Raw genomic sequence first — 72,089 nt, 5'->3', positions numbered from 1 at the left:
AATGTAAAGGGCGGCCATCCTCCATGACGCAGGGGATGAGATACCATCAGAGCAAGAATATATTTAGAAGACAGGAAATGAGCCCTCCAGCCTGCCCTTGACTTTACACCAGGCGTTTTCGCCTTGTGAGCCCCCAGCTCCCAGCCGACCGAGAGGCTGCAGGGTGATGCGAGAGGAAATCGCTCCGGTCTTCCCGCCGCGACGTCCTTTTCTTCTCCCTCTCTCTCTCTCTGTGTCTCTGTCTCTGTCTCTGTCTCTCCTCGCAGGCTTTGCTGGGGTTGTCCCAGAGAGATGGGGAGAAGTGACATTTCGCTAGGAACTGAGTCATTTTGCTGGATTTTTTTGAGCCATGTCCCTGATTAGTAAACCTGTCTCAAAAATGGGAAAATGCACAGGGCTATTTTTAAGTGTTCTCAGCATCAGTGTTCCTAATTCCTAGAACAGACATCAGCGTCTTCCTCTTCTCAAGTGTAGATAAACACTGAGCAGCTGCGTGACCTTTGGCAAATGAGACTTGCTGAGTGTCAGTTTGCTCATCTGTGAAGTGGGCTAACGCACAGGGGGAAGGACAGGCCGACTGACTGGGTGCATTCCACCGCACCCACCCCCAGCGTGCGGTGCCTGTGGGCATTCAGTGTGTTCAAAGTTCCTCTTGTTATTTTTATAAGATTGACTTGTCCACGACCAGCATGGGGACTGGGTGATTTCACCCATGTGCTAAACACAGGTGTGTCTATCAGGTTGGACTCCACCTTTGGTTGGCTAATGGGAGAAACAAACTGAAACTCGCACTTAAATTATCAGGCAGGGGAAGACCTGGCAACTTCTGTCCAGTAAATAAACATTTGCCAGGGTCCTCTGTGCTATCCTGTGAGGGCATCTAGACAGACAGCGAGAAATGTGACACTGGCCGGGGTCGAGACGGACACACATGATTACAAGGGGGCACCTCACTCAGCTCGGGGACTGTGGGGACGGCTTCTGTGCAGAACCCATTGTCCATGACTGTCCCAGGACACTGGGATGCGGTGGTGTTACAAAACCTCGGACAGCTGATGGGGGAGATTTTATAGGTATGCTTTGTGCAGACGCGTCCCCTCAGAATAAGCTGTGTGCAATAGGTTACATTCCAAGAGAGACACATGTATGCGTCTCATAGAAACACCAGCTCCTCTCAGTAAAGTGTCCCCTGTGCGCCGGACACACTGCTCGGGGCTTGGCATGGCTCTCTTTCATCTCACAACAGCTCTGTGGGGTCACCGCTGTGACGGTCTCCAGCTTACGCATGGGGCCAGACCCTCGCCCCAGGTCTTACAGCCGAGAGAGGGTGGAGCTGGGATTTGAACAGAGATCTCAGTGCCCCTTCAAGTTATCAAGGTCCACACGTGCGTGAAACCTTCCTGACCTCGACCTGATCTGACGCCATGGAGAGACATGATTTTGCTGTGGTCACTTATGGCTCCAAGAACATTGCCCCTTTGCTGACAATAGTTTCTCCTGAGTGGGATTCTCCGGGGACCCCTGGAGAACAGAGCTCTCCTCTCTCTTTGCTATCTGCCGTCAACATTTCTGAATGGAGGTCAGCAGACAGTAGGGTCTGCTGATTCTGTAGCAGCTGCTTCTGTTGCCTCAGAGCCCATGAGGTCTCCTGTGCCCCGTGTGGTCACCAGGGGCTCAGGCCAAGGCCAGAAGACAGCAGAAGATGTACCAGCCTTGGCGTGAGGGGCGGAGAACTCCAACAGCCAACATGAGGCCCACGTGGGGAGCCCGTGCAGAGACAGAGGGGGATTAATGTTGTTGTGGAATGTTCTGTGTGCTTAAAGAAAATAGTTTTAAGAAACTTTAGCAGGTTTTTTCCTCCTCTTGCAATATAACTCAATGTGTCATATTACATGAATTTATATTATATGTGAAATATAATACACGATTAGTTATATATTGCATGATTGGTGTCTTGGTTAATTTCCAGGCATACAGCTTTCTTACCAGGGGTCAGAGTTGAACTCAGATTAGTCCATGGAGCTACTGGTTAGCGTTTCTCATAAGTCTGGGGCTGGGGAACATGGAAGTTACTGTTGGAAAGAAGCATGGGTGAGCCTCGACGTTGAGGAATTAGCAATTTGGACGACAGTCAGCCTCCGTATTCTTGGGTTCTGCATCCAAGGATTCAACCAACCTCGAACTGAAAAAATAAATTCCAGAAAGTTTCAACAAGCGAAACTTGAATTTGCCACGGCTCGAATTTGACACAGCGTTTGCATTGCATTAGGATTATAAGTGAGCTAGGGATGATTTAAATAACTGAATCACTTTGCTATACAGCAGAAATTAACAGGACATTGTAAATCAACTATACTTCAATAAAATAAATTTTTAAAAAGTATATGGGAGGATGTGCATAGGTTATATGCAAGTACTACACCATTGTACAGGGGACTCGAGCATACAAGAATTTCGGAACCAATCCGCCAAAGATACCGAGGGGATGCCTGTATCTTTGAATGGCTCGGAAAGTCCAGATGCAATGGTCTGAAGGCTGTTGACACACAGCATCTGGGCTGGGAGGCTGGTGTGCTGGTAAGAAGGGCCGGGACAGCTGACTTGGGCCTCTCGGTGCAGCTTGGTGTCCCATGTGGGAAGTGAGGAAAATCACATTTCTCTGTTAAGAAAAAAAAAAAATCCAGCACAGAAAGTCAGCTGCTAGGGCGCTGATAAGGGACACAGAGCGGTGACGGTTGTCCTCCAGGTGAGAGTCACCGTGCAGGCTTCAGAGCGGGATGGTTGCAAGGCGATAGCAGGGTGAGAGATCTGGGGACTCTGTGGAATTTCCCATGTGCCCCGAGGCCCATTACGTCATCGGAGGATCCCCAGTGGCTGCCTGGGTCTCAGGAGATGGGGCAGAGGGTCAATGCAGAAGGCTGCCCTCGTTGGCTAGGCTCTGGGTTTGCTCTCCTTCCGTGCTCTGTAGCTGAGTGAGGGTCCTGAAACCCAGGGTCCCTTAGAGCACTCCGAGGGGACTGACGGAGACCCCGAGGCCCACTCTGATGTTTTGGGGGTTTTCTGGAACCCGGCTGGACATGCCACATCTGGTGGTGGGTAACATGGGGAGTGCCCAGACGTTGGAGTTAGACCTGAATTCTCGTTCTAGCTGTGTGGCCTTAGACAAGTCATTTCACCTCTGAGAGCTTCGATTTTATTGTCTTTCCAACGGGGATAATAATATTTATTATCGTAGTGCAGGGAGGTGTAAACGAAACGAGATATTTACGTAAAGCACTCAGCACGGTACCTGGCATACAGAAGGTATTTGATAAACAGAAACTATTATTAATGAAACACAGTAGTCTGGGATTTGGCTTCTTTAAGAAAGCTGTCTTGGAGAGATTTTTACATCCCACTGCACTGTGCTAAAGAGACAAGTAAATGCCTGTTTACATAAGAACCTAAACGCTCTTATTCTAACCGTGGCACCTACATTTATGCTTTCGGTTTTAGCTGTTCATATGTTTAAAAGCGGCACACACTTCCGGATTATGCTAATATACCTAGGAGTTTACCAATCGCACTGACTGCTCTAACCATCTATTTGAACTACATTGTGCAAATAAGATGTTATCTTAAATAAACTCCTAATATAACTCGGTAATCACTATAATGCTTTCTGGTGAAATTGTGGTGTTATTACTGAATTTAATCATGAATCTCAAATACTGAACTTTTGAGCAAACACCAGCAGTGTCCAGTCGCTGAGTTCCTGGCCTGGAAGAGCTGGACGTGGCTGTCCGTGCAGGCTGGGGAAGGGCAGGGGCGGCTGGCGTTGTGCAAGGCCCCGGCACTGACACGCACAGCTGTCGGTGCGCCAGGGTGTAGGATCGCAGCTGCCTGAGGGAGAGTCGCCCTTATCAGACGACTCATCAAAACGTGGAGAAGGAATAAATACTGCAGGGGCTGCGCATTCCAGCCACAGCAGAGAGATGAGGCAGGCTGGGCCTGACTCAGGAATTGGGATGCAGACCGGGAAGAGTTTCAGCCAGATGCCGGTCCTCTCTGCCAGGGACCCCACCTGCACAGCCTCTTGACACTTACGAGGAGACTGAGAAAGGGGCTGTGGGAACTTTGGGGGCAGGTGGATTTCTCTGACTGGCTCAAGGGGGAGAGTCAGTTTATCCTCACATCGCATTAAAGAAATAGGAAAACAGAACATCAAGGTGCAAATGGAGGATTTAAAAATGATAATAACTGTCTCTTCTTCCCTTCCTCCCTCCCTCTCTCCCTCCCTCCCTTCTTTTTATTTTAATGGTTGGAAGCACTTAGCTTAAAAGAAGGAAGTGGGAGCTGAGCTGTGAGGGTGCTAGGCACCAAATGAAACAGATTTTAAGGAGAACTTCAGAAGGGCTAATTCGCCAAGTAGTCTGAAAGCAAACATGGACTGCAAAGTTCAACGCCCTGGCTCGAACAGTTCAGTGCAGTTCTCATGCCGTGCAGGTCACTGGACTTCCTACAGAGGAAGAAGAAACGTTTTATTTGTTTGCCATGGAAAGAGTCTTGGATCTGGAATCAGCAGACCAAGGTGAAGGGTGTTAGATGTGACAGTGTGCTCTCTAGGGGCATGTGTTGATCACCTATTAATTCATGGCACCAGGAAGCACTTTTATTTTTTTGCGGTATGTGGGCCTCTCACTGTTGCGGCCTCCCCCGTTGCGGAGCACAGGCTCCGGATGCACAGGCTCAGCGGCCATGGCTCACGGGCCCAGCCGCTCCGCGGCATGTGGGATCCTCCCGGACCGGGGCACGAACCCGTGTCCCCTGCATCAGCAGGCGGACTCTCAACCACTGCGCCACCAGGGAAGCCCAGGAAGCACTTTTTAAACTGCAAAGTGCTTTGCATGTTTAAGGTGGTATTAGAGTGTCTTCAAAGGCTAGAGTGAGAAGGCCTTGAGATATATAGATGTATATTGGTACTACATGATGAGTGTCCTTTGTTGAGTGGAGAAACTCATGCTTGGAGAAGCTGCGGCACTTACCCCCAGTCCCTTGGTTAAGATTCAGAGGAGCTCAGAAGTCAGGTCCCCCCTCCACAAGGTCAAGTCCTTTCTCTGTCTTTCACCCACGGCCTCAGACAGCCACAAACATTTTCCTTCTCCTCTCTGATTTTATAGATGAGCAGCTAGGATTCTAGAGATGGAGTTTCCCCATCATGAACCAACATGGCACAAGGGTCTGGAGCTTCTGGGATTTTCCTTCTTCTACAACACTGGCTGCCTCACGCACTCTTGTTTTCTGCAGAAAACAGAGAATTCCAGCGGAACCTCTCTGGGGGGTTGTCTATCTGCCACAGGGATGCTTCCGTAGGCTCCAGCACTTTAGAAGACACGCAGTCTATTTTCTTACACAAACTCATGGAAATCCAGAGAAGCCGACTGCCTTTGGTCTGGAGGTGGTCTTAGGCAGAGGACTTACTTCAGTGTCTCACAATGACCTGTGATTTAATTTACGTTTATTATGGAAAGTGAAACCTCCGAAGCATGCATATAATTTGTCCTCAGGTGGCTTCCATGTTCTCTGGGAGCTTGTTGAAACTCTCCTTTGACTGGGCCCGCCAGCCCTCCTTTTTATGGCTTCTTATGGTGCTTAGCAAGGCAGAATTCACGCCCTAGAGATTTGGAACTAACCTCTCCCTTTTACAGACGAGGATACTCAGGCTTGGCAAGTATTAAATGACTTGCCAGAGGCCAGAGCTGTTAGCTGAATCTGATCCATGAGACTTTCGTCTTCCAATCCAGAGCTCTTCCATAAAGGAGCCAGTGGGAATTTTATTTGGGCTGGCCTGTGGTTACAGGGCTGTGAAGAGCTGAGCGCTCAGTCTAAAGGATGGTGGGAAGGGGCAGAGGCTGCAGGTTCAGGGAACGAGCATTGGACTCTGGCCTCCGGCCTCCAGCACCAATTTGCTTTGAGATCGAGGTAAAGCCTCAGCTCTCTCATCTGTAAAGTAACAGTTTGGAGGATATTATGGTCTGAGTTGTGTCCCCCAAATTCATAGGTTGAAGTCCTAACCTCCAGGACCTCAGAATGCCACTCTATTTGGAGATAGAATTTTTAAAGAAATGATTGAGGTAAGATGAGGTCACATGGGCAGACCTAACCCACTATGACTGGTGAGGAGATCAGGGCACAGACACACACAGAGGGGTGACCACGTGAGGACACAAGGAGAAGGCAGCCACCTACGAGCCGAAAAGAGAGCCCTCAAGAGACACCAACCCTGCTGACACTTTGATCTCGGACTTCCAGCTTCTAGAACTGGGAGAAAATAAATTTCTGTTGTTTAAGTCCCCCAGTCTGTGGCGGCCCTGTCACACCAATATAGACACGTGTCTCCGGTGTAAAGAAATGTCACTTCCTGTTGTTGGTTACTGAGGGTTGGGTTTGCTGGGAGTTGGGCAAATGAAGTTGGGTCTAGAGAGGTGTCTGGAGCCTGAGGTCTCAGAATTGGCACTTACTGGTTCAGGGAAACACTCTTGCTGTCTTTCTTCACAACTCCGCTCCCCTGTGAGCTGCCCCTGGTGTGTTCCTTGGCCCCAGGCACTCCGCGTTCTTGGCAGATCTTGTCCAACGAGCAGGTAAACGCCACAGGAAGGAAAGCATGGCGACTTATTAAATGGTTGAAAGAGCGAAGAGAAAAATTGGAGACCATCTCACCATGGTGATGGGAGTGGAATGAGGTTACTGTTGGTGGGGCCAGTAGGAAACTGAGCCGTGACCTGGTCCAGACCGTGCATTTCACAGATGGGAACTGGGCCCCCAGAAGAAAGTGACTTACCCAAGACAGGGCTGACTCTAGACCACCCATCTCCTGAGCACCACTGTGATGCTTTCACTGGATTGTCCTCACTTGGAGGAGGGGAAAGGAAAAAAGAGATTCTCTTCAGATTCAGAAATGCCTAACACAGAGAACGCAGCACACTTAAACCCTGAAAGTCCCCGAAGGAAATGGCTTAAGTTGGCTCTCCACTGTGTGGAGGAATTGTTAGAAACAGTTAAATGTTATCATCCTCCTATTGTGTGAGAATGACTGTGAAGGTCAGGAAGAAAGGCAACGTGCTTATCTCGGCTTATCTGAGAATGACCCTCATCACCGGCATTGTTTATGTTCTGTGGGAGCTGAGGCTCCAGTCACACTGGTACTTTCTCCAGGTGAACTAGGGCGAGGGCCACAGAGAAGGGGGGCAGGGTTGGATGCCCACCATGGAAGGTGCTGGAACGCTCTGTTTTTGCTGAGTCCCTCCCAGACCAGGGTGCCTCAGCCTGGGTCTTTGCTCCTGCAGTCCTGTCCGTGGTCCTTCTCTGGAGGGAAACACGGCCACTCACAGGCCACGTCTGTGCCACTTAAGAGACTCACATCACCCCTCAAACACCCCGGAATTACCCTTAAGAGGTGGTCTGAAAAATGGGCTTAGTGATCCTTGTCAGATGGAATGAGGGTAGCTGCTGGGGTTCAGCTAAGTCGCAAACCATCACCTTCCTGAGCCCACTGTGGAGGGCACGTCTCTGGGTCGGCACTGCTGTGCAGGGCTGCTCATCTCGTGGGAGGGGAAATGCAGGGACAGAGGGGCTTGGGGACCCCCATGCTCAGGTTCACCCACATGCTCAGGGATGGACTGAGCTGGGATGCACACTCAGACCTGCCCCGTTGCCAGGCTGAGCCCTCTTCATTCGACCGCATTGCCTCCGTTGGGGTATTTCTTGAATGCTTGTGACCTGGGAGGCCCTGGGCCATGCAACCGGGACGTGGGGAGGAAGCAGAGCCGCTCCCTGACCTGGTCGCCAGCAGCCGTGACGGGTGTGAGGCTGGTGGGAGTTAACATAGGGGGCACGTGTCTTAAAAGACATACACAATAAGTGTATGTCTAAAGAAAGCAATACTTACTCATCACTCCAAATTTAAAAACACAAAAAGAGTGAAAAGAAGAGAAGAAACCAAATTACCTGTATTTTCACACTCAGAAGTTCACCGCTATTACTCTTTGGTGTATTTTGTTTTGATCTGTTTTTTCCCTACACAATAATTTTCATATCTATTTCTAATGACCCCTTGATGGTAGCCTTCAGTATTCAGGATCTACGTTTTTCTCATTTTCCACTTTATCCCCTAACAGTTATGCAACTGGAGCTCAATAAATGGGTTTAAATACATTTGTAGAATAATCACATATATTCAGTTGTGTAGTCTCACGTTCTCATGTAAAATTATAATGTGTTTTTCCCACATTTTCACCATCTTTTTCTAACTAGTGTCTTTTTAATAAATGCATAGGAAACCATAGTTGTGTGTACTTCACCATGTCCCTACTGTTGGACGTTTAGGGGTTTCCCAGAATATAGTTTATTCTTAATAAATAATAAAGCAGTGAACATCTTTGTACATAAAGCTTTTTTTTCTCCATATTCTGGGACATTTAACCTGGATGGATTCCCAGAAGGGATTTAACATGTCAAAGTATATGAACATATTTATTTCAAATCCTTTGGACACAGATGGCTAGAAACAATTTTCAAAGCTTTGTACCACTGTACACGCCCACCAGTAGGACGAGTGGCTTGGAGACAGAACATGAGGTCTGGGATCCGCCATCTGGGCTGGAGTTTTGGCATTGTCCCCTACTTGCAGGTGACCTCATTTTCCTAGATTGTAAAGTGGAAGTGGTAGTGACAGGTGAGAATCGGGTGAGAAGAGTTTGCAGAAGTTCTCCACAGCCTGTAGGACTCTGAAATGTGAGTTCTCCGTCAAAGAGACTTACTGTCAGGAGGGCATCAAGCCTACAGCATCCTGGGACAGAAGGTCACAGCTTCCCAGGACGCAGAATACAGCAACCTGGGGCTCAGGTGTGCAGTACCTGGGGCTCAGGAATTCAGTCTTGAGGATGCCATGTGGTCTGTTCCCGCCCATCTCCTCAGACAGCTGAAATCCGAGCTGTGCCAGTTCTAGTGACTCAGTTCAGAGTTTACCACCGGCCTGTTCAGTTACACCTGCCTCCCAATGCACTGCTTGCCAAAGGGTCACGTAAAGAAGCACCTGGAAGTAAGCATTGCAATTTATTTTTCTGCTTATATATATTAAAGTCAAAAATACCCCAACAAATCGATCCCCAGAGTTGCAGAGGCAAAGGAACAGCTGTGTTAGACTGAAGGGCATGGTAGACGAGGCCTGGATCTTAGGGGGGATGAAGCCAGCGAGGGTCACAGGAAGGAGGGAATGTACTGAATACTTCTTCTGGGAAACTCTTCACGTTTCCCTCCTTCCTTCCCTCCTTATCTCTCCTCCTTTTGTTCTTTTGCTCGCTTACCCAATATCCACTCATCGCTGAGAATTCGAGGGTCAGAAGACGCAGCCCCTGTTGTAAGGGGCTCCTTAGTCCGAGGAGGCGTTGGGGAGCGACAGAGCGGTGATAACGCAGCGAGCGTCTGGGCGTGCAGAGACGGTCCGTCTCGACCCAAAGCACCTGGGTCACATCAGCTCTGCGTTGAAGGGACCTGCTGTGCAGAGCACGATCATATGGGGTGTGGGAGCTCCATTTGTGGAAAGAGCTTTTCCACAGTGGCCTGAACCGGGAGGGAGGTGAGGCCTGGCAGGCAAGTGGGCTCCATGATGGGCGGGTATCTCGGGGAAGCGAGATGCCGCTGGTTCAAGGGCAGGTCCCACGGCACCAAATTCTGCTCCTGGAGGCTGAAGGCAGCAGGAGAAACCTTCTCTCACAGGTCCCAAGGGCACTGCAGAGAGCTTCTGTGGCCGTGCTGGGCCGGCGGGACTGTCAGTTCCCAGGAGGAAGCTGCGCGGCTGTGGAGATGCAGCCTCTGGCCATGTCGCCTGACTCCTGCGCTTAGCATCACGCCTTCCCAAGTCAGCGGCTGGCCTGACCCGGGACTCCTCCGTCAGGAAAAAGAGAATGGGCCGCCCCGTTTGCGTCTGTGCTATCGAGTGTGGGAACCAGCTGGCTTTTCTTTCCCCTGTACTTTTGGACTCAGGCTTGGCATTCTATAAAAATGCACAGGTGCTGTCGATGGCACAAGTTTTAGGGGAAAAGCGTTATCATAGTGAGTGCTTCCTATGCGCCGGGCCCCGGGCTTCGACGCTGACATTTAGTTCTGGGAAGGAGCCCTGAGTTAGGGGCCATCACTTACCAGTTTACAGAGGAGGATCCAAAGCTTAGTGGTAAGTGAGTTGCTTGAGGTCACACAGCTGATAGAAGGAGACCCGATTCTAGGACACACGCTCTCACCCACTGCTCTGTACCCGTCAGAGGAGGAGAAGGCATGGTAGTATATACTGTATATATGGCTTTCAGGAAGTTCTGCTTTGAGGAACTGGGGTTACAGGAGTACGCTTGGAAGTCTCCTCATTATTCATCCAAGTTCCCAGGGGTCAGGATTTACGTAGTCTGGACACTAGGCTCTGGAAACAAAGGTGGGTCCGAGGGACAGGCATATCTGAAGGAAGATCAAAATAAAAAGAGATTAGAAGTTATTGATGGGTTAAGACCTAGACCAGAGGTCAGAGGGTGGAAAATTCACCACTGTGAAATTTAGCACAACAAAAATGAGGACTTTATTAATAAGAAGATTGTTAATCAATATGGAGTAAAGAAAAGAGTGAAGTGCTTGGGCCAGCTCTAATTCTGACCGTGTCACGTAGTAGCTTGAGACTTGGGTTGCCTTGATTCTTCCAAGCCTCCCTGACCTTATCTTTAGTGGAGATGCCACCAGGACGTATATTTCACAAGGCAGTCATAAGGGTTAGAGAGTAAATCCACTGGTGGGCACCTAGACTTGCTGGCATATACTGAGAGCTCAATACATACTAATTCCTCCCAGCAATGGGAAACGTCTAAGAATGGAATGACCTGCCTCCACGGGTGGGCATACTCTATCGCTGAAGAAATTTAAGGACAAGTTAGATGGCCTCTTGATGAGAGAGTGGAAAGAGGATACTGTGACATGAGGAATTTCCAAATCTGATGGAGCCTGGGGTCTGGTGGATCGGTCAGGCCTTTCACAGAGAGTGGGAAGGTTTTCAAACTGAGAAGAAGCACCCTCAGGTCCGTCTGCCTCCTGCCTGATAAAGGTGTTCGCTGTGTTGAGGACTTGGCTAGAAATACATCCAGACTAAACTGAGGGCTTGTGGGCACGGTGGTGGAGCAGGGTCGTTTCCTGTGGAGGGTTGTCCTTGGTGAGGATCCTGGCTAGGTGAGGAGATGGGCAGTGGGGAGCCCTGACCTTCCATCACAGCTGATACCAAAGCCTGAGAACCAGGTCCTGCCCTGATGCCAGCACCCTTGCATCCCAGCTGGAGAGGAAGATCTATTTACATAGAAAGGTCAGTAATAATAGGGACCAATTTATGATTGAGCCACAGTAAGAAGCTTGAAGTGGGCTGCATGATCCTACATTAGGGTTGGTGGATAGGCTCGGGACACTTAGAAATGTGGGCCAGAAATCCAGGCAGGGAGGGACCAGAGTGACTTTTTTTTAAATTTTTCTTATTCTTTTTAAAAAAATTTTTATTTTATACTGGAGTATCATTGAGTAACAATGATGTGTTAGTTATAGGTGCAGAGCAAAGTGATTCAGTTATACCCGTACAAGTATCCATTTTTTTCAAATTCTTTTCCTATTTATGTTATTACAGAATATTGAGCAGAGTTCCCTGTGCTATTCTGTAGGTGCTTGTTGGTTATCTATTTTACATATAGTAGTGTGTATAAGTCAATCCCAAACTCCCAGTCTATCCTTCCCTCCCTCCCCCAACCCCTTCCCTCTGGTAACTATAAGTTCATTCTCTAAATCTGTGTTTCTGTTTTGTAAATAAGTTCATTTGTATCATTTTTTTTCAGATTCCCCAGATAAGTGATATCATATGATATTTGTCTTTCTCTGTCTGACTTACTTCACTTAATATGATAATCTCCAGGTCCATCCATGTTGCTGCAAATGGAATTATTTCACTTTTTTAATGGCTGAGTAATATTCCATTGTGCATATGTCCATCTTCTTTACTCATTCATCTGTCAGTGGACATTTAGGTTGCTTCCATGTCTTGGCTATTGTGAATAGTGCTGCTATGAACATAGGGGTGCACATATCCTTTCGAACCATGGTTTTCTCCGGATATATGCCCAGGAGTGAGATCTTAGGATTGTATGGTAGCTCTATTCTTAGATTTTTAAGGAACCTCCATACTGTTCTCCATAGTCGTTGTACCAATTTACATTCTCACCAACAGTGTAGGAGGAACCAGAGTGGCCCTTTGCTGTAGAGAGGAGGGCATTTGAGAAGAGGCAGGAGAGAGATGTCAGATCCATGTTGTGAGGGCTTTCCTGCCCAACCCTCCTCCCCTGGACACTGCTTCCTCGATGGCGGGGCTGCTGTCTCATCCTTCCCTCCTTCTGATGGTATCTGGACAGGGAGGGGCTCAGTACAAGTTGTGGGTGTGAATTTTCCAGTCCGCTGGAGGAGGGATTCAAGCCGAGGAAGGAGCTGGGCGGCGGAAGGTTACTATGGCGGGGAAAGGGAGGGATGGAAGGATGCTGCAAAGGAATACTACTTGGCAGTGAAGAGGGAGTCGGAGACAATGCTGACTCTTTTCAGGCTGGGGGAGGGTGGGTTCCAGGAGAGAGGGTGAGAGTCACAGGAATGGTGCTGCTGACATCTACCGTGCCTATTTCCTGCTTCTGCTGACACATCAGGAGCCCCCATGGCACGCTGGGCTGGTTGGGGATGCGGACAACTGTGGGGGCAGGTGGAGACCATGGGAAGTGATGGGACCATCCTCACAGATATGGTTTGCTGCACACCAGCCAAGCAGCAAGTAGTGTGCAGGGCTTCATGTACTCCATCTGTTCTAAAACCAGCCCCCAGGGAGGCGGGTTAGGACCCACCACCCTGAGAAACTGAGAAAAGGATAACGTGGATTAGTGGGTGCCCACAAGGAGCTCTGGGCCGGATCCCGAGCCCTCCCGATACCCCACCCCGTGCCCAGCTGACGCGTGACGGCACCTTCCTCATGTTTGGAGCGTGGTCCGGGGAGCAATCTCCTGGTCGTGTGAAAGCCGTTCCCTCCACCGTTTCCCCACTCCTGGTGGGGGACTCAGAGGCTAGTGGTCAGAAGCTGGTCCCTGGGGAGGTGGCGCAAGCAGCTCTTGGTGCCCAGCGGGTACCTTGTAGAGGGTGGGGTGGATGCTGAGTGAGGGGCCACAGCAGAACCCTTCCAGGCATCTCGGTAGATTCACAGGGTCTGATGCCTGTCATGTGAGCTTAGGGCTGTCTTTCTACACTCAGTTATGACGGGTCTCCTAGACTCAGTGCCCCTGGGTCAGTTGCAATTTTAGCCAAAGTTACCAAACAGTAAACAAAGTGAGACTGTCCCAGATTCTTCCGGTCCTCTTTGCTTCCTGCCTCTCCCCAGTCTAGCCCATCCTCCTTCATCTAAGGGACGGGTCAGTGTCAGCCTATATGTTAGGTGTGTGTGTGTGTCAGATCCCTCAACCTTATTAAACAGTTATGCTGTGTCTACTCCTTGATAGGCACCATGAGGCTAACTTAAACCTCTGAAGAGCCCACAGACAACTGAGAGAAATAAAATTATTTATTAATCTGACGTAAAGTAGAATGTAGTAATCTCTGAGATCAGGTGCCGGTGAGACCCCTCTTCCAGGCCGCAGATGAGTGTTTGCTCGTGTATCCTCACAGGGTGGAGAGAGACCTAGCTAGCTCTCTGGCCTGTTCTGGTAAGGGCACTAATCCCACTCATGGGGCCCCACCTTCATGACCTAATTACCTCCCAAAGGCTCCACCTCCAAATACGTCACATCTGGATTAGGGTTTCAACATGTGGATTTGGAGGGGACACAAACATTCAGTCCATAGCACTAAGGATTGCTGGGAACCACCAGAAGCTGGAAGAGGCAAGGAAGGGTTCTCTCCTGAAGGTTTCAGAGGGAATGTGACCCTGTTGTCACCTTCATCTTGGACTTCTGGCTTCCAGAACCGTGAGTGAATCAATCTGTGTCAGTTTAAGCCGTCCAGCTGACAGTACTTTGTACTGCAGCCCTAGCAAAGAATACAGTGGGTACCTTGATGCCGCTAACAGCCCCTCCCCTGGCTTGCTGCCTTGGCTCAGGGTCCTGCACTGGGGGTATGGGTCACTTCTCAGCTCACTGCCCACCTCCAAGGTTGCTCTGGCAGGGGCTACCGACCGTCTCCTCTTCACCCCAGCTGAGCCATTCAGTTCTGATAGCATTGGGGGTAAGCTTGTCAAAAGCTTGAATTGTTTTGTTGGCATCCGGTGGGGGAATAGGTGGGAATCCCTCCAAGCAGGGGCTGAGGTCAGAGAGGAGGGGTAGGAGAAAGGGTCTCTTCTGCCGGCTGCACTGGTCGGTCAGGGTGAAGGGATGCAAACGACGCTGCTGTTGGTCTGTATCCCATTGAGGAGAAACGCAACGTGCTTTTGGCTTCATGTGGTTAAACTGAGGTCTGTGTAGCTGTTTCTACACATGTCAGGAAAAGTAAACAGCTGTGGCGCAGGGTTCAGCCCATCACCGAACCTGTTCGAACCTGGTGGGGACAGGTTTGCGTGAGTCGAGGCCGTAGCTACATCTATTAAAACAAAGTGCTGGAATGGCTCTCCCATTCCCCATTGCCCTGCCCACCCTTCTCACTCCCAACACCCGCTCCCAGATCCCTCATCAGCCTGTTTCTCCAAAAAAGGTGGAGGAAAAAGTCACCCTTGTTGGATACTGATCGTCCTGCACACTGGGGACATTGTTTAAGACGGTGCCACCTCTGTGAAAATATTGGTTCTGTAGTAATGCCAAGATTTCTGAGTTAGCTATCAACCAGAACTTCTTGTGCAAACCCAATCTGCCTTCTGACGGGTTTAGTCAGCACGAGATCCTTGTTAGAAAATGGTCACAGTGCTTGTGTGCACGTCTTCTCTGTTCCCTGCTGGTCACCAGCAGCCACTGGGGTAGGAGCCATGAAGCTGTGGTCTTGAGGCAGAGTTGAGTAATTATGACACAGAGAAGGGCTGGAGAATTCTTTCTCCAACAGGCTGGGTGAGATGACAATTCTCTTCATACTGGAGTGTCTTTAGAGAATATCATTAAGCCAAAGATTAAAAGGAAAAGTGTTTTAGTCGCTGAAGGAGATCCATTGTTTGCACTTGAACATTTGGTGTTTAGATTCTGAGACTCTCATTAATGAAGTCAAGATTTTAAACTATGGATATCTATTGGCTTGGAAAGGAAAACATAATGGTATTTCCTTTGATGTAATCGTCTTGGAAAATAGTGTTGTAATTCCTAGGCTGTAAGCAAACCCTGCAATCTGTTTTTTTGTAAAATAATTCTGTACAGATATGTAGATTGACAGGTGGAATTTATCCAGGAATGAGGTTATTTTAGCCACTAATTTACTTGGGATTAGAAGAGATTATTTTCAAGTACTAAAAATAAATAAGGAGCTCAAAATTTATGTAAACATTAGATGAACATTTTTTTAAAAAATTTAAGCATGGCCAGAAATTTGTAACAATATATGCTGGACCTTTGAAGTAACTGAGTTAATATGTAGCGTATACAAAAGACAATGATTTGATAGAAGCATCAGATAAATTTCCTCCTGCCTTTCCTCACTCCCCCACCCTGTCTAGTTGCGTAAAAATGACTGTTTTGAATTACGGATTTACAGCAGGGAGGAAATTAATAGAGAAATATGTACTTGGAGCGGTGGCCTGGGAAGTTAGATTCTAAGCCTATTGCTTCTCTGCTCCTGACTTCCTGTGTGGCCTTGGCCAAAGCAATTAACCTCTCTGGGCCTCAGCTTCTCTGGCTGCGATGGAAGACTATTGCTTGTCAACTGCCATATGGGGGGAAGATGAATGAGCCAGCACTTGGGAAGAGAAATAAGGGAAGGACTGGAAGACGTCTGGCTGGAAAGCAGCAGGGGAGTCACAGACGGCTCCCGCTAATCCCATGCCTCTGACTTTGGCCCCTGATGTCTGTGATCTGTGGTACCATTCAAGACCTGGGGTAATTTGGCCTATTCCTCCAAAATCCTGAAAGCAAATATTAACTCAAGCTAATGCAACTCAAGAAATACAGAGGCCAGCTAACCTGGAAGAAGAAAATATCCCCACGTTTTAAAACGACGGCACACGACCCATCCAGAATTGCTCATAAATTCCTGTCCTGTGGCGGCAAGAACCTGCCTGAGAAAGGAATGCCGGGGTATCTCAGGGCAGCCTGGTAATCATGTCAGATCTGCACACTGTCCCCAATTACTAAAGCTCTTTGTGGCTGATAAGGTGCTTGTTACAGAGATGGGAACTAAATTTATAGCCGGCTTTTGTGGAGCCAATTTCCATGTTGTGCTGCTGGGGTTTGAAACGAAAGGAAATGTGCTTGAAGCCAAAATTGGCTTTGTGGCTCCAGTTTCCTCAGCTCAGCACCACCTGCCTCCAATCAAACTGTCCAATTACAGGAAACAATTGTTTTCTTGCTTTCTGGGAAGTGAAGAAATTCATCCAGTAAAGGACTGATTTCTAAATGTTTCTCCTCCCCCCGACCCTTTTTTAAAAAGAAAAAAAGAACAAAAATCAACAACAAATCCAAACCATCCACACTGTTTTGGGGGAGAAAGTGTTTCCCTAACAAATTGCTTTCAAAGTTCGTAAGTCAGAGTGATGTGGTCCATGCATTATGGTGTGATTGACCACAGACCCCTGATTTGTAATTACCTCCGATAATACTGTCGTGAGCCATTCAGAAGAAAGTTTCTCCCTTTTAAGATGTGAGGCAGTAATTAAAGGCTGTGAATTTCACAGGTGACATCTTGCAGAAAGTACAATTTTGAAGTCAAAGAATTTAGTGATCCACCTCTGGTTAATTAAACTTTCTTCTCAAAATAAAATCTTGTATTTGAAACAGTGGAATCAGTGGCAATGATACTATTTATCTCTGAGCCGGAGTCTCATTTCTTTACACTCTCATTTGACTTGCTCAAGCTGATTTCTCTGAAATGGTTAAAATGGCAGCAGAGAAGTTGAAGGGAGAATAAACCATTGGCCACGTGGAGATGATATTTAGCCTGCACTGAGCATGGATGGTAATTATAGTACATACTTTCCTCGGGCAGGTAATATTTTAATGGAACAAACAAATTTCCCTTGACGTGTTTTTGTGTCATCTCCTGAATTTTCTTTTTTAAAATGAAAATAGAACTGCTCAATATTTCATGATTCAATAAAAAACATGACCTCATGAAAACCACTTATAAGCACTGTTCCACATCACTCTGGAGGGCATCTACATATCTGAGGCTACCTCCAAAAGCTTACATATACAACATTGATTTTTGCCACATTCACAGTCCACTCATGTGGTATTTCAAGGGAGGAGCCCCGCTCTGCTCCATGAGCTCTCCTACATATGGGCGTTAGCTCATAAGAATTAATGTTCTCCTCCTCCAGGAAGCCTTCCCTGATCAGATCAGGTAGAGGCCATCTCTCACTTTCTGCTCCCGCTCTAGTCCTGTTTCAGCCTCTGTCCTGGGCAGTGGTTTTCACTTCTGCAGTGTAGAGTAGCCCTTTGGGAGTATGAACTCACTGGGCACCAGGCTATTTCTCTTCCATTTGGTTAAAATGAATGAGTGGATGATTTTCCTCCCATTTACTTACTCTGAGCTCCCTTAGAGAACTTTCCTCTTCTCCGTATCCCCCAGGTAGTGGTGGGACACTAAGACTCCAGCCTGAGCACCTTTTCCTTTCATTCTGCAAACTTTCTGGGTGACCTCATGCTCCCTCATGACTTTACCTAAAACCTTTGGTCCCCAAAGCACAGACCTGTGTTCTCCTTAGGCCCTGATGAGGTCTGGGGCTAGGTGCTTAGCATACCGGCTCTAGATAAAGTACCCCTGACAGGATACCCCTGTCACCTCAGGGACGGTACTTATACTCCTGGAGTCTTAGTTTTCTTACCACATGGGGGTGTGGGATACCAGTGAGAGCAAATCTTTAATCCTGAGAAATCCCTCCTCATTCATCAGCCTCAGCTGGGCTCAGGCATCATGGCTCGAGGCTCTCCCTGCCTGTCCACCCCACGTCTACCACCCCAGCCTCATGCTGCCTGGAGCCACCCTGCTTCTGTGCCCGGCAGGGACTGGAGCTCTTTTCAATCAGAGCCAATGGAAAGTGAGTTTCTCCAGGGCAGGGGCTGTCACTTAGCTGTGTTTCCCTGGTGTCAAGAAGGCACCCGGGAAATCTTTACTGAATGGACAGATCTGCTTTCCGCAGCAGAGTCTGTGTTCCTTACCCACCCGGCACTTTATCCACAAGAATGAATTTCGGATACTGCGAATCTACCGCTTCACGGAGGTCTGGTGACTCAGGGGAGAACTGTGGGCATGGGGGCTTTCCAGCAGCCTAGTTAGATGAAACCACACAGTAACCTTCCCACCCCATGGGGTGACCTATTTCTCAATTCCTGTAGTCTCAGCATCCCTTGCTGCAGAACTCTGATGAGGCCGGGCCATTTCATGGCTGGTACTTGATGAGAAAAGGGAATTGAGATGTAGGTGATTGATTTGGACCTTGAGAAGCTGATGGGACGTCATCCCGTTCTTTCTGAGAGTGGGAACTAGTCTCCAGGAAGGGGGCTTCCTGTGACCCCTCCTGGGCCTCCCAGAAGCTCTGCTCCATCCCTGCAGAATGAGACGGGAAGGCTGCCCTGACACATGGTGCAAGGGGTTGATTATCTGGGCTCTTGTAGCCTCTCTGGGTGAGTTTCCCAATTAGAATGAAAAATCTCTAACAATCCCGTTTCCACCCGGATCCTCATTTTGCTTTTTAGAGCTGAAGTGAAAATTGAACTCTACACATCTTGCCTGATTGAGTTTGTCTGTGAGGTAGTCGGGCTGGTGGCTGCAACTCCTCTGGGCCGATGGGCAGACGCTCCTTCCTCCCCGTGCCCGGCAGGACCGAGTGGGCAAAGCAGAAACCGCTGCATCTCTGGTGGGTTGTGTTTTCTCAGCCCCCTCAGCAGCAAGGAGAAGCGGAGATGCTACAGTGGGAGATCCCTTTTCTCCTCTGCTTTTCTCTGGGCACTTACTCATCTTAGCGTCCTCTCCTCTATAATCCCTCTCCTGACCATCCAGCCCTCCCTCCTGCAGCCTCCCTGGCACCCTGGACGCCCCCGGTGGGAAACTCCTCAGGCTGGACGTGGTTTTCTGCTCACGACTCAGCCTCCTACTGTCTGGCAGCCTCTGGAGGGCAGGATGCGGGGTAAACGCAGGGGCCCAGTGCCCGTGACCACGCAGTACAGATTTGTAAGGAAGGAAAGAACCTTGCAGCAGTGATCAGCCCTGTGCCCAGTGGACTATTCGATCTTCTTAAAAATAATGCAGAAGCCCTGGGCCCCCCCGAACCAATGGGATCAGTATCTCTAGGCATCAGCATTTAAAAAGCCCTCCACTTGGTTTCTCTGTGCAGGCCAGCAGGAGGACAGCTCCAAAGGGCAGAAACGGGGCTTTGGGCCTGGATCTGGGTTTCCCTCCTCACTAACTCTGGTTTCTTCGCTTAAAAGGATGAGGTTGCTGGGCTCTAGATATTGCATATAAAGTACCTACAAGAGAATATGCATTCAGTAACTTTTGATCTTGTGGTTGCAGATGCTTGGTGTCCATTGGGCTTAAGCCTATAGGAGCTGGAGTTAGGCAAGGCCTGGTCTGAGTAAGTTACCAAATATTTGAATCTGGGCAGACTGCTTGACTTGTCTGAGTATCCTCTGTGAAATGGGTTTCATCATATTCCGCACATCACAGGGGTGTAAGGATGAAATGAGCTGAGCCATTCAAGTGATACAATTTGATGATCAGTACCTGTTCATTATTATTATTCTTCACAGGGTGAATGCTGGCTGACATTCATAGAAGACAAAACCATTAGATATTGACAAATATGAATGGTGGTTACTTGGACTTCTAAAGCCTATCTCTTTAAGGAAAAGCCACGTGCCTTGATCTCTGACCTCCATAGATCAAAATATTGATTAGACTTTATTATGTAATGCTAGATTCGTGAACTGGCAATACATCTCTGGAGTGGAAATACATTTTCATTTGCTAACTTCTGTTAAAAAGGCAAAAAGCTTTCTTAAATAAACAATTATATTGTTAGGGGAGTGTAAATTCTTAATTTTAAGTGCTTAATTTAAGCACTATTCAGAATTTCGTTAAGCCTGTCTTCCTTCCGACTATTATTCACTCTGTTGATCACACTGTTCTTTGGGCTGTTAACCTGAGGAACTCTTAGCCAGCCCTCAGGTTCAGCCGTTAGACATAGGTGACTCTGGTCGAGATTTTGTTTGGGATGGAGCCTGTGAACCAGCAGCCAGGTTTGATCTGCAGGCCCCTGTCCTTTTTTCCCCACCAAGGTTAATGGTGGTAAGGAAGCCACCATCCAAATGTGGACAATTTAGCTTTCCAGTATGAGGATGAATAGACTCTGGTCATGAAAAACCAACTAAATGCTTAAAAAGCATGGGGAAAAATTATGAATGTCTCATTCCAGTGTCTGTTGGCTCAAGAGATGCCCCCTGACTGATAGTATAAACCTTCCCCCAGAGAGCACCCAATTATTCCTGACATTCCCCACCCTGGTCCCCCTCAGACCAGGTCACATGGGGTCACCAGCCTCTTCTATCCAGGGCTACTGCCCATGAATGAATGAGTGGGCATCTTACTGCTGTCACTGTCAGCCTGGAGAAGGCCACTGTCCAGGGCAGGGTGCTACCTCCAGGGGTGCCCCAAGCTTCCAGCTTGCAGGGGGCCAGTGGATGCTGGGTTTCCTGCAGACACAGATGAGTGGATGGCTTCTTCCCAGGGATCCGTGCATATGAGGCAGATTGGCTGCCCAGCATCTTCCTAGGGGTCCAGTGAATGGTTCTGCAGGCTCCCCTCCCCTTGGGGCAAAACCCTGGGCAAGTTGGGAAGATACCGTGTGGTCCCCTCGATTTTCCTCCTGATATGTGACAGTAGGGAAGGGTGAAGCAGGCCAGGCCTTAGCTTCGCCAGCTGAAAATTCCCTGTTTCGTATATAAAACCCAAACCCAGCTCATCAAGCAACCGACAAAGATAGCATGACTTGGTAATGCCTTCCTAGAGAGCAATTTGGCAATATTGATCAAGAGTCTTAAAAACGTTCACAGCCTTTCACTCAGCATTTTAACTCCTGGGAATTTATTCTCAGGAACTATTTTGTTATGTTCATAGAGAACTATGTTCCAGGATTTCATCTTAAAATGTATCTCCCTAGTACACGGGTAAAATTGGAAATGAACCTTAATGTCCAAAACAGAGGAAGAATTAAATAAATTCTGCTGTTTACATATATATGGTAAAATATCTTAAACCCATTGAAGTCACATTGAAGAGTAGTTAATGATATAAAAGATGTTTATCTTGTAATGTTACTTTTAAACTCTTGCATGTAAAATTGTAGGTATAGATTTTACAATCATGTAAAATCATATATATATATATATATATATATATATATATATATATATATATATAGCCTCTATTTATATGTGTGTGTGTGGTGTGTGTCATAAAAAAAACAAAACAAAACAGAAAGCATGCACCAGGATATGGACAGTGGCTATACCTGGGCAATGAGACAATGACAGATAATTTTCTTTTTCATAATACTCTGTTTCCCCCTAATTTTCTAGAATGAGCATGTATGATCTAAAAAATGCTTTATAATGATTCCAACAACAGAAGGTAACAGAAACTCAATGAGAGCATCCTACAGCTGAGAGCGTAGGCTGTGTTCCCCCAGGTCTCCTTTGTGGGGACCTCCCAGGCTGGCTCCCCAACTCGTGCCCCTCCCCAATCTCTGATGCGGCAGACTTTCCCAAGGAGACAGAGAGGCAGAGATGGACTTGTGTGAGCCTGAGCCCCTAGCCCGGGAGAGCCATGGTCCCTCCCGTGTCCTGGGGGCAGTAGACAGCACTAGCTCTGGATTCGGGCAAGTCTGTGGTGGTTCCCAGCTCCACAACTTGCATGCATGGACCTCGGACAGGGATTCCTGCCTCTAAGAGCCTTACTTTCCTCATCTGTAAAATGGGGACAGCAATACCACCCACAGGAATGTAATCAAGACGTATGACAAGAGCTTAGTGTTGTCCCTGACATGTAGTAAAGTGTCCTGTAATTGGTGTGTGTGTGTGTGTGTGTGTGTGTGTGTGTGTTCCTGTGTGTCTGTTTGGGTGAATTTTCTCCTCTGATATGTGGATCCAAGATAATTTTCACCATTCACTTCTTAAAGCTTTGGATTAATTTATGTAAAAACATTTATATAAGTGTTTTGTTGCCAGGTGAGGTAAGTGGGGTGTCTTTGTGCTGAGAAAGAGAAGGGGTCGTGGAAAGGGTGCTCAGCCTCTGCAGGTGGACAGAACCATTGTCACTGTTCTCTCTTCACAGCACAAGTGGAGGAGGGCTGCTGGTCAACCCTTAGGGTCCTTTGTGTCCACTCTCCTCACAGCCATGTGGCTGGACCATGGCCTCTCACGCTAGGCACACTTAGGTGAGTCAGTAAACAGTTGCCAATACAATCGTGTCCCCCTCAATGAGGGAATGATACCATTGAGAGGAGGCTGATAGCATCATCATCACCATCCTCCTTCTCCTCTTCCTGTTTGTCATGGCAACGTAAGGCATGGATGACGATGCAGTCCAGGTGTTACCTGGGAGCTCAGAGCCTGGTGCGGCCCACACTCTCCCTTTGCCGCTGGTTCCCTCCTAGAAGCTCAGTGTGTAGAAGCTGCCGTCTGTGTACCTGGCCTTACCCCTTTCTGGAAAACTGCTGTGGCTGTGAAGGGAGCTGGCTGGTAGGGAGGGTACCATGGGAGTGGCTGCATTGCCAGTGACTGAAGCCGTGATGGGGCTCTTAGGGCATCCTGGCTCCCAGCCTAGGTGCCATGGCAGAATAATCCCACGCTTGCACCATGGGGTGATGCCAGCAAGAATAACAACGCATGAGGCCGAGTACAAATTGTTTGAAAACACACAAGTGAGCTTGGTTCAGGTCGAGCCAAAGAATTTTCGATTTCAGCAGAGAGTTATTTTGTGCACTTTTACTACTCTCATCCAATAAAAACACAACAGTTCAGAGTGTCATTAAGTTGTAGTTTTAGGAGATGCTGTCAGAGAGGAGGCCACAGATTTAACCTGATTTGGCAAACTAATCTGAGTTGCGTTTTTCAAAGCCACATCGAGCTTTCAAGTCTGTGTGCTTTCTTTTTCTTGGTGAAATTGTTACTCTGAACATTTCGAATCAATTTGATAAAGTGATACTCACCTCAAGCCACTCAAAGTGCCCAGGACTCTAGGGTATATGCTGTCATTCCTGATTTCAAGGAGCTACTAGGAAAGGTGGCACAAAATAGGATGCTAATGGGAACATGTGTGGCACGGGCCGTGGGTATCATCAGGGATCAGGAAACAGAGATGATGTCACCTGCCCTGTAATGAGCACCTCCTCCATCCAGGGCCAAGTTCATGCCCTGCAACCTGTGGAGCGGCACAGAGCCGGTGCTTGGAAGGGTCCTGAACTTGGTTTAAGCCTCTGTGTCACAGTTTTGAAATTCTTAGTAATTGTGAGCCTGACCCTCTGTAGTCTCATTTGTACCAAAGCTGTTTCCTTTTCTTTCTGGACGCGCAGGTGGACTCTTCTTGCATCCTCCCTGCAGTCAGGTATGGTCAGGTGCCTAAGTTTAACCAGAGGAACTCAAGTGCCATTTCATAGCTGACCCATTGGAACATCCAGTGCACGGTCCTTTTAAACACGCATACACGTGCTCCTGGCTCAAGTAGTGCCAAAGAGTTCTGGACCTCAGCCGAGGTCCCAGGGCTCTGCTCCTGCTGTGATCCAACAATAACACAGCTGCCCATGGGGTCCACAAGCAGCTTCCAGGGGAGGCTGTCAAGGAAAGTGGGCCCTTTGGAACTGGGATGTGGCCTCCGGGCAACGCTGGAAGCCTGTTTTGAAGACCACGTAGCTGCCAGCAGCCTGGGTTAGGTCCCTGAGTCGCTGCCTGGAGCAGAAGGCTGTGTGCCCCGCCTCCTTGTCTCAGCCACTTGGAGCTGCCCTGGACTGTCACCGGAGCAAGAAATAAACGTCCCTTGTGTTGAGAGACTCCAGATTCAGCTCTGTGGTTTCTGCAGCTCTGCCTGCTGGGATGCCTCATTTTCAGAGGAAGGAGGCTTTCTCAGAATCTCCCAGCAGACTCCCTCCCTCAGATTATTGGCCAGAATTCAGTCTCATGTGCGTCCCTACACGAATCCTTTTCGAAGGGAAAGGAATTGCCACGATCAGCTTGGATACATAAGGACTTGCTCCCGAGGGCCAGGCCGGCCTATGTCTCCAGAAGCCTATGGCTCTTGATACATGGACATAACTGGGCTTGGAATAGTGGGGAATGGGGGGAATTGCCACTGCGGAGGGAGCTGAACTGTTTGCCATAAGGGAGGAAAAGGAAGGCTGTAGGCTTTCTTCCCCAGATTTACTGAGATATGATTGACGTATAACATTTTGCAAGCTTAAGGTCTACAATGCGATTCTTTGGTACAAGTATGTATATACTGGGAGATGATTACCGCGATAAGGTTGGTTGACATGTCCATATCCGTATCCATATGGGCGTATATTTGTGAAGAGCATTTAAGATTTACCCCCTTAGCAATTTTCAAGGACATAATACATGGTTTTCTGTTGTTGTTCAAACAACAAATATTTGGTTTTAAGCTTCTGAGGACAGAGAGTGACCGTATCTGTTTCTTTTGGAGCAATAAATTATCACCTGTAAGTTCTTATACATTGGGAGACGAAGAAAATTATACATGTTACATCGGTAAAGAGAAACCTCCACTGTGAAGTTTATACGGAAATGAGGATGATCCATGTAGATCTTCAACAATAACCACTAGTTTAAACCCTCAGCTTTCCCACCTCAGATAGACACAGTGACGTACAAAGGGAAAGAACATGCTGAGACCTGTGGGAATTGTGATTAAAGTGGGCTGTTAGGCAAAAGGGTGGTTCAAGCAGTGACTGAGCTCCTCCGGAGTCTACGTTTTTGGACAGCCTACTTTCCCTCTTCATGTCTGGTTGTACACCAGTAGAGGATGTCTAAGGCTGCAAGTAACAGCATATCTGACTATCTGACTGCAGGGGTATAAAGAAAAAGGGGTTTATTTTTTTCTAACAGAACAGGAAAACTGGAGGTAAGTGGTTGCTGGCACTGGTCCAGAAGATTGGTGTTATTGGTGACAACCTTCTGCAATTTTCTTGGAGTTCCCCTAACAGTCGCATTAGGGCTGTTACAGCCCCAGCTGTCATGACTGAGGCAGGATGAAGGTGGCAGGGTAAGGAGAGATATTTTGAGCCCTGCCGTGTCCCATTTTATCAAGACAGCAAAATTTTAAAGACTCCAGTCCTGAAGTAGTCTCTGCCTTTGGTCTCAAGCCCAGAATTAGATGGTGGCCCTCTTGCTATGAGGGAGGTTGAAGAGTGAGGGGCAGAATTGTTAAGATGGCTTTGACCAATCGTGACCATCATCTGGGGCTGGCTGATGGCTGCTGTGAACCGAAGGGGATTCTTCTAGCAGGAAACAAGGGAAGAATGGATATTGACTGGATAACAAATAGTGTATGTCACAGTCTGCAAAGAAGTTTGGGGTAAAGAGAGTGGTTTATAAACATAAGGCAAGTGGGAGTTGAACTTGTCCTGGCCAGGAGGAGGGAGGTTCTGGGTCTGGAATACTTGATACAAATAAAGCCCAGATCAAAGTAGAAACCAGAGCAGAGCTTGCATCTGAGCTGATGCACGTGTCCAGAATGGAAACCACCATTCTTCTTGCTGTCAGAGTTTGTCCTACTCTTATCCAGTCCTTATAACTTTATTGGGTTGTTGTTGAGTCTGTGTCGTAGAGGCCAGTGGGCATGGTAGATTATCTGTCCAGCCAACTAGATGATCAGTAAGAAGGGCTTGACATTCATATTTGCGTTCTTTAGGCCCAAGTGTAGCATTTCACTTGCTCTCCCATGACCTCACCTTTGTGCTTCCTTCCTTTTCTTTGCCTACCTGTGTCACAGGGACAGCTCAGTTCACTTCTCACCCTCACCAGGCATGGGCCTCAAGGCAGCACTGCCCGAGAGAAGTGTAACGTGAGCCACGTGCATAACTTTAACCTGTCTCACAGCCACGTTTATAAAAGTAAAAAGAAACACATGAAAATAACTTAAAACCTATATTTCAGTTAACCTAATATATTAAAAATATCATTTCAATATGTAATGAGCAGAAAAATGATTAGTGAGCTGCGTTTCACTCTTTTTCATACTAAGTCTTTGAAATCTGGTTTGTAGGGTACACTTCACCCATCTCAATTCAGACTGGCCACATTTGCTGGGATCGATAGCAGCCACCGTACTAGAAAGCACAGTTCTCGAGGACGGACACCCTGCTATTCATCTCGTCCTCTTTAGTGCCTGCAGAAGAGTAGGCCCTGAGTAAGCACTGAAGAACAGATAGGGCCACACTGTTGGGAATGGGTCTTCTCAAACATAGGTACTTGGGAGGTAGACCAGAAAGCCCTGGAGTGGTGTGGCTGGAAATCAAGAGCATGGACTTGCATTCACACCCCTTGGGTGTGGCTTTACTGACAGCTGACCCAGATCAAATCGCTTAGCTCTATGTCTGTGTTTCCTCATCTGTAAAGAAAGAGAGCAACACCTGTCTTGCAAGATGTCAAGGAGATTAAATGGGAAGATATACAAAAACGTGGAGTGTTTGGCACAGGGTAAGCACTTAAGAAGCCGGAGCTGTCGCTATTTGAAATTAGATATTCTGCGCCTCACACGGAAAACTTGGGTTTTAGTCACAACAGTAAGGTTTGGCCGGAGCCATGCTGGTCCTCGCCGAAGGTATGGGTTCTCCCTGCTTTGGGAATTAGCCCGGGGAGATCTCAAAGTCATTCATGGTGTTTCTCTTTTTGGCTGAAGCTGGGTAAAGTCACGTGCCAACTGTAGGGCTTGGCAAGCAAGGACAAATGCTAAGTGAGGGTGGCCCTTGCTCTGGGAGCCGCTAACTGTTCACCGTCCGTCCACAGCCTGAGGGTTCCGATTCCCATGGGAACTTGACGGCAGCCTTCAGAGCAGAGAGTGAGGATCCGGGTCCCTGTTGCCTGCTGTCTCTGCTCCCACTGGGCCATCTCCATCTCCATGCTCATCCCTCCTCTCTGTCCTCCTCTGGGACTTCCACTGACTTTTCTTTTCTTCATCAACTGCCTTGAAATATGGTTGTTCTACGTAATGGAAACAAGCATTTCATTATCATATCCAGTGTTGAAAAGCAGGCAAAACAAGCCAGATGCATAGTGACATTAAGAAAAGCAACGGCTAACTTTATTAAAAAGCTTCTTTGTGGCGTTAGGCAGGAAGTGAAATGGCCTTAAATGGCAAACATTTCTCAATCGCTTAATGCATCAGTAATCTTGGCATTCTTTTTCTTCTGTCTGCTTAAAGGAAAAAGAGAAAAAAAACGAAACAGTGCCCAGATATAATTCAGACAAGATAGGGCGAAGTGACCGAGTCAGTGCATGGTCACAGAGCCCCTCGGAAGGCTGGTCATCCCTTCAGTGACGCTTCACAGGACAGCCGATGATGGGCATGCGTGCAGAGGAAGGTACGGGTTCTGTCGTGTGGCTGAGCCCGGGCTACCCCACGGACTGCTGACCTTTTGTTGGCACCGTCAGCCAACTCGCTCTCTCAAATCTGTTACTATTAGAAACACCAACAGTGTCAAAGTTTAGACTTTAGCTTGTTGAGCCCATTTTCCGGGGATGGTAAAGTCCCGGTCTCCACATGTAATATTTGCTTCTCTTGCCAAATGCCATTGTCTTTATTTCTACGGCAAGGGAGGCTCTTTGCACAGAAAACAAGAACATAGAAAAGCGTGACTGGCTATACCTTTCCTTGAAGAAAAAAAAATCATACTTATTGAGTACCAAACGAAAGGGGAAACCAGAAGATTTGTGCCGCTGATAGACTCTTGCTTGGTTGCGCTTTTAAAGACTTATTTATAGATGGCAAACAGGATATGGCCCAAGGGAGGCGTTCAGTAAATACTCCTTAATTGATTAAAACACAGAAATGTATTTGAAGATCTTTAAGGAAATAAGTATACTTTAAAAAAGAGCAGTTGACCTTAATCAGCGATAAAGATGGTGCCAGATGGAATCACGTTGATTAGGACCAAAAGTCTAATACGAAAGAGCTCTCAAATGCGATGATTTTGGGATCTTTCCTGAAATTTCTCAGGATGGTTTCCCACATTTTCCCATTAACCTTTGAACAGCTCTGCAGTGTCAGGAGGCAGGCATTCTAATAAGGCACTGAGGAAAGCAGAGGTGCGCCTTCGCATGTGGCTGGAACTCCCATTTCTGAACTTTCAATCTCATCCTTTCTTATCCAGTCTCTACCCTTCTCCCTGCAGCAAAATCCCCTTGTCCTCGAACCCCACAGTGGACCAGCTGGTTCCGGTATCATGAGCTCCTACCCCTGCTGTGCTGCTGGCCCCCGGTAACATAATTGTTTTCTTAGTGCCTATCTTTTCCTGTGAGCTCCTCAAGGACGCAGACCCAGATTTATTCATTTTTACATCCCAGTAACTCCCAGTGTCTGGTAGGTAATAGTTTAACCAAGGCTGGTTGAATGAATGCAGCGCGGATATGTTCCTGGGTGTTCAGAGTTACTCACTTAGTTTGTTGCTGGTGTTCTTTGCGGTGTGTTTCTAGTCCTGCTTCCTGTGGCTCCCTTTTCTCCCTGAGATAAAAAACGAAGCCAGGCTTCTCGATTTGCAAAAGGTTAGTCCTATTTCTAAAGCTGTTTTGTGAGCTCTTATGGGAGGCTTGAAACGTCTCCTATGTCCCTGGGGAGAATCCTAGGTGAGGGGTTGGCAAACGTTGCTGCAAAGCAAAAGAACTTGCCCTTGAAGTTAAATGAAAAGGGCATTGTGTCCCTTCCCTTTTAATTTCAATCCCTGTCATTGTCATTTGTCTGGCAGGGAACTCCGTAGATGGGGTAAGCTTGATTTTTCCCCACTCTGAACTCTTCGTAGCCAGATATACTTTGTGATTTTCCCTCACTGGTTTTCCCTGCTTCAATGTACTTGAAACAACCTTTTTGAATATGGAGAGGGGTTTCAGCACAGTCCCAGCGGCTGTCAGGGGACAGCCGTTATCCTGGCTGTGCTGCGCTGTGCTGAGTTTACGCAAGTATTTTTTCAAGCCCTGACGACAAGTGGCTGCTTTCTCAGGTGGTGCTTTGTATAAATGTCATAAACAATGGCTATTGTGGGGACGAGTCTAACTTCTCTGGATCACATTTCTCCAGAAAGTACTCACAGGTTGATGGGCCGGTGAAGGTTCTTCCTTGTTTCCATCCATCTGATTATTCTAATGCTCGTCAGACCTATGATTCCCTGTTTGATAACCCTCCAACCATTAAAGGGAAGTATTTGTCATCTCGGCACCTGGTTTCAGGAACAAAGTACTCACCTCCCAGCCAAGTAAGCCATTTCAAAATAACCTTTGTTCAGGGATCTGAAAAAGCTGAGTAGCTCAGCAGCCGGGACAGGACAGGACTGCCCCACCGGCTGGGCTGGAGCAGGTAGGGGCAGGGATTTCAGGTGAGCAGGGCTTTAGCAGTTTCCATGGAGACTATCAATCATTTGATGAAACCTGCTGGGAGGGGGAGTTGAGGGTGAGAAACCACAAGAAAGTCATCTGCCTTTTAACAATTTGTTAGCACTTAGTGCGGCTCTCAGGCTCAAGGCTTTGGGAGCACTTGATTCTGGAAACAGAGGGAAGCTAAGCATTGTAAGTAACTTCCTTTAAGAAATGCATATAGACACTACCAAATGTGAAATAGCTAACTAGTGGGAAGCAGCCGCACAGCACAGGGAGGTCAGCTCGGTGGGTGCTTTGTAACCACCTAGAGGGGTGGGATAGGGAGGGAGGGAGGGAGACGCAAGAGGGAGGGGATAGGGGGATATATGTGTACATATAGCTGATTCACTTTGTTATACAGCAGAAACTAACACAACAGTGTAAAGCAATTATACTCCAATAAAGATGTTAAAAAAAATAAATAAAAAGAAATGCATCTGACTTGTGAATCAGGAGCCTCATAATCCTTTAGGGGCCTTCAGGGCCTGCCGTTAAGTGTGTGTGTGTGTGTGTGTGTGTGTGTGTGTGTGTGTATGTTGGGATGGGACAGCCTTTTACCAAAATTGCCCTGTGCGGCCCGTGCACACAACTTGGTGGCAGTAGGATTTCCTGGCTCTGATGCTGAATCCTGTTCTACAGTTTTCTGTTTAGAAGCCTAGTGATGACCACTGCCATTCTGGTACCCAACCAAGTGATGATAACGTCAGCTCTCCTGTACTGAGGACCTGCTGTGTGCAACAGGCGTTACTCACATCATCCCCGTTAGCTCGTATTGAAGCAGAGCGGTACCCTGTGGTCCTTGCCCACCTTGTCCTCCGCCTGCCTTTCGTCTGTAGAAAAACTTTAGCCAGAGAATGAGTTTAATCAGAAGTGAGAGAATGCAGAAACAAAGAAAAGCAGTCAAATAGGACAAAATAATAGTAGTCTGGTCAGTAGGCGGAGTCAAGGACCCTTAGTTCCTTCCCAAGGGCTCTAGATAATATTCTGAGCCATATCCTGTGAGCTGTCTTATAGATACTGAAGCCTCCACCAGGCGGAAGAAGTTAACTACATGAAGACCAGGCTGTAGACTTGACACAAGCTGCCACAATTCCGAGAACTGGCTGCAAAGAAATGGGAACAAACCGACCCTGGAACTGAAGATGAACTGTTCAAGCAATCAAGATGATGCTGATTGGTCAGACCACCGCATGACCAATTTCAAGATGCCCATCAGAGCCGCTGGTGCTGTTTCTGCTCCATCTATAAAACCCTTGCCCCCTGATTGTCGGGGTCAGTGTGGGAGTTGGCCTTTGGACAGGCGTCTGCCCTCGCCGCCACCCCTGGTTGCCAGCATCCGAAATACAGCAAACTTTCCTTTCCACCAACTTGCTTGTTTACTGGCTTTTGAGTGGCGAGCAGCTGGACCCCACTTTCGGTTACGTTACGACCCCTTTGTAAAGGATGTTGTTAACTCTACTTTACAGACAAGGAATAAAGGTCTAAAGAATTGGAAAACGAAGCCTCTTCGAGGCCACAGAGCTAATAACTGGGGGAGCAGGGACTTCATACCAGCTGACGGTGCGTCTCGTGTCCTTTCGTCTCCGCGCTTCTCAGCGGATTGATGGAGGAACGCCCTCTGTGCTAACAGGCAGTCACCCGGGGCAGGGGGGTGCTTCATCAGCAACTCCTATGGCCCTCTGGGGCACTCTCGACCACCTCTGGTCTCAATTCCCTGCAGCTGTGCTCAGCTGATGCAGCCCCCTTCCCGAGAGGAACCTCCTGGCACCGTCTCACCTGATAACACCTGTAGGGGAATGCTGTTTGGGACCTCAGGCGTTGGCCACCCCTCACTCTGCCTAGGCCAGAGCTATCAGTCTAAGCAGCTGACCCTGGAGTTTGGGCCCAGCTTCACGTGTGAAGAACGGGACTCTGACTTTGCTAAGTACAGCAGAACCACATGGGAAGAACCGCACTTTAGTTGCCTTTCTCGATGCTCAGCAGATGTGTAAGTCTAGACACTCAGGCACTCTATTTGACTGAGTTCTGCCATGACTTGGGGTGTGTCCAGCTGTTGAAGTGACCAAGCCCATCATGGAGCTGTCACTACCTCGTGAGTTTTGGGTTTCATGACATGGGCCTCTTTTTCCCATGGGAAAGACTTCAGACTCCATGGACAGGCTGGAGCCAACCAGGGTCTGGTACCCCTTTCCCTGCCTCCCTGTCTGCTTCTGCCTCTTTCCAAAGATTTAGATCTGGCCATGTCCCAGGTCCCTATGGAAGGACTGTCTTATAAGAAAGAGAGAGGAGAAGCCAGAGGCCTCCTGGTTCATTGTCTCGTTACAACACTTAATGACATCTATGGACGTATAGGACATCTTTCCTTCTAGAACCACAAGTGACAACATTGGGAGAGGGGGTGTGGCAGTCATGGTGGCACCAGACAAACCGGGCTCTACCACGACTGTGAGGGAAAGATCTTGACGTCTCCACCTCACGTTCCACATCTGCAAAATGGGAATAATAACATGTAAGTTGCCAGAATAAGAAACAAGGCGTGTTTAACACCTGCCACCAAGTAGATTCCCCATAAATGGTGGAAGTTATTATTACCATGGGACAATCTTGTATAAACCCTCACTCTGTAACTCCTTTCTAAGCTCACAGGAGTTGGAAGGGCTCAGCTCCAACGTTCCCTTCTTCCTGACCTCAGCCAGAAAGGCTCTGTCCTTCTCTTCCTCCTTCAGCTCTTGGCTAGTTTGGGTACAGAATCCATCGAATATCAACCTCATGATTGTATTTGAATAGAGACTGTGTCTTATCTGCCTGCTAGAATGATGCTCACAGAGGTTAAGGGCCCCAGACCACAGGCTAGTTGGTGTGGAGCTGGGCGTTTGAATGCAGACCCCTCTTCCTTATCCAGGAAAACAGGAAAAACAGCGTTAGGCAGCAAGTTCTAGCAACTCGCATGAGGAGCTTTCTCTCTCTTTGGCTTCACGGTGGAAACTAGCAGGCGTGTGCTGTCCCTAACTGCGCCTGGGAGCAGCACAGGCCCCCTGGCCTCCAGCTCACAGCATATTTATAGGAAACTACCAACTTGTCGTTTTCCCAATCGGGGTCGACTGCACGTCTAGAAACATCCCCTGGAGATGTGGGTGTCGAAGCTCCTGATAAAGAGGACAGCCATGGAGGAAGTGCTCAGAGGCTGCTGGGCGAACCGGAAGTGGGAGCTGTTTCTAGCACAGAGGATGTGGCTCAAGACAAGGTATGAGAAACGAAAGTCAAGGAGGAAGTAGAAGTGGGATCCGTAGGTGCCTCGAGGACAAGGAAGTGGCTTTGTTGCCAAAGGTGGAAGGAGGAAACTGTGTCGAGGCTGAGTGTTGAGGTGGGTGTGGGAGCCTTTTCCCCTCTGGTAACGTCTGCAGGGCGGGAGGAGGCATTGGAGCCTGCAAGCTGGACATTGCCCAGTGGAGAGCTGCCGTCCACGCTCATAGAAACCGCTCTTGCAGAGAAGCATCACTTCTGAAGGCAACAGAACATTAAGTAGAGAGAGGTGGAGTTGGTGGCCTGGGCTTGTGTTTTAGTTCTCCGGCCATGGTGGGGTCCCGGGGGTGTGCTGGGTCGCTGGGAGGCACCCCAGGGAGAAGGCTCTGGGGCTCCATAACATCTACCCCCCACCGAGCACCAGCGGTGCACTGGGGTTTACAGATATTAAATAATTTCATCCTCACAATAACCCCATGGAGCGAGCAAATGCTACTACCCACAGGAGGAGAGTGAGACTTACAGTCCAGGTAATCTGTCCAGAAGTAGAGTTGTTCTGGCAGGTTGATTTCAACCGGGTCTCTCTGTTGTCAGAAGCCAAGATTCTTTCCGCTAAGCTGTTTGTTCACATACAGGTCTTGCTTAGAACATTTTCTCCCCTGCGTTTGAACAAGGAGCATAATCAGAGGCCATTTTGAGGTCCAGGGTCCCTTTGAAAATCAGATGAAAGCTAGTGTATAAGAGCACATATGCCCTTCAATTTTAGGGGTTAAGGACCCTCTGAAGTGCATCTATAAGCATCTTAATGTCCACAGACCCAGTTCAGGAACTCCTGAGATAAGGAAAAGGAAGCTGAAAGAAGTTAGAAAAGAAAGAACCCTCCATGGAAACAGGTTTAAAAATTGAGCTATCCTTACAACCTGTACGTTCTGAATTTGTTGCCTTGAATAAAGCAAGCTTAAATAAACACAGCTGTATTATCTCACATGAGAAATATTCTTCTTGTTCACGATGTACCTGTGAAAATGGACAACTCATTTGTATATTCTACAGGTAGATATTTTTTTCCTACTATAGAAGCCAAAACACAAAATAACTTATAATAACGTATAGGAAATCTTAAATGATAGCATCGTTTCATTTTCCTTTCCTATTCAGGTATTTGATGTTCAAGGCAGTCATCCATTCTTCTAAGCCATTTTGGGCTGACCTCATAGAATCATCCAGAATCATTTTGTTGTAGTAATCGTAAGAGGACTTGCATCTCATTGGAATGTGGTTCTCTGTATATGTTTTACTAAATTGATTATTTCTTTTATACTACTTTTGAATAATACTTAAAAATGCTCAGGCACAGAGAACCACAGGCTACCAGAGATGAGAACTGTATCAGATAGGAAACTGCAATGTAAGAAGGTTTGGGCTGGATGATCTCTGAGGCAAAGAAAGGTTAAACTGGCAGTTTCAAGGCTACCCGTTGAGTTGGCGGCAGAGCTGGGACGAGAACCCTAGTGTCCCGGCTTCTTCCAGGACTCAGATCATTGCAACACATCTGTCCCGCAGACACTAAACACATATCTGTTAAATATGTGGCCAGATGGAATTTTCTTCGGACCTCACTTTCTCCTTCCTTCTGCTCCAAAGTCCTGGCAGGGAGAGGATCTTTGGTCAGCTGCGGGGAGGCACAGAGACTTTGCTAGCAAAGAGACCCCACACTCATGATGAAGGCCATGGCCATGGTCAGAGAAAGGTGTGCTGGTCCAGGCTATATGGGTAGGACCCGCCTCTGCCTCTGGGGATGGGGCCAGAAATAATGGGCATCACCAGCCCAAGGACACTGGGGAGCAGCTCCAGGAGGGGGTGGTGTCCCAGGGGGCCAGAAATAGCCAGAGGCATGTGGGGCAGGGAGAGGAGGCCAGTGGACCATTGAGGAAAAACTTCCAGGCGCCCCTTGAAGTAGACCCTGTGTGTATTGAAAAGTGGCTTGATGGGAGAAGGAAAACCATGTGGCTTGGTGTGTGACACCTCTGTGTGTGTTTGGGTCCATTTGGGTTGGAGGGGAGAGCTCAGCTGTCAATGTACAAAGGGCCTGTGTGAGCACACTTCGGACCAGGCCCTCGTGGGAAGTTATAGAGGAGGAGAAGTCAGGGTCTCTGCTTTTAAGTTCCTAACCTCAGAGGCTGATGTGGTTAGGCACCAAATTTAGCCACCCAACCTTCAGTGTATTTTCAGACATTTCCCCCTTTCAGTTGGATTAAAACCTGGCTTGAAATTCAGTTCATGCAATCGCTATCTGAGCAACCTTGGATAAGTGAGTTGCTTAACTTTTTTGAGCCTCAGTTTCCTTGCTGGCCAAATGGAGCTTCTTCCTGTCTCTTCTTGTCTCCAAGAAATTAGAAATAACCCACTCTAAAAGTTAAAGTATAATTGAAATTAGAGGAGCAAAAAAACCTGGCTCCAATCAGATCCTACATGATCTTGTCCAGAGAAAGTGAGTGTGTTTCAGGAGGAGAACCAGCCATCTTGGAAGCAGAGGGAAGGGACTCAGGGCGCAGACACTGATGTCCAGCCACTGCAGGGAGAGGCCCCCACCTGGGACCATCATCTCCAGCACTGCCAATGCCTTGTTATGGAGGCAAGTACACCTGACGTCAGGACACATCCACATCAGGACAAATTCAATTCTCCCTGCTCTGGCTCTCAGCTCACCAAGCAAACTTCTGGCTGTAATTTGGCATCCTGTGTAATTTGCCTACAAGGAGCAAATATTTGGCCATAGGAAGTAAGTGCTGGTGCCCTAGGCGGTCACATCTTGTTTTAACAATAAATTAATACGCTGGCACTCTGGTTTCTGTTCTTTTGTTTCCTGTGGGTTGGTGAGCATGAGTCAGCATGGTTCTCACGTACAGCCGCAGACCCCCAGCACTGCGTCCTTCCACTAACCCCAGGCCGCTCTCTTTCCCCCCAGCTGCTGCCTCTGCCCCTCTCCGCTAACCACACAAGGGCTCAGAGCCAATCGGAGATCCCAGGGATGGCTCTGGGCCATCACTCAGCTCCCACAGCTGCATCCCAGTGGAGGCTTGGAGGAGGGACTGTGCCTACACCTTAAGACCAAGGCCTATTGGCCTCAAAATGCTAATGGAGTGAATGGATGACTTAATGCCTGGACTTAAGTAGAAGGACAATAGAAGGCAAAGCTTTCTCAGGGGTGAGGGGGTTCCTATTTGAAGTTAGTGGAGGAAGCACTGGGCAATGGGACTTGGGTTCTAACTTCGTTCTTCCTTGGATTCTCTGCATGGTAGTGGGAACGTCAGTGGGGTTCTTACTTGTAAAATGAAGCAGCTGGAGTTGGGATCTTGGTATTATGGATGGGAAGGTACAATAGCACAAAGTTGTAGTTAATATTAATCTATAAATTCAATGCAGTTCATGGAACTTGAAAAGAGAATCCTAAAATTCACTTGTGAGAGTGAAGGACCAACAATAGACAAGATGATTTGAATGGAAAAGAATATGATGTGGGACTTGCTTTCTAAATATTAAGACTTATTAAAAAGCTTAAATTAAAAGTATTGAGGCAAGAATAGAAAATGAATCGATTGAGCAGACCAGAAATCCCAGAAATAGATACATATGGAAAGTTGGTCTAGAACAGAGGTAGAATTACAAATTAGTGGGGAATGTCTGGATTCGATGTTTGGAATATTTGGTTATCCAAATGGGAAAAAAAAAATGTTAAATTAGATCTTTATCTCACAACATCCAAGGAGGTCAATTCAGGTAAATTAAAGACTTATACGGGAAATGCGGAAATGTAGGGGACTATCTTCCAACACTGGAATACGAAAGCATATTAAATAAGATGTGAGAAGCAAAAGCCATAAAGGAAAGATTCATAAATTTGATATTAAGTTAAATTACTGTACAATAAAGATAAAGGCAACCATATATTGGGGGAAGATATTTGTGACAAATATTACCGGTAAAGATAAGTGTTAAAAATATGTAAACAGGAAGACAGTATGGCAGCTCCTCAAAAAAAGAAACATAGAATTCTCATAGCAATTCCATTTCTGGGTATATATCCAAAATAATTGAAAGCAAGGACCCGAATGTATATTTGTAAACCAGTGTTCATAGTAGCATAATATCCAAAAGGTGGAAGCAACCCAAATGTCCATGGATGGATGAACGGATAAGCACAATGTGGTATATAGATGCAATGGAATATTAGTTAGCCTTAGAAAGGAAGGAAATTCTGACACACTCTCTAATGTGGGTCAGCCTTGAGGACATGATGCTAAATGAATTGTCAGTCACAGAAGGACAAATATTGTATGATTTCACTTGTATGCAGTACCTAGAGTAGTCAAATTCAGAGACGAAGTATGATGGTGGTTGCCAGGGACTGGGGGCAAGGGGGATGGAGGATTTTGGGTTAATGAGTACAGAGTTTTGGGAAGAGAAAAAAGCTCTGGAGATGGATGGTGGTGATGATGGTATTACTTTGTATTGATACTTAATGGCACTGGACTGTACACTTAAAAATGGTGAAAATGGTAAGTTTTATGTTATGTGTATTTTACCACTACAGAGAAAATGAAGTATTGATATATATCACAACATGGAGGAAACTTGAAATTTGTCAAGTGACGAGGCCAGTTCCAAAAGAGCATATGTTATATGATTCCATTTATACAAAATGTCCAGAAGAGGCAAATCTAGAGGGACAGAGAGAAGATTAGTGGTTGCCTAGGGCTGGGGGAAATGGGGAGACAGAGGGGTGGTGGCTGAAGTGTACAGTTTTTTTGTGAGGGCTAACGACAAATTTCTAGAATTCTAGAAATTGATTCTAGAACTGATTGTAGTGGTGGACGCACAACTCTGTGAATATACTAAAAGTAAAGGAATTAACTGACTGAATTGTATAGTACGTGAATTGTATCTCAGTAGAGATGTTACCAAAAAGGCAACAAATGAGAATATATAAATAACACTTTCAAAAGAAGAAACGGCAAACAATAAAGAGAAAAGTGGGCAAAGAATATGGTTAGACAGTTAACGCATATGTGAGAAGAAACTCAACCCCGGGGAAATGCAAATCAGAGCAACAGAGACTCTATAGCACAGTTATCTGATTGGCAAATACTCAGGTCATTGAACAACTAATATTGGGGAAGATGTGAAGCGATGATGATGGTCCCACACTGCCGTGTGGAAATGCAGGTCTGTACAGATCTTTGCAGAACCATTTGGGAACACCTGGCAAATGTGCAGAGTTGCCCACTTTGATTCAGCGACTCTGCTTCTGGGGACACACCCTCGGGAATCTCTCACACGGGCACCTGAGGAGTTACGTGCCAAAAACATCAATGCAGCATGTGTTTGGTAGTAGGAAGAACTTGCTAACATCCTAAATGTCTATCCCAGCCTAAGGAATAAACACATTGTCATATATTCAAACAGTAGAGTACTATACAGCAGTTAACATGTACTGTAGGTGGACTGTATTAATATGGATAAATTTTTCAAACAAAATATTAAGTCAAGAAAGCTAGTTATTGAAAGACAAGTAGCACACACCACATATAATGTTTATAAACAGGCAAAACAATGTTCATGTCATTTATAAAAAGGACTTCAACTATATCCGTTTTTTTTAAAATCGCTCTTTCCCTTCTAAAATGAAAGGTCTGAAGGAAACATCAAAATGTTAAGAATTATTAAATCGCAGATATTTCTGTGGATGTTTGTTACAGTATTTATGTAATTATGAATACTCCATAATTAAAAATAAATTTAAAGACACACAAACTGCCGTACAGTTGACATCATGTACATTACTTTGAAAAGCATATGCTTCTGCATTTCATTAATGGTAACCCAGCTAACTAGAAAGCATCCTCGATGGAGAGTAAGTAAGCTACCTCCAGAGTCTAGAGTCAACCTACACGGCTAGTCAACAGCAAACACACATGTGAGCAACGTGAGGGCACGACCTGGGCCACACTTAGCTTCGCTCCTCCCGCCTAGCATAGTATGTGGCATAAATGATTGCTTATGGGTGAACTGTCACCAAAACACACTCAAATAGGAAATGCTGACTACAACCAGAAGAGCTGATTGGAGTTTAGAGAAATGAAGTGTCTTAAAAGTCAGTGGGCTCTGGGCTTCCCTGGTGGCGCAGTGGTTGAGAGTCTGCCTGTTGATGCGGGGGACGCGGGTTCGTGCCCCGGTCCGGGAGGATGCCACATGCTGCGGAGCGGCTGGGCCTGTGAACCATGGCCGCTGAGCCTGTGCGTCCGGAGCCTGTGCTCCGCAACGGGAGAGGCCACAACAGTGAGAGGCCCGCGTACAGCAAAAAAAAAGTCAGTGGGCTCTGCCTGCTAGACCACAAAGCTAGCCTGAGAAGATACTCATACTCTGCCCCTTGTTCCAGGTTCAAGGGTAACCCTACATGCCAACTCAATAGAGTCACTTACTCTCGCGGAAGAAATGTATTTTACTTTTAATTTTTAAAAAATAAAAATTGTGCATATCTGGGGTGTACAATATGATGATTTGATATACATAGACTTAGTGACATGATTACCACAGTCAAACTAATTAACATAGCCTCTTCCCATAGTTGCCATATTTCTTTTGTGATGAGAGCTCCTGAAATCTACCCTCTTAGCAAACTTCCGGTATTCAGGACAGTATTACCAACTACAGTCGTCACGCTGTACCTTAAGATCTCCAGACATTCGTCTTACATAACTGCAACTTTGTCCCCTTGGACTAATATCTCCCCATTTCTCCTGCCTCTCTACCCTGGTAACCACCATTCTGCTCTCTGCTTCTCTGTATTTGATTTTTTTTAAATTGAAGTAGAGTTGATTTACAATATTGTGTTAGTTTCAGGTGTACAGCAAAGTGATTCGGATATATGTGTATATACATATATTCTTTTTTAAGATCCTTTTCCATTATAAGTTATTACAAGATATTGAATATAGTTCCCTGTGCTATACAGTAAATCCTGTTCTTTCTTTATTTTATATATGGTAGTGTGTATCTGTTAATCCCAACCTCCTAGTTTATCACTCCCCCCCTTTGGTAACCATAAGTTTGTTTTCTATGCCTGTGAACCTGTTTCTGTTTTGTAGATAAGTTCATTTGTATTATTTTTTAGATTCTACATTTAAGTGGTATCTGTATTTGATTTTTTAAGACTCCACATATAAGTGAGATTATGCAGTTTTATTCTTGCTGTGTCTGGCTTATTTCACTTAGCATAATGTCCTCCAGACTCATCCATGTTGTTGCAAATGGCAGGATATCCTTTTTTGTTTTTTTCCCTTTTCTTTATCTAGTCGTTCTTGGAAGGTACTTCTCAACCATGGGTGCGACCACAACCTCTCTGATGTGTGGATGTTGATAACTGCAATAAAGTCATGCTCATCAAAATGCCATCTGCATTCCTTTCCTAAAAATGAAAAAAAACGCTTATTACTTTCAGGCAAGTTTTTAAAGTAGGCGGGACTGAGTGCCCCTGCTAGGCCGAGCTGAGACGCTGAGCTTTAACTGCAAGTGGCAGAAAGGAAGAATGACGGCGTCTATTTTGCTGACGCAATTCTTCTCCTGCTGTGGGCAGAGGGTAGCTGATCGTTACAGAAATGAGAGATGAGCTAGTTTTGTAGGGAGAGAATGTGTCTGTGACATAAATTAAGAGAGGACAATAGTTTCCCTCTTCAAACTAAATTATTTGATTTTGCCTACATGAGCTTAGCTCGAAGCCTGCTACACCATCAATGAGCCCAGGGCCATCTCATTTCTGGTCCACCAGAATCTACCAGGCATGGTCTCAACTGAGTGCAGAAGCATTGGTGAAACCTGTAGCACCCTTTGCTGAAAGCTCTCTACTTCTGTACCGAGGAAGGAGTGGAACAATCATGACCGTAGCAGCTGAGATCCAGGCAGAAGATTTCCAAGTGCTGATGGCTTCTGAAATGTGTTTGCTTGGCTTTCAAATAGTGACTGAGAATGTGTTCAATTTAATGCAGAAAATCTGAAAATAGTGCCCAACCAGTTTAGTGTGGAAGAATGTGATAATATTTTAATAATATGAACTTTAGGCAAAAATTGCTTTCATCTGAGCAATGAGGAAAGGTTTCATGTGTATTTACTGAGCACATAGTAATAACAGTGATGAACCAAACGAGAAGGCAACGTGGACACAGACTGCCTTTTCTCTTTCAGTTCGCTGCAAGTTGAGTCCTTTCTTCATAATGTCTACCTTGCTGAACAATAAAATTGGTTCTAAACTGAAATGAGAATGTCTAAGTGTTCAACCCAAGTGCATTAGAAAAATTACATTGGTAGGACACTTACTTCCTCTTGAAATGCTTGTGGGAAAATAGTTTCTTTACTTTGGCCTTGCAAAGTCTTTGAGAATATCTTCAGTCCTGCAAAAAGCTTTATTTAAGAATGCCACAAATCTTTTCCTAGCTTTCATTCTCACCAGTGGAGAGATTGATATACTGCAGAATATGAGTGTTTAATTTTAAAATACTTCGTGTAAAATAGTTCTTTCATGTCAGCTGATCTCCCATTTAAAAAAATAACCCATTCCTGGGAGAAATGGTTTAGTAGAATTCTGACTCTTGATTACCCCCAGGGGAATTTTTCTCTGTGGATGTCACATGGCAGGTAGCTGTCAAGCGGTAGGCGGGGACTGGTAGAATAATGGGCGGTGCTAGCTTCTCCGGTTGGAGAGTCCATTTAAAATATTTACAAAGTTCCCAGGGCACCAGGCTGAGGCGGGTAGGCAGCCAGCCATCCCCCAGACCTCAGGGCCAGCACACATTTGCATGGCTGCTTTAAATGGTAGAATCAATGTCAAATCCACAGAGAAGTCATAACGTGTGACCAGAATGAAAAATTGGGGTTAAAAATTCAGAGCCATGTCTCTATTTCATTCTTTGACCTTAGCAGCTAACAGTAATTTCTTTCCTAAGTAGGAGATTTGAATGCAGCTTATCGGATGACTTTTTTTTTTTTTTAAATCTCTGTGCTTCCTTTTATGCTACTTTTTCTTTTTCCCCACTAAGCGCTTAAAGAGGCACAACTTGGAAAAACCAGTCGTCTCTCTGGGATTCATTTCAGCTGGAGTCATCAGAAAAGGCACCCAGCAAGGTGGCAGGAATTCAGTAGCCGGCCGGAAAGGGACTCTGGCTGGAATGGGGGCAGAGCTACTGTGTCCTGGTGTGACACTGTGGCCTGACTGCTATAGGGTAGAGCTGTGATGTTTCACCACGACTTTGACCAGGAGCGCCTTGCCTATCTTTGCTCGGCATCCAAATTGGCAGCAAGGTAGCCTGAGAGGGGCTCCCACCGTCCCCTCCCACGCACGCCCTCCTCCTTGTACTGGTGTTCCTGGGTTTGGGCCCTGCCGCCTGGCTTCTGAACTGCTCTCAGGACCCACCCAGACCTTCTCCTTGGCCCCTTCCCGCAGTCTACTTATTTTGAACTCTTTTAGGGTCTCTTCTTTCTAGAAACCCCGCCTCCCGTGGACTCCACGCTTCTCATCACTGCCCTCTCGCTGTGGGCTCACCTGCTCCTTGGTCTCCTGAGCCTTCCTGAACAGGGACGTCCCACATGGCCCTTCCCTCCACATTTCCCCCCACTGGATTTCATGCAGGAGTCTGCGTTTCAGTTTTTACTTCTATGCAGTACCCCTCCCCCTCTCCATTCTGACAGTCAGCCTCACATGTCTATTTCCCACTGGATTTTCCCATCTGGACACCCTGTCGGCCCTGACATTTAATTTCTCCTCCATCCTTCCCTGTATCATAGCTTCTCCATACAGCCTGCAGGTGATAAAATGCCCACTCCTCGGGATGCTACCTTTTCACTGTCTCTCACCTCTGTCCCTTTCTCTCCTTGTCTCTCCGTGTATTCTCGCTAACACAGACTTAGCCCTTTGTGGGGGCTTCAAAGCTGCTCCCCTACTTCCATTTCAACCCTCCAATCTACCCTGACTACTGCAGCTTTCATGGGGTCTCCCCCAAAGAGCAGCCCTCTTCCCTGCCTGACTTCTGAACGTGTTAAGAACTAAGACAGTAAACTAAGAGAGAGGCCATGTAGGGAGGATCTGACTCTGCCTGGCTGGGCCAAGTGGCTTTCAGGACTGACCTCAGTTTAGGCCAATGTGGCCACCTATTCTGTGCAGCACCAGCCTGGGGCGGGTGTACAGGTGGGGGGCTGGCACAGGTAAGATGGCCGGGGGTGCCTGGACCCTGATGTATGGCATCAACCCCAGGTGTGACTAACAGCCTAAAGCAGCAGCGGAGAACTCGCGTTCTTCTCAGAGTGGAAAAAGAAGCGCAGAGCTGACCCAAGCTTGCCCAGTTATGCTTCCTAAACGCCACCCAGAGAGGCATCTGTATGCCCTGGCAGTGAGAGAGGCTACTAGAAGGAAGCATCAGGAGAGCGGAGAGTGTTCTCTCCCTTAGGAGAACAGACTCATAAAGTGTAAGAGCTGATTCTCTTGGTCTCTTGCTCAGATGCCTCCAAGCCCTCAATTTTTGTGCTCCCAACTTTATACTGCAAAAGAAAATAGCCTACAGCCTTCCGTTTTGTCTAGATTAGTCAAAGTTCAACAAGCTCATCTTGAGCTTTTCCTTCTTCATCTATGTTAAGTTGGAGACACTGAAAATCTTCAAAGACTTCAAGGACAAGTTCGACTGCCATAGTGATCACTGCAGGGACCACGACCACGACCGTAGCATCAGCAGAGCAACTCCGTGTGATGCTTTCAACACGCTGCCTCATTTATTCTCAAGTGTCAGAAAACCTAACCCAAACTGACTTAATCAAACAGGGAATTTACTGGGTCATGTAATTAAATAGTTTCTTAGACCCAGCTCCCTCTATCAAGGCTCGAAGAGCAGCATAAGGGGTTGTCTCTCTGTTGCTCTCCTTATGTGGTCCATGGCCCGTGTTCAGGGCCGCAGTAGTCATAAGATGCTTCACAGGAGTGACAATCCCACACCCTCTCTCCTCATCTTGAGGGGAAGAGCAAGTCAGCTTTCCATGTGATCAAACACCAGCCTGGGGGCTTCCCTGGTGGTGCAGTGGTTGAGAGTCCGCCTGCCGATGCAGGGGACATGGGTTCGTGTCCCGGTCCGGGAAGATCCCACATGCCGCGGAGCGGCTGGGCCCGTGAGCCATGGCCGCTGAGCCTGCGCGTCCAGAGCCTGTGCTCCGCAACGGGAGAGAGGCCACAGCGGTGAGAGGCTGCGTACCACACACACACACACACAAAACCACCAGCCTGGTTGTATCTGATTGACCCTGATTGGCCTGATCTGGGCCACATGCCCATCCATGGACCAGCCACTGTGGCCTGGGCCATGGGATGCACTGATTAGTTTAGCTCCAAGCCCCGACCACTTGGGGAGTGATTCATAAGAGAGAGGTTGAACTGGAGGCCAGCTGTGCTATGAGAAGAAGTGGACTTAGAAGTAGCAACAACCATCATCCTGTACTGCAGGCTTCTCACACCCCAGCAGACATGTAAATTGTCATCAAAATGCAGATTCTCATCCAGAGGCCTTGGGTGGAGCCCGAGAGTCAGAGTTGATACCACGCTCGCAGGTGTCGCCCATGAGCCGGACACACTGTGAGCTGAAAGGCATCCTAGTGGCTGAGGTCATAGAGTTAGCAGGTGGCAGAGCCATACTTGAGTCCTGGTCTGGTTGATTCCATAATTGGGTGCCTTGCACTACTGTCTACACTGCCTGATCACCCTTGGTGAAAATTCTCTTTTCCTCTGAGTCCCATCAGCATTTTCTATTTCTTTCATAGTGTTCAGGTTCCATGTCTTATGCCAGTGGTTTGGGTAGGTGGTACGATGCATTGCAAGTTACCATAGTTCACTTTTTCCCCTTGAACTTCTCGCCTAGAATCCTATGAAGGTAGTCAATTGGCTGGAATGTGGTTTTATTGAGGTCAGGGTGGAATCCCTTCCCTGTATCAGAATCCAGTACTGAGAGCTGATTACTGTCTGGTCACAGAGGGATTTCCGTGGAGACTGATCATCGGTGGAAAGATCTAGTCAACCCAGCAGCAAGGATGTTTGAGCCCCTTCTAGGGCTCAGTCTACACCTGCTCCTCTTGGGCAGGGCCCAGAATAAGTAAAAGACATGAAGACATGGGCCCTGCCCACTACGACCTACATCGGGAGACCAGAATAACCCACTTGAAACTGTGGTGAAAAATACAAGACAGCCTGGCAATTAAAGGCTTATTTGAAGGACTAGAAGTGATGTGGGCTTCAGGGGTGAAAGAGATTCCAAAGAGCCAGAGTAGGCTAGAAAGACTTCTGGAGAAGGTGGGATCTCAATTAAGTTTTGAAAGACAGGCGGGATCTGCAGAAGGGCAGAGGGCATTTTAGGCCAGGGAAACAAATAACTCAAAATATTCACTTCTTCATGTAAGAGACAGAACGTCTCTGTAGAGGTGTTTGTATTGGGCACTCTGACGGCATGGTAGGTAACTTCCATCCCTGCCAAAAGTGACTTGATATTTATTCAGACTTTAAAATAAATTGGCCTATGACACCAGGTATAAAGAATCCCGTTTGAACAGTGACTAGATTTGAAGGGTCAAGTTCTTTAGCAACTTTAAAAAAATTCAATGGCTCATTCGACGAATCAAAATTAAATTGAAAACCGAAAATTAATTCAATGTTTCCCTTCCATGAAATCTAAAAGCCTGGGAACCACAGACCTCGGAATGCAGGGAGCAAAGGACAGTGGGGGAGAGAGATGATGGGCAGTCACCTTGGTTATGCTTTGACTTGTTTGTTCATGCCCTCAGGACGTATTACAGGCCTCAGAGTGCACAGTTTTTATTTAATTTGAGCACTGCAGAATTTGAGGAGATATTGGGGGAAAACTGTTCTCTGGGGGTGATGATTGAGGCTACGTGTGTGGCTCAGAGGAAGCTGGGGCACTGCCTTTGTGGAACCCACCTCAGACTCGGTCATGTTGCTCGGGATGGGCTGTCTCTCAGGGGAGGGGTCTTCAGGGATAAAGGAGGAGTAAGGTGGTCAAAGAGAATCAGGAACCGAAACAAACCTGTTAGCTCTTAAGGGCATTTCAACAGAAGAAGTGTGAGAAACAGTAATACGAGAGGTGCTCCTAGTACTTGTGGGTCCAGCAAGAATTGTTTACTGGGCACCATGCAGGGACCAGATGCTATGCTCGATATATCCTCGGTTACTGAATAATGCTGCTTATTTCACCCGCATAAGCAGTGGTTTTTTTTTGGCTGCGTTGGGTCTTCGTTGCTGCCCACGGTCTTTCTCTAGTTGCAGTGAGCGGGGGCTACTCTTCGTTGCAGTGCGTGGGTTTCTCATTGCGTTGGCTTCTCTTGTTGCAGAGCACGGGCTCTAGATGCACGGACTTCAGTAGTTGCAGCATGTGGGCTCAGTAGTTGTGGTGCACAGGCTTCGTTGCTCTGCGGCCTGTGGGATCTTCCTGGACCAGGGATTGAACCCGTGCCCCCTGCATTGGCAGGTGGATTCTCAACCACTGTGCCACCAGGGAAGTCCCATAAGCAGTGTTTTATAGGCCGAATGAAATCATGAAGTGGTCCAAAGCCACACTACTTTCTGGGTGTTTTAGCGGATCAGTAGTTGAGAACGCTGCTCAGCACGCTTTGGTGAATTTGGAGTGTTGGATGCACGTGTGCATGTGTGGAGAGCAGTGGAGAGAAACCTGCATGACCAGGACGAGAGGGATGTGGCATTTCTATGGTGGAAGGGACCAAGGCACTTGCAAGAGCCAAACAGGCTTTTCTTTTCTTTTTTCCAGTTTTATTGAGAATAATTGGCATACATCACTGTATTAGGTTTAAGGCATATGGTGTGATGGTTAGATTTACGTATGTTGTGAAATGATTACCACAGAAGGTTCAGCTAATATCCATCTTCTCATATAGATACAATGAGAAGAAAGAGGAAAAGGAAAAAGGGGAAAAAATGCCCCCTTATGAAGAGAACTCTTAGGATGTGCTCTCTTCCTTTCCTATGGCTCATACAGCAGTGTTAGCTGTGATCATCATGGTGTACATTACATCCCTAGGACTTATTTATCTTATAACTGGAAGTTTGTACCTTTTGACCACCTTCCTCCAATTCCCCCACTGGCTTTTGAAAATTCCACTTGCAGGGCTGACAGTCTTTGTGCCAATGGTCCAAATGAGATGCAACTCACCATGAGATTCCACCTGGTCAGGTCAGTGCGGTGGCTCAGTGGGGAGGTGAGTGGGATTTAAGGCCCAAATCTTCAATGCCTGCAGGGCTGGGTTGGAATCCTGACATCATTTCAGAGTCAGGACTCCATTATGTCCACTTCCAGAAGCAGGTCTGGTCACAGGCCAGCCCTGGCACAGGGGCTGACGGGCCTGCAGGGTGAGGGGCCCGGGCCGCTCTGCTGTCTGCTTCCGGCGGGGCATTGGTGTGAACATGAGCAAAGACTCACATCCTTCCTCCATCCGCTGTGTAAGGTAGTAATGGTGTGAGCAAGGTAATAATCCTTATTACAGCATGAAATGTGTCGTAAACCCCAAACTAACCAAGGACACCAGAGGAGCAGGCAGGCGGATAAATGGCAGGTCAGTCTTCAGCACACCTGGGCGCCCAGCTCCCACCTGGAGTAACAACAAAGCCAATCCCTTAGAAAGGAAACAATTCCTCAAGTCTTCTATTCCATCAACGCGCTTGCATGTCACTTGACAATGCACTCATCCTCTCTGTTGGAAATTAGGAAAATTAGGATTTTCAAGTAAGACTTTCAAGTAAAAATCAATAAGCAAATAAATATTGCAGCCATGAGGCTGGGAATCCCTGGGAGTTCAAGAAATAATACAGAAACCAGACAGAAAATACAAGGAATTTTCCTGTGGTGTACCCCAGCACTTAATTTTTATGCTGATTATACAATTATTATTCAATGTTATTTAACACCTGGGAAATCGACTTTATTTTGCTTGTGAAGAGAGCATAGACCATGGGATGGGGGCGAGGGTGACACTCATTCACAGATCTTAAACAGAATTAAAACTGCCTGCTTATATCAACAGGGAAGGTAACAAGAACACAAAAATCGACCAGCAGAAAAGACCTGGGGAATCCAGTGAGACCCTAAATATAGTCCAGTGAGTAATAAAGGACAAATATTTCTAGTAGGTGAGAGGCAAGACGATAAACACCAGGTAGGCTGCACCTGTTTTTCTCATCTACCCTTTTAAGAATGCTCTCACCAACTTCCTGTTTATCCCCACCTCCAGCCGAGGAAGGAGATCGTTCCTGGGGGAAGGTTCTCCTTGAGGCCGTTCGCTTCTCCACCTCCCCTAACACAAGGCTTTGGCTTTTTGTTTTATTTCACATGGTGGATTTACCCACCTTGCGGAAGGAGGCCACTGAAAGCCGGCTTGGGAGGTGTGACTGCGCTTATTTTCAGTTATGTATTTAATACAATTAAATACATAAATGAGACCCTAGTCATTTCTCAGCACTCCTTTCTGCAAGGACCGTACACACACACACGTGCGCGTTCAATAAAGTAAGTAAAGAAAGAAAGGCTTGAGAGCGCTTGGCTGCGCGCTGAGATGCAAGTCGGGCTCAGCATCCCCCGCCTCGACCCGCTCCCTGTATCCGGGCGGGGTATCCAGCAGCTGCTCGGCTGCCGGGGCCAGGCGCTCAGGCCACGGTAGGCAGAGCCCGGCGCGGCCGGCGCAGCGGGCGGGACCTCGACTTTCCGGGGAGAACGGGGCGGGCGGCGGGGAGGGAAACGGGAGGGCGCGCAGGTGCTGCAGGCACGGGGCGTGGGTGCAGCCTGAAAACGCCCCGCCCCCAGTTCCCCGCATCCCCGTCCCGCGCCCCTACGCGCGCGCCCCCGGCCGACCCCCGACAGGAGCGGGGCTGGGCACGCTCGCTAGCCAGGCAGCTGACGTCGGTGACCCGGGGCTAAGCGTCCCCTCGGTCCCGCGCCTGCCCTAGAGGGCCGGTGGAACTGAGTTCTCCTATTCCTCGCTGTCCGCGGGTATGCAGTTTCCCGTCTGGAGGGACCGGGGAGGCCAGCGTCACCACGTTCGTGGCCAGCGAGGCTGCGCCTGTGCCCGGCCAGGCGTCCTGCAGCCCCTCCAGGTGCCCAGGTGCCGGGCGCGCCTCCTGCCTTATCCCTGAGCTGTTCTAATGAAGTCTGAAAAGCATCTCCTGTGACACAAGCTTTCGAGGGCCCGCATCGCCGCTTGGCGCGGGCGGTCACCTTGCCCATCTTTAAAACGAGCAACGAAACAGCCCACAGTCAGGGTGGCAGCCTCGGCTGACAGCGCTCAGCCGGCTTTGCGAACCGCCTGGCTGAGGCTTCCTCGAGGAAGCAGACCCGGCCGCCACAGCCCGCTGGTTTTGGAAGATCATAGAATCTCAGAGATCTGCTGCTTTACCGACAAAGCCAGCTGTCTGTGCGGCCCCCCTCCTTTTGCTTTTTCCGTGAGTGAGGGTGCAGACCCGGGTGGTGGGTGACGGAGCAGTGTGGGCGCCTGTGGAAGGCTGGGCCGGGGAGATGCGGCTTTGCCGAAGGCTGCACTCTCCTGCTCTGGGAGCCTTTGAAGGGCTCTTGGGCGAGCTAGGCGGTTGAGTTTCAGAGAGCAGCCTGCTTTCATTTTCTTGGTTGCCTTCATCAAGATATAGCTCATTCTTTGACATTTCCTGCCCAGAAACCTTTGAACCCTATTCTTTTTTGCTGATTGTGTGTTGTGCTCTGGGAAAGCGTGTTTATTTTTTTTGTCCCTTCTTCTGCCTAGCTCTGGGCGGAAGAAACCATGGAAAGGGGGAAAGGGTGGATGGAGGTCCTGCCCTACTCCAGGCCAGAGACTCGGTGATACGGGGAGGGGGGCTCAGGCCTAGGGTGACCTTTAAAACGTCACGATTCCATCCTTGGGCCGTCGTACTAGGCAGGAAGAGCCCGACCTACTTTTAAAGAACTCTGGAAAGATATCCTGTGTCCTCCTGAGACAGCCACTATCGCCCGAATGCTCGTTCACCAGTCGCCCTCTGACTTTTAGCTCCGAGCCCGTCTTTGTGACTAAGTTGTGTCACCACCGTGGCCAAGGCTGAGGGGGCCTTCCGCAGAGCTCTGTCAGTTACGCAGTTTTCAGGATCTGGGTCAGGATGGAAAAAACTGTTTTTTCTGTTGAAAGGTTTCTTCCGCGTCTTTTGTGAAGACGTGCTTCTTGGTGTTCAGTGAGAAGGATAAATAAACTCCTGCTGCTGGTCGGATCTGGGGGAAATTCCCACCCAGCGTAGGCGGCTCCCTGCTCCATGACTTTCCATGGATGCATCTGCTGTGATCTGCGTCCGCTCCAGGTCTGTCCTGGTTACCTTTGTGTGTTTCCAGCCTGGAAGTGGCGGCAGGGCTGGACCTTCTCCCCGCCTGTCTTTCCCGAGTCTGTGTGAATGTGGTTTCACTGAGGGACGTTTGGCCCCGTGCTCCGCCCCCTCTGGATGGCTTCCAGCCTTGGCATGTGCTGGAGACAAGGCAAGAGGCAGTCACGCCCAGAGCGCAGCCAGTGGCTCCTCTTTTGTACGCTTTGGCCTGACTACGGTTGGCTTCTGCTGGCAGGATGCGTCCAGAGGAACTCCTGTAAGGTGGTGTTGGGCTCCTGGGGGCCTCACCTGCAAATGGCCCTGAGGATGACATAAGGGCCATTGACTTCGGTGGTGTCTGTGAAGGAAGCAGCCTCCTTTCCCCTGCTACAGCCCAGATTGCTCAGTACGATGATTCAGTACCATACCGGGCATCTCATCTGGAGACTGGGCCACGGAGCGCCATATTGAACGGAAGAAAGATGGAATGAGCTTGGAGTGTAACAGCTGACATGTGGTGATGTTTGGGTGCTGCTGCTTTAGAAAGGGCTGCAACTTTTGAGAGGCTGTTTAAAATTGATCTAACGATTGTTATGCTTCCAAAAATCCTCTTCCTTTACTTTGAAACCCTTGTTTTCAGCTCAGCATCCAGGCTTGTCTGGTTCCACTTCTCGAACATCTGTGTTCAAGAGTGTGCACTCAGGAGCTAGACAGTCTGGGTTGGAGTTCAGGCTTTGCCAATTATGAGTTGTGTGACTTAAGTGTCTTTGTGCCTTAGTTTCCTCAGTTGTCAATGGGGGATAGTAATGGTATCAACTTCTTCACGGTGTCGTTGTGAGGATTAAATGAGTTTAAGTGAAGCATTTGAAATGGAGTCTGGTAGACTCGGCACTACGTAAGTGAGGGCTTAGCTATTACTTTACTCTTGCGTTGTTTGGCTAAGCCATCGATCTTAATCCAGCTCTTGGTGTGTGACTTGGAATTTTCTTGTTTAAAGAGAGAGAGAATGAAAGAGAGGGAAAAATATAATTGACCTATTTCCCTGTTAGACCAAGTGGAAACCATCAGCTAATGTACGTTCCAGATACTTAGTGGATTCATATTGGAATAACTAGGTTAACTTCTTGTGAGTGTCTAGGTCTTTAGACAGTTTGGAATGGTGAGGGTTCAGTGGAGTCCTGAGGGAACTGGATTTGAACATTGGCACCATAAACTGCTCATTCTGGCCAGAGCTCCACGGATGGGACCTATTCCAGGAGGTATTGGTCTGGGCATAATCAGCACCAGCTCCAAGTTTGCAGAAAATGCAGTTTCAGGAGATTGTTGGTCAGAACACCCCTAGGTCTGATGAAATTGAAAAATGAGAAAGTGTGGTGGTTATGTCAGTTTACTGATTCAGTACCAGTATCTGAAAGTAGCACACCTCACCAAAGGGGAATTTCTGGGCTACACCAAGGACTGGGTAAAGGTTCACTGTCTGTTTCTGACCCGTGTGAATGCTGGGTGGTAAGTCAGGCAGGGACACATCCAGCAGGATGTGCACGGGAGCCCCACGCAGCTGCGCCTGTTCTCACTTGGAAGCCCCTCCCTGGTTGGATGCATCCTCGGGTGCCATTCCTGCCAATGGGTTCCAAAATTCTTTCTCCTCCAGGAAGCCCTTTCTGGCAATAATTCTGAATCAAGAGCTCTGGGGAGTGGGCTCGGGAGCCTGCATTTTTAGCACCGGATGAGAATTGCTGGAGCAAGTGCTGACTCAGGGCAGATGATGGAAACCTCTGGGTGGCACCTCGTACATAATGAGCCGTAACTCAGAGCAGTTGTGCTTATAGGCTCAGCCTTGGTAAGACAAGGTGGTCTGAGTCATTTTTGTAGAAATGGAAACAGGCTTGCCCTGAATCATTCATACCCTTGCCAAATCGCTTTCATTAGCAATCATTCACATTCCCTAGATAATCTCTTTCATGTGGGCTTCTCACAAGCACATCTTCCTCCTCGTGGCCTCTGCAGTGACCAAAATTATGACCTGGTGTGTCCTCACCAACACTGTACCAGCTGGTGAACTCAGAAGGATGCCCGGTGAAAATTTCACAATCTTCAGAAGGATATTAATGATGATACAGAAGAGAAAGTTTAAAAAATGACTGCTATGTATTTATTTTTATTGAAGTACAGTTGATTTACAATGCTGTATTAGTGTCAGGTATACAGCAAAGTGATTCAGTTTTATATATATATATATATATATATATTCTTTGTCTGATTCTTTTCCATGATAGGTTATTACAAGATACTGAATACAGCTCCCTGTGCCATACAGTAGGTCCTTGTTGTTTATCACTTTTATATATAGTAGTGTGTGTCTGTTAATGACTGCTGTTTACTGTGTAACAACTGCACACATGCCCTTGCTAAGGGCTGACCTCCCTTATCTGCAATCTTTATACGTAGAGAGTCTACCTGCCTGGTACAGATAAGGACAGTGAAGCTTAGAGAGGACGTGTTCGTCTTGTGGTGGACTTCTGAGTAAGAGGAAGCGCTGCTGACACACTTGTAGTAGGTTGTGCTCTGCCCCAGGGGGGTGATGGTGTGTGCTGATCTCCAGTGACTCGTGCTTGTCTTGAGATCCTTTGTGTGGCTGACATTTTGAGCCTGCCTGGGTCTGGGGTTGAGCGTGTGGCAATGGACCACATGAACACTCAAGCCATGGGCATCTCCATCCTGTTGAACTCGAGTAATTATTTGAGTTATCAGTTTTCATTGCTTTTCCGTGCATGTCTCCCACTCTGGAAAGCTCAGGGGATGTGTAGCACAGCAGGGTAGGGAACTCAATTCTTGGCAAAACTCAGGGCATGAGCAATACATTTGGAAGAATACTAGCTCAGAGCAAGTTTTTCTTCTGTGTTGCCCTGAGATCAAATAAAGGTTCTAGAGGTTGGAGGAGGGCGGAAAAGATCTAAGTGGCCCAGGGCTCTGTCTTCACCCCCTTACCCCTCACCAGTGCTGGGTCCTTGGCTGGAGTGGTGATGGAGGTCCCTACAGAACCCTCAGACGTGTTTGAGAACTCCAAGGGGAGAGAGCTGTCCTTCTTGTCATCCCTGAAATGCCCTCGGTAGGACCTGGGGAAACAGTCGTAACCCAGAGTCGCCCTGGTCCCATCAGGTGAAGTAGTTTCATCATGCGTTTGGGTGGACAGGCCTGAAGCAGCCTCCTCACAAGCCCCGCCCCCCATGCCTAGAGGACAAGCAACGGCACAGAATGTTGACTTCAGGGCCAGAGACGCCTAGGGAGCCTCTGCACCTGAAGAGGGTCCACAGTTGGGCCGTGGAGGAAGGAGGGGTCAGTTGCATGAAGTGACGCTAGGAGGCTGGAGGGGATACTTTCGTGGACGCCCAAATGTAGACACTGGTGGATGGCAGTGACCAGGCTCGGAGGCGCTCACGCGTCCACCCACTTCATTGTCACTGCAGGGCGTCGATGTGAGCCTGTGAAGGAAGAGATGAGACTCTGAACTTAAATTCGGTCATAAAAATACAGTATTTATGCTGTATTTCTTATGTTCTCTGATCTGCAGGCCAAGATTTGCAGCCACTGCCTGAGTGAACCAGCAACGGCTTGTGCTCTCACATGACACTGGTGGGGAGAGCTCTCGGCTGTGGTACAGATTTCAGGGACACCTCAGTGACAGTGCTGCAAGGTCATGGGGTGAAGGGTCACGGGCGCTAGGACGCCTGGTGTTTCAGCTCTGCTCTTGACCTTTATTCAGAGCATGGCCTCAGCCACTGATTCACCTCTCTGGACCTCAGAGTTTTCACTGATACATTAAGATTGGGTTAAACTATCTCTAATGTCTCTTAGCATTCTTCTTTTGTGAGACCAGGAAGTGAAAATCAGATCCTAAATTCATTTTAAATGGGGAAAGGAAAATACCACGAGTTTCTTCTCCCCCCTCTTACTCCTATTATCAACCAACTCACAATCTTTTCATTTCGACCCTAATTTGTGCTTAGTTTTTATGCAGCCCTGTAAGCGGTCACTTAAAGAATGTGGACAAGGTGACTCGGTCCCATTCTGTTCCGCGGCTCATGGGTGACATTTCTCCTAGGTGACTGCTTAGGCATTCTAGATATTTGCCTTGGTCCTTGGCTCTCCAGTGTTCTTTGTTTGGTCTTAAAATAGGCACGTGCTTTATCATGTGCTGACCTACTAATGTGAAGAAATCCCCAGTCTCAATGATTAAAAAGGGAGCCCCGGGAAGGTCACAGTGTTCTCGTCCCCAGGGGCGGCCATTAAGGATGCAACCTTCCTCATGTGGACATCTGTCCCTGGATGTCAGTTTTGTGCTTTTAAAAAACCATGGAACCAGCGAGACCAAAATGGAGAGTCTTTGATACTTATGTGGTTCTCCAAACAAAGAAGAATATCTAGGTCAGAAAACATATGAATTCTAATATTTCACATTTTCACTAATTATCTAGTTGGGGAACATTATATTTATTTAGTTCCAGTGAATGACTGAATAGAGATGGAAAGAAAAATCGTTACACTTGTATATTGGGGGCGTTTTTCTTTGTATGTCCTATAGATGATTATCCACAGTTCAACGATACAAAAGGTGACTTTGCAGACGTAACGGTACTTTTACTTGTGGTTGTGATGCCGCCTGCCCTGCCCTGATGTGGTGCCCAGTGCCCATCTTCGTGCTTCTTTGGTACCCTCAGCTCACCTCTTATAAAGCGTTTCTCACCCTTTCCTATGATTTTTGTTAATGTGTCTTCTTTCCACAACGGACTGTGAACGCCTTTAAGAGAGCAGTTGTGTCATTTATTATTTTCTACCAGTGCCTAACAACTGTTGAGTGGCTGGAAGGCTGGATGGATGGGTGACGGGTGAAGAGCAGAGATGCTGAGAAGAAATGTGTGACCATATTTGGCACAATGAATTAATATCAAGTAACGCATGAAATTAAATGGTTGCAAGTGAGCTGTTGGATCAGTTAGAAGCCATCCACAGAGCACAAATGCTGCTGGTAGCTAGAATCCCTGATTTCACACCAGTTTTAAAGAAGGTGAAGATAGGTCGTCATGTAAAGAACTCACTTGTCCATGATGACTAAGGCGTATTTGCCAGTTACCAACTTGATCAATGAAATGACATTGGAAGTCAAGGTGGCTTCGAATAAAAAACGACCAATTGTAAGACGGATTTCTAATTTGAAACTCTGTTATGTTTGTTTCCAAAATATCAAGCTCATTATAATATATATATTATATATAATATATATTATATAATTATTATTATATATATTATCTTATAGTAGTGGTTCTCAAACTTAATTATACATTAGAATCACCCGGGAAACTAAAACAAATCTGATTCTCATGCTGTGCCCCAGACATTCTCGGACTCCCTGGGGAGTCAGGCACCCATAGCTTTTAAATCTTCCCAGGTGATTCCCATGAGCAGCATGACCTCTTACCTGGACTAAATACATACCCTAACCCTAGACTATAAACTGCAAGAAGAAGTTGGCCCAAAGAGAGCAAGAACTTGGTTCAGAGCTTAAAAATGGATACTTTGAAAAAGTATCTTCAATGAATAATAATTCAAAAACTCACACACACTAAGAACAGGGTGAAAATGCTCTACAAATCAATTTTATTGTTTTAAATTCATTGTTAACTAAAACCATTGTTTTATACCCAAGTTAATTGGATTTCATGCCCTAGATCGAGCTTTCTCTGTGCTTAGAAGGTGAAGATGTTTCTAGCACAGTGTAGATGTGAGTGTGAGAGGGCAGGAGTTTCCTGGCTCAGCTGCCACTCACTCTGGAAGCCACCGTCTCAAATGCCACAGGTGTAGCAGGGCCAAATCTTTTAATACCACTTCCACCCCCGGGAATTAAATTCATTCCCAGTGAAAAGGGATTCATAAATCCTGGCCCTGCCTTCCAAACAGCAGTCTGATTTCACCAGGGTGATAAATGGCTCCTATCAAAACAGACATCAAGCTCGCAGGGAAATAATGGGCTCCAACATACCAAGTGGAACATCTTAAGTGCTTACGAACAGGGGATTCCTGATGAAAAATCAACTCTTGGGAAATCAGTGACTCTGTGTGTGTGTGTGTGTGCTTGAACACCTTTCAACCTCTCTTAAATTGTAAGAGGTACAGAAGAGCAGATGAAAAGGCTAATGTGATTATTGTATTGTTTTAAAAAAATTTATTGGCGTATAGTTGATTTACAATGTTGTGTTAGTTTCTGCTGTACAGCAAAGTGAATCAGTTATACATATACAGATATCCATTCTTTTTTAGATTCTTTTCCCATATAGGTCATACAGAGTATTGAGTAGAGTTCCCTGTGCTATACAGTAGGTCCTTATTAGTTATCTATTTTATATATAGATATAGTTATCTATTTTATATATAGATATAGTTATCCATTTTATATATAGTTATCTATTTTATATATATATATATATATATATATATATATATATATATATAAATGTGTATATGTCAATCCCAATCTCCCAATTTATCCCTCCCCCCACCCTTACCCCCTGGTAACCATCAATTTGTTTTGTACACCTGTAACATTTCTGTTTTGTAAATAAATTCAATTTGTGCCCTTTTTTAGAATCCACATATAAGCGATCTCATACGATATTTGTCTTTTTCTGTCTGACTTACTTCACTGAGTATAAGAAGCAGAGTCTACAGATTCAATGATTAACTTGAAATGAAAACAAAAGCCCCATCATAAGCAGGTCCCTGGGAGCACATTTGCTTGAGGGCGTTGGTCTGAGCTGGGCGTTGGCTGTGGCCGCGGGGAGGTGTGCCGGCTGATCTTTTGCAGTGCCTCCCGGGCAAGATTCCTGGGTGGGGAAGCCGGCTGTCAGTGAGCCATGATTTACTGCAGGCTGAGGGGCATTCCTGGCCTGAGAGAACCTCTTCCTGCCCGACCCGCCCTAATTCCCTACTATTCTCTCATTACTGGGGGCGAAGTCAGAGGCCCCCCCAGTGAAAATGCAAATGTTATCTGGACAGAAAGACCCATGAAACCCTCGCCAGCTAGTAACCAATTATCTTAAATCATTTTCCCCAAATAGCCACCTGGCCTCTTTAGATGGCCTAGAAAGAAATGGACGCAAGAGTTATGTCACGTGTCCCCCCCCCCCCCCCCCCGTTTACTAACACATTATCTTGTGCTACTAAGACAATAGCCTCTTCCCCAACTCACAGTGTGTTTCTCGGTCCTGGGGCTGTTTCTTGGGTCTGGAGATGTCTTGGCTGCATCCTCCAGGACCTCGCTCAATGCCTTAGGAAGCCTTTGTGAATTCCTCCCACCCTACCCTGGGGGATTAACCGCTGCTTTTATAGCCCTTTGTAGGTCCTGTAACACTTAGGAGAGCAGAGCGGCATCTGAGAGCACAGGTGACTCATTCATTCAGGCATTTATTCAACAGGAATGGGTTCCCACTGTGGGTCAGGCACTATGCCCTGTACCCGGGATAGAAGAGAGATCCTGGACAGAGACCCAGATCAGTGTGCTTTGTATCCAATTCTAATATGCTTTTCCAGGCGTCAGGGAAGCCTAGGTTCTGGTTCTCTGTGCAGAGAATGGGGGGCGGCCCTTGTTTCTTCATCAGTAGAGTGAGAGGGCTGCAGTAGATAACACAAACTTTCTCTCAACTCTGAAAGTCTGTGAACTGTCGAAATCTAAAACAGGAATACTTCTTAAAAATGTGATTCCTTCTGTCTCTGAATTCCTAAAAAAGTAAAATACTTTCCTTGTAGAAAGTTTATATGCACAGAGGATCAAAAAGAAAATAAAATCATCATGATTCTACACCTTAGGGATGTCCACCATTAACATTCTACTCTGGTAATTATGTTTTATTATGCATACATTCCGTTAACGAGGTCAAGAGCAGCTACTGTTTTGTTTCCCCATCAATTCCCACAGGTATGGCTTTTTCCATCTGTCTCTCTTCCCCTTGGACATGATTTTTATGGTTTACTATTACTACTGCTACCATTATTATTCTTACTCTTTTTACTAAGTAGTGTTTATCAAGTAATTACAACATGTCAGGCACTGTGCTGAGTGTGTTATATAGCTTAGGCGCTTTAATGACCCAATGACCAGATGAGGTAGGTACTGTTATTTCCATTTTACAAATGAGAAAGTTGAGGCTGACAGTGCTGTGCACCGTACTGAAGATTTACCCTGGTAAGTGGGTGTCCTGGCTGTGGAACCCAGATGTCATGGGTTCCGCGATGACCTGTCACTGCACGTCTTTTCCGGGTGTGAGTGCTAAGGTATCTGGTCAGCCCCCCACTGTCAGCCCTTTAGACGGCTTCCTGTTTCCCATTGTTATAAACAATACCCTGATGAAATCCTTGGAGCTAAAAATTTGCACAGGATCTGGTCTTATTCTCTTTAGATAAATCCTTAGCTGAAGAATTGCAAAATCAAAGGCCAGGTTAACTCTGAAATATATGTGGCCAAGTTGCTCTTCTGTCCACCACTAGAGGTGTAACAATGAACACTCCAGCCAGTGGTGTATGAAGTGCTCCAAACCTTGGTGAGCAGACAAAGGGAACCGGTAGAATGCTAAAGAAAAGAAGAAAAGATCAGACACATCCAAAGAGGGACAAGCATGCTGAGGATGGAGGGAGGCAACTGACCCCAAACTGGAAGCCTCCCAATTTTACTGGTACCTGGCACCCCTGATTTACAGCAGGTAGAAGGACCACCTTCCAGGTTATGCATTGTACCCAGTTGTATCATGTCCATTGACAGATGAATGGATAAAGATGTGGTACCTATAGACAATGGAATGTTACTCAGCCATTAAAAAGAATGAAATAATGCCATTTGCAACAACTTAGGTGGACCTGGAGATTATCATACTAAGCAAAGTAAGTCAGAGAAAGGCAAATATCATATAATATTGCTTATATGCAGAATCTAAAAAAATGATATAAATGAACTTATTTACCAAACAGAAACAGACTCACAGACATAGAAAACAAATTTATGGTTACCACAGGGGTAAGGATGGGGGGGAGGGATAGATTGGGAGTTTGGGGTTGACATATACACACTACTCTATTTAAAATAGATAACCAACAAGGACCTATTGTAGAGCACAGGGAACTCTGCCCAGTATTCTATAATAACCTAAATGGGAAAAGAATTTGAAAAAGAATAGATATATGTATATGTACAACTGAATCACTTTGCCATACACTTGAAACTAACACAATATTGTAAATCGACTCTAATATAAAATAAAAATTTTAAAAATAATAAAATTAAAAATAAAGTTACTGATATTCAACAAATGCTGATTTTTCATTTGCCTTGAATTCAAAAGATAATACCGCCTTCATTGTCTTTTTCTGCTATCATCAAGGCTGATGCTTTTGCCAACTTTTCCCCTATAGAAATGTCAGAATAAATTCCAGGGCCATCAAGTGAGACCTTTATTCCTCCACCTGCACATTATGACTCTAATAAACAAGTTATCAGCTCACGAGAATGATGGCAAACAGGTGACTGAAGGATTTGATAAGTCAGCAGTGAAGATTAACTGTTCTTTTCAGAGAAAGCTGTGAGAGGTTCCCCTATTTAAAACAATTGTGGCGTGTGCATGTACAGCACTTAAATCATTATCAGCAATTAGTTCGTGTCAAAAAGGTTGCAGCTGGCTTCAATTACAGGTAAAATTTTTATAATTTGAACTTAGTAGTGTGTCTGATAAGTAGGACTTAGATGAACACCCTTAGAGGTATTTACAATTTGAGAAAAACTTCAAGGCATTTCAAAATTCAAAAATTCATTATTTTCAGCAACTCTTTGTTATTGACATTTATTATTAACTTCCAGAAAAATTTCCATAGACTTTATCCTTCTGCTGTTTTCTTCACTAACAGAAAAATTACTGATTAAAAATTGCTTTTATATTATAAAAGCACTACATGCACATTATAGAAAAAAATCTGAGTAGCACAGAAGATGCAAAATAAAAATAACTTTCTGAACATCTCCTCATCCTTAGTCCTCCTTGCCCCAAAGATAGGCACTTTTGCTTTTAATTCTTCTAGAAATTGCCACCATAACTTCATATAGAATTATTTTTACCCTTATATCTTGATCAATCAACTTTGGACGGTGTGTATTAACTCTTAACTAGGAAAGATATGAAATTTAATGCCTTTACATATTCTTCCATCTCTCTTTTGCTTGTTAACTTTTGTTGATTATGTATTTTAAACATTTTTCCAATAGTTTCATAACTTTAATATGATTCTGTATTTCATGATCCATTAACTGTAGATTTTCACCATTTTAATAGGTTTATAGTGGTATCTCATTGTTTTAGTTTGCATTTCTCTGATGACATATGCTGTGAGCATCCTTTAAGATACTTATTTGCCATCTGTTTATCACCTTCCATGAAGTGTCTGTTCAGATCTTTCAACCATTTTTTTAATGGAGTTGTTTTTTTTCTTATTGTTGAATTTTAAGTGTTCTTAGTATATTCTGGGTGACAAGTTTTTCTCAGATATGTCTTTTGCAGATATTTTCTCCCAGGCTGTGGCTTGTCCTCTTATTCTCTTGACAATGTCTTTCACAGAGCAGAAGTTTTTAATTTTAATAAAGTCCAACCTATTATTTCTTTCATGGATGGTATCTTTGGTGTTGTAGATCCATTAACTTCAGATGGTACCTGTTGATACTCCACTAAGGAAGGTGGAAAAATCAGCATCTTTATAACTCGCATCTTTCTTTCCTCTCTGTCCAGCTGTGCCATTATATTTTTGTATTGTCAGAATCAAACATATTTATGTTTACTACTGTAACTATAACTAAGTTTTCTATGCTTTTAAGGATCAATTATAAAAATTAAAATAAAAAAACAGCATTTATATTATTATGATTATTTAATATTTTATGTACTGCAAAATAAAGAAAAGTTATTTCTATGTTAACCAAACTGGTGTATTTGAAGGATGATCTCCTAAGAGTCAATATTAAATCTAATTTTCTTTTCCTAAACTCCATCTATTCCTCAAATTAGGGCACCTGTAAGTTTGCTTCATATTGGAGCATGCATGTTTTGTACAGCTATCTTCCTCTTCCTCTAATTCCTCTGGTGTTTCCTTTTTTAAAAAATTTGTTTGTTTGTTTGTTTTTTGGTAAGTGTTGACTGCAGGGACATATGTAACCAACATGTCTTTTAGACCTTTCAGGTTATCATATAACGTGTGTGATTGGATTTGTTTCTGTCTTGAAGATGTTCTTCACAAGACATCTTACTTTCTCTTTTAAGGGGTCCATTGCTTTCTAGACATGCTGCACAGCTGTCAACATTGGATTTCTTTCCATTGGTCTCCTCCTTATTTCACTGTGAGTTAAATTTTATAGCATCTTTTTTCTTGAGTTCCCTTTTCAGTATGTTAGAGTGTAGCCTCTCTGTGCCACTGTTTCTTCGTCTATAAATTTGGGATAAAAATAACATATGGGGTCAATGTGACGATTCAAGGAGTTAAGTGCATGCTAAGTGCTAAGAGGAGTACCTTGCAAGTATTTACGACTCTGCAATTTTTTCAGAAAGGGAAGTAAAACTCTCTGAGTCCTACAACTCTTAAAATATCTTTATTTTCCATCACCCCATTTGGTTAATAGTTTGGAATATATTTTAGTTCAAAATAAGTTTCACTTAAAATATTTGTTTTTGTTTTTGTTTTGCGGTACGCGGGCCTCTCACTGTTGTGGCCTCTCCCGTTGTGGAGCACAGGCTCCGGACGCGCAGGCTCAGCGGCCATGGCTCACGGGCCCAGCCGCTCCGCGGCACGTGGGATCTTCCCGGACCGGGGCACGAACCCGTGTCCCCTGCATCGTCAGGCGGACTCTCAACCACTGCACCACCAGGGAAGCCCTCACTTAAAATTTTGAACGTCTTGATCCTTCCTCCTTCAGTGTTACATTCTATTGATAAATACCTGGGGATTTTTAGTTGAATCTTCATGAATGAAGGACTGTGTTGTGAGCAAAGGTAGTAGATGTGGTTTCCTTTGCAAAGGTATTGGTCTGTAAAGCAGAACCACCCCGCTCTTGACCCAGAAAGCTGCCTGCAGGCTCTATGCACATGGGCAGTTCTAGTGACACATGTGCTTCCCCTGAGGTATTAGAGAAGAGAGCAGGCAGGCTTGGGACCTTCCAGAACTGGCACTTTCCCCAAATTATCCCGATTCCTTGGAGTGAAAAAATATATCAATAAGGGCGATTATATAGTTGTCTCATTGTGCAAACCTGTATATTAACTAAATTTTATATTCTCTCATTGTTGAAGGGAGAAGGCACATTACAAGGGACTGACTCGTAATAAAGGATTAGATACAGAGTTTGTAGATTAGCATAAAGGTTTATAGAGATGAAGCCCCGTTGCAAGTCTTCATTCATGATTGCCTATAGTTTATCCATCTTTTTGCTGTCATTGAAGCCGAACACTTGTTATTGAAGCTTCCACAGGCGTGGAGAAGCATGACCCTGGGGCTTGAATGGTGTTGCTGTGAGAACGGCTGTTTAATGATGATGTGTTCATTTCCTATTGCTGCTGTAACAAATTATCCAACCTGGTTACCTACAACAACAGACACTGATTCTCTGTCAGTTCTGGAGGGCAGGAGTCTGAAATCCATATCACCAGCTGAAGTCTGAGGGCCGCTCTCCCTCACAAGGCTCTGGGGGAGACTCTGTTTCTTGCCTCTTCCAGCTTCTGGTCACCGTTGGCGTTTCTTAGCTTCTGGACACATGACTCCAACCTCTGCCTCCGTGGTCACGTGGCTTCCTCTTCTTCCCCACGTGTCAAGTCTCACTCTGCCTCTCTCCTAGTGACATTGTGATGTTATGTAAAGCCCACGCTGATGATGCAGGGTGACCTCCCCACTGCAAGATCCTTACCTTAATCACAGCTGTAAAATCCCATATAAGGTAACAGGTTTTCAGGTTCTGGGGATGGGGATGTGGATTTTGGGGGGCCGCTTCTCAGGAGACCACAGGTACTCTACACTGTGTCAGTGCTGAGTGTTGGGTAGTAAAGCACGGGACTAGGCAGGGGTTCTCTCCTTGCTTGCCTGTCCTGAGGGCAGTACTGGCTACCTAGGTGACTGTGGCTCAGTCCTGGGAGCAGAGCCTGGCACACAGTGAGAGCTGTGTGAACATGAGCCCCTACAGTTAGGAGCACATCATGTCAGCGGCTCTCCAGCTGTTGCACAAAGATCTTCGGGACAGGGCTTTTCCAGGTGTCCTCCTTTTAGCTGCATCCATCCCCTCTTGGGACCGCAGGTGACATGGTTCTGCTTCCTTGAATGCCTCTGGGTCTTTGGGAAGCTGGTAACCATCAAGTTTCAGGCACCACTTCTGGGAGTCTCTGAGGGCACGTGGCCAGGAGAGCCATGAGGCTGCCAGGTAGCGGCTGCAGCCAACAGAATGGAGACCAGGGAACCAGTCTTCCCTGGAAGGAATTACCTTCCCTGCTCTCAACAGACGCCACACGCCCCGATTTAACCAATTCCTATCAAATCCCCTACCTCACACCAGACGTTGCGTGCTCGAAACAGAGATTCAAGGATGGTAAGACCACGGCCCTGTCCCTCCGGGAGCTCTTGGTCTGGGGCAGTGTTTCTCAAACTCCAGAAATATAGTGATTCCTTTTAAAGGACCAAAAAAACCCCTGGGTCACCGGGTGTTGTTTTGAACAAGTTCTGTTTGTACAAACACAGCTAGGAGTCGACCTTTTTATGCTTGTCGCTCCCACATTTCTATAAACCAAAAACAGTTCTCCGGATCAGGTGTGAACCAAACTGAAATCCTCTAAAGTTCAGGTGTGTGCGCTGATCCTTTGCTGACGCACACGGGCCCCGGTGCTGGTGGCCGGGCAGATCCTGGTTAGTTTGGCCCCATCACTGCCCAGCTTGGGGTGACTCAGCCCTCCCGCTGGAGGCCTCTGTTTGAACTGCTGTGAAACTGTCGTTCATGCAGTGCTCGGTGATGTCATTCAGTCTTTCTCTCAACCCAAGTTCATTACTTGCGTCTGGTCGGCCCGCATCTATGAAAGCAGAGCTCCACACTCCAACATCGCTGTAAACACAGAGGTGGCAGAGCTGGGCTGTTAGGAGATTCGCCAGGTGACCAGGAGTACGTAAAGAGCAGCCTCTTCTTTGAAGATGATGATCACAGTGAAAACAGAAAATGTTAACTTTTTCTAAGAAAAGACACAGACTGTTAAGAATATGTCCTGGGATCTGAGTCTGGGAAATGTCAATCTAGCCACCATGGCTGGCATTTTCCAGGTCGTTCCCATTTCAAATGCTCTGCTTCCTTGTCTGTCTGTTTGCTACTCCAGCTTCTTTTGGTTTGAAGAAAGATGGCCCCAGACTTGAGTTCTGACCACCCTGAGTCACCTGTTTTGTGCCTTTGCTCACTCCCGCCTTCACCCTGGAAGGCTTCTGTCCCTTTATTCCTGTTGAAATTGTCTTCTCCTTCAAGGAGACCAGCTCAGATCGCACTTCCTCCAGGAAGCCCTCTCTGCCGTTGACTTGGTTCTTTTCCATCACGCCCTGACCTTGAGCGGCCGCATGTGATCTGTCCATCTCCTGCTCTGAATCCTGTCTTTGCCCCACGGGATGAGGCAGTGTCTGCACTCACCAGGTGCTCAGTGCGCCTTTGGGATTCAACTGGATTTGCGGGTCCCTCTTCTGCATCGTGGATCAACCAGGGAACGAGTGAAATGCTGCTGTGGGAACACGGATGGCTGCCCCTGTGTCCCTAGAATGAGTTTAATATAATTTTGCAACACTGACATGCTGAGGAAGACCCAGGAAGAGTCCTGAAGAGGGGCAGAGCTGGCACGGGCTGTGTGTCTGCACGTGTGTGTGTGTGTGTGTGTGTGTGTGTGTGTGTGTGTGTGAGGGTGAGCATCTTTAACTGTGTGCTATAGGTCAGTGTACCTGCTGGTGGAGGTGAGGACAGTGGGACATTCTTTTCACCCAGGGAGGTGCCCTTTCTCAGGTCTCCCCCCCAATCCTTTCCCCATTTTTCCTCCTCCTTCTTCCAGCGGGACTAGTGGTAAACAAAAGGGGCAGTGGGACTCTCTAGAGGATCTTTCTTATTGGCCATGTTTAAAATGGATTCTATGAAATGATTTACTGGGTGAACCCCTTTGCCACCGTCCTTTGATGTGTGATACCCTGATCACACCCTTGGGGAGATGCCAGACACAGGCTGCTTCTGAGCCTCTCTTCTTCCCAAATGGTACGATTTTATCTCAGACTATTCATAACACTCCATGGCGTTTTGGTTTTGTTTTTGTTTTTAACCGGTATAAGTTAATCAATTATTTAAGGCAATCACTTTGGTCATTACCAGCTGCCGGTTTGCGGTGGAGAATCTTAGCTGTTCTCGGAAGCCCCGTCCCCTCCCAGCACGCGGTGCAGCCCTGCCCTTCAGCGGGACACTTTATCATCATGCGTCCTGCTGTGGCCAGCAGCTTTGAAATCAGTCACCAGGCGCCCCTCGGAACCCAGAGCAGTGTGGGCTTCGTGGAATTCCCACAGGAGGCCCTTCATCTGAGAACGTGGGCACAGTCTAGGCTGAGCAGATATTCCAGGGCATCCGTGATGCCTGTGATCTGCGCCCCCTTCAAAGGGGGTCCCCAGGGGAAACCTCTCCTGTCATCCTGGAAATCCGGGCGGTGTGTTCTCTGAAACAACACTGACACTGGTTGGGCAAAACCAGTGGGTTAGCATTATATCATAATGCTAATCACAAATTAGCATTTATATCATATTAATGAAGTGCTAATTGCTCTTGCAATCTTTTTAAGACACAGTCTTCTAGTCCTGTTTACACTGTCAGGTACCCAGTACAATATATTCTAGCCTGTCCATTATTGTCAAAGTCATTATCAGCGTGTCCGTGGATACGTAGCATCTTTCACTGCGGCTCTCCACTACACACTTGGCATCTTTGGGGGGAATAAGACTGTTCTAAGCCTGTTGGGGTTGTTTTAAAGTTACAGTGTCTCCCAAGGAGAGGGGCGTTGGAAAGGGTGCCACAGTGACATGCTCGTGTGGGATTTGCGTGGACGGGATGAGCCAGCTGGCCCTGAGCAAGTGGCACCGGTGACCCCGGGAGGCTGGGAGCTGGCTAATGCCATTGGAGGTCCTCATCCTTGTCTGTCTCCTCCCTGCTTTCTGGGTGCAAGAAACACTGAGCAGCTGGAGGGAGGGGGTCACACTGGGGCTTGAGGCAGTAATAGGAATAGGTACCCCATATATACTGAGCAAAACCTCCTCCCATGTTTCAAACCGGGCAGAACAAGTAAACAGAAGCTCTGATATCAGAAAACCATGACTATAGATAACCCCTCATTCCTCAGGCTGTTTGTGCCCTGACGTCAACCCTCACGGGGCTGAAGGCTGCCCCGGCCACAGTAGTGGGTCTGGGGACATGGGAACCATGGCCCGCTAGAAACCACTGTTTCAGAAACCGCAGAATCTAACACATAACAGCCTGCCTTTGTTTAAATGTTTGGATATTTTGTTCATGATGGATTTTGGGGTTAATTTTTATTTTTAAAGTTATTGCCTTAAAAATCATGTATCTTGATGACCGAGATTCCGGCTCCTTCTTCCGTGGTGCCTCACTTGCTGTACCCAATCCTGGCCCCGAGTTGAAAAGGCCATTCATCCAGTAGCAGAGGTGACAGCCCTGGCTTAGACGGAGTATTGTCAGAGGAGTTGGGAATTCTGGGTCTTTCTTGGACTTCTCATCTTCTTATACATTTGGGGAAAATCCCAACATTTTTGTTGTCTTTGAAAATGAGGGGAGGGTCGTTCAGCTACGTTTTTATAGAGGGTTTTTATAGAGGTAGCTGTTTCCAATCTCCTTAGATATAAGTGGGGTATTATGAATAATAAAAATCACTCTCCAGATAAAATTAGAGTCATCTGAACACGTGTAATGTTGAAGATGAACTTTGGATTTGGGTCGTGTTTGGGTTTTAGTTGGCTCTTCCCCTTTTTAGCTGAGTGACCTTAGACTTTGATTCAAGATCTTTGAGCCTGTTTTCTTATTGGTAAATGAAAATAATGCCTATGTATAGGGTTGTTATAAGGATTCAGTAAAACAATCTGGGCAAAGAATCTGGCATACCTTAGACTCGATACATTTCTAGTTTCCCTCTTCATCTGAAAAAAAGACCTGTGTTTACAAATGAACTCTGAATTCATGCCCAGCGAATGGTCATTTGGTCTTTTATTTATTCAGTCACACAGCTAGTAGATTCTAGTTGCTGAAGGTCACTGTGCTTCCTGAGGCCCCAGAGCCCCAGGGTCCCAATGTAGCTTCATGCTACAGCAGGACCTCTGCACCCCGCCTCCCCCAGTCATTCCCTGCAGAACTGAGGGCCCCTTAGGGATGCGGGGCGGTCCCTGTTCTTTTCCCTGCAGCATCTCTCTTCTTCCCTCCTTTCCTGCCCCAGCTCCTTGGGGTGATCTTTGCGTGCCACAGAGCTTCTTCCGGGCTTCATGATGGCTCTCTGGGGCAGCCCATTGCTGTAGGGGGAGGGGCACACCAGTGAGGGGGCCCCGTCACCGTGTGGGGTGGTCCTCGGTATGTCCAAGTCACTCTGCGCTCTTGGCAGGCGTCGGGGGAAGCTGCTTTCCAGGTCGGGGCTGCGGTCTTGCCGTTTACGCTAAAACTGAACCCCGTGTCGTAGGACTCCCCTTAGCAGCAGATGCCACAGGCTCACGGTCCCAAGCCCCATGTGCGATCCCCTTGATATCTGTTACCTCTCAGCTGGGGGCGGCCACCGGGTCTAGTGCCAGCCAAAGGGATGAGAGGAAGCAGAGTTCGCTTCGAGTTCCTGAAAACTTGTGCTGCAGGGTGACTTCCTTTTTCTTTCTGATGGAGCACACGCAGACATGGTAGGTGGGACTGTTCTCACCAAACGCAGCCCATGACCGGGTCACCACGGCAGTCTCAGAATGGGGCCACTGAACCAGAAAAGTGAGCCCCTGATTTGTTTAAGCCACTGCGGTCAGGTTTGCTGTCACTTTCAGCCAAAAGTCTTCCTCTCTGGTACACCACCAACTCCTGCGATCCAGGGAGCACCCGAGGACTCCTGGAGGATGAATACGAGGCCAGGCCTGTCTAGTGCTTTGGATGGTCACCGCTGTGATCTGATGCAGCCGGGTTCCTGGCCTTCTCTAGACTTTGGATGAGTCACCCTGGTTTCTGATGCACATGGAGTCCTGGAAAGTCCACCTCACCTCCTGCCGGCCCTGCCCAGATATGTCAGTTACAGCCGCAGACTTTGCTTGTGCTCCAGCTGGGCCCCCTGTTTCTAGAAATGCATTATGACCTCTTGACTGGGAAAAGACATGGTTTCCGCAGAGTGAGTACCTGAAGAGGGGGGTGAGGTAGGCTTTGTGGACACCACCATTAAACGCGAAAATATGACCTTGTTCTAAGAAATTCTTAAAAACCTACTCTTATCCACTTAAAGTTTATTGATGAGATGACAAACGGTAACTTCTGTAACATTGGAGGGAAAAGGCATTGCAGAGACAGAATAAATCATGAACTGTGATTTTCAAGGAAGGTGCCTTCCAAATGGATTAAGCATGTCAGAGGGAGGGATGTCACATGCTGTCTACTTTGCAATCATGCTGGGAGGCTCTGATGCAGATGCAGGGGTCCTCGGGCTGCTCGTTCAGCGCCCCTCCCTCTTTGATCCTATAGCACCGCCTGGCCCTGGGGTCCCTCTGGCCTCCTTTGCTCCTCGGTCTGGCTGGGTCCTGCCCATCACTAACTGTTGGCAACTGAGCTGATCACTAACGTTGCCCCCAGGTGAACACAGCCGACACGAATTCAGTTTCCCAGTCGTCACTATAAGTTCTAACTCAAAGGCATGAATAGCATTGCAGGCACCAGGACAGACTTGATGGGGCTGGGGGGCTGCTGGGCACTGTCGAGTGGTGGGAGAAGGACATGTTTACCAGACGGAACAGTGCATAACCCCCTCCCAAAGTTCTGGTTATGTATAAGGGTGACGTATGTTTATCTAGAATAGCTCCTGAGGAATCTGCTTTTTAGAAAGCTCCAGACAAAAACAGTCTTTTGTAGGTTGTGCAACTGGGGGGAGGTTAATTGTACAGCGAGCCATGGGGCAGAAGATGATCCGTTCAGAGACTGAAGTTGGCCAGTAACAGGCGATGACTTGGGTAGCCGAGGGGCGGAGGGGGCTCGGAGCAGATACCAGGAAAACAAGCTGCGGGAGGGACTCCAACCAGAGGTCCTGTGGCTTAGGCCAGGGCTCCAGCTGGGCTTGGGAAAGAAGTGGCCCTGGAAGCCGACCCAACTGCACTCTCTAGGGGAGAGCCTTGTTGAAGGGACTCTGGGGAAGGGGGTGCTTCCTGAGTGGAGGCCGAGGCACTTATACGGCTCAGGCACAAAGGATCAGGACGCCCATGACCTCCAGAGAGCTCAAACAAAACCAAAAACAAACCAACAAACAAAAAAACCTCCAACACTTTACTGGTCTGGGAAAAGGGGCAGAACAAGAGGAAGAGCCCAATCTATGGATTTTTAAATTTCATCTTTACCCCTGTGGTTTGCCTGCCTTTGTTACTTAAACTCGACATGGAGACTTGAGTGATCGCACCATCGGGGGTGGGGTGTTTTCACTCCGCTTGTCTCCACGTGAAGCCCAATGCTTTGTACGCGCGGCCCCCAGGGGTGTTTGCTGATTGGATGGGAAAGCTCACCTGGGCAGGCAGGCTGGACTGAGAAGCCTGGGGTCCAGGAGAGGAGAGGCCCTACTCCTCCCTCATGCTGCTGGAGGCACTGGCTTCTGATTGGGGAGACTTCCTGCTGTAGGAGTCTTTCTGTCCCTGTAGACTCCACCCTCCTGCAACAAATGGGAGAGAGACAAGGGATTTCACTTTCTGGGCCCAACATGTGCCTCTGGGGCTACTGCCCCTAATCAACGATTATAGCAACAGAAGAGGGGTGATCGGGGCACATTTTCTCATCGTTTTTCATGAACTGTCTTTGTTGGGAACATTTGGACACCATTCCAAGTGTGATCTTGAATAAACGTAAATTTTGACTTGATTTACTTTTTAAAATGGGCCCCATTCGTAGAGCTCACTTGTAAACTGAAATTAACCATTCCCTGCCTGTGGCCTCCACCGTACAAGCTTCCATCACAGCATCAATACGCCAGATTCACTTTGCTGTCCTTTTCATGCCCCCTCCCCCCCCATAAGATGGGGACTTCTTTTTGGCATCTACACCTTTCCCAGCACCTGACACACAGTCAACTCTCATAGACATTTTGCTGAAAATGATTCCAGTGCTGAAGATTCCTTTAAAGTGTATCTTCCATATATGGTGGAAAATAGACGCTTCAATTATCTAGCTATTTCAAACCAAGAAATTCACCTTGACGTCAACTGTCTCTGTGTATAGGGCAAAATGTATTTTTGACCTGAAGCATATAGATAACTACCCTCTGCTTCCATGTTGCCCAAATAAACATGTCATTGGTCTTTCCAGGTACAGTGTAGCCTGTGGGTGATACTGTGTGAAGCGCTCACAAAATTAGATGCACGTATAATTATAATTCAACAGTTCACTTTGGCTGCCCCCTCCTCCATGTGTGTGCACGTGTGTGCGTGCCTGTGTGTGCGCTGTGTGCATACTGACAGCCGGCATGCACATGGCATGACATGCATTATATTATATGGCAGCTCTCTGCCAGGCTAGTCCCCGAGCCTCTTGCTTCTCTGGGTTGCAGGTGCTGTAAGAAGTAAGATGATGTACAGAGGGTTACAAAATCCTGGAAGCCTGATACGGAAAGAGAAAAGAGAAGTCCACATTTTTGTTTAGCAGTGTCTTCTAGTAATTAAAATATTTTTAACTTGATAGAAAGTTGGGTCAGAGTGTAAATTTAACAACATTAAATCAGTTAGCACTTAGTGACTGCCTTCTCTGACGGGTGCAAAGATGAATGAGGAATGGTACCTGCTCCCAAAAAGCTGATAGTCAATGAAAGCAAAAAAAATACAGATAGATACAGATATATAGAGACAGGTAAACAGAGAGTCGATAGATACAGTGTACATTTAACTGAGTGTTTATTGTGTGCCAGGCTCGGATGCCTTAATCATAGCATCACAATGAATCTTCATGACCCCCTGTGCGGTAGGTAATATTACTATTACTCTTTTTTAAAATTTTTATTTATTTATTTATTTATTTTGGGCTGTGTTGGGTCTGCGTTTCTGTGCGAGGGCTTTCTCTAGTTGCGGAGAGCGGGGGCCACTCTTCATCGCGGTGCGCGGGTCTCTCACTATCGTGGCCTCTCTCGTTGTGGAGCACAGGCTCCAGACGCGCAGGCTCAGTAGTTGTGGCGCACGGGCTCAGTTGCTCCGTGGCATGTGGGATCTTCCCAGACCAGGGCTCGAACCCGTGTCCCCTGCATTAGCAGGCAGATTCTCAA

This window comes from Grampus griseus, assembly GCF_964374135.1.
Source record: "Grampus griseus genome assembly, chromosome: 15".
Lineage (NCBI taxonomy): Eukaryota > Metazoa > Chordata > Mammalia > Artiodactyla > Delphinidae > Grampus > Grampus griseus.
Note: the sequence above shows the minus strand (reverse complement) of the source record.